We start from the raw sequence: 63697 nt of genomic DNA, 5'->3' as shown, positions 1-63697 counted from the left end.
CAGATCAGCGGGGTCAGTGACCATGAGGAGCACGTCATCGGCATAGACCGAGAGGACCACCTCCATATCTGGCTCACGTAGAACCATGCCCGTCAACCTCCTCCGAAGCAGACTAAGGAATGGCTCCACGCAGATGGCGTACAGTTGGCCTGACATGGGGCAGCCCTGACGTACTCCTCTGCGGAAGGGAATGGGGGCCGTTAAGGATCCGTTGACCTTGACGAGCCACTACGCAGTGGCGTATAGAAGTCGGATCCGGGCCACAAAGTGCGGTCCGAACCCAAACGCCCGCAGAGTCCTCACCAGATACTCGTGATCCACCCTGTCGAAAGCCTTCTCCTGGTCAAGGGAGAGAAAGGCAGTGGGTACACCAGTCTCCTGAGCCAGGTAGACCAGGTCCCGGACCAGATGGATATTGTCCTGGATGGCCCTGGACTGTGTAAGACTGGTCAGGGTGGATCACTTGGGCCAGCACTGGGCCCAGACGGTTGGCCATTGCCTTAGCAAAGACCTTGTAATCGGTACAGAGGAGGGAGACCGGGCGCCAGTTCTTTAGTAGGCGGAGATCACCCTTCTTGGGCAGAAGGACCACTACAGCCCTCCGCCAAGACAGGGGCATCTCCCCGGTCGCCAGGCTCTCCCTCAGGACCATGGTGTAGTCCTCCCCCAGGGTCCCCAGAAAGTGCGGAGGAACTATGCTGTCAGGCCGTCCAGGCCAGGGGATTTGCCCCTTTGAATCTGATGGAGGGCCGCGGTCAGTTCGTCTAGTGTCAGGGGGGCGTCCAGACGCTCGGCACCCTCCGGGCCGACCGTGGTTAGACCTTCCCACAGATCACTGCACTCGTCCACGCCGGAGCTATCCGGTGAGAACAAGGTCCCATAAAAGGAACGAACCGCCGCGTTGATGTCTTCTGGTTCGGTGACGGGGGAGTCATCGTCAGCGAGCAGCTCCACTAACTGCTGACGGACTCCCCGCCACTTCTCCAGCGAGTAGAAGAAGGGTGAACCGCGGTCCAAATCGTGGAGCATTTGGATCCGCGACCTCACATACGCACCTCGGGATTGCTGTAACTGCAGCTCCTTCAGCGCGTCCTTCTTCTCCTGGTATTCCCTCCAGAGGGTCGGGTCCCCACCGGTCTGACTTAGACGCAAATCCAAATCGAGCAGCTCACTCCCGAGCTGTCTGACCTTGGAATCGCGTCTCTTGGTAGACCCCCTAGTGTACTCCTGACAGAAACGCCGGATGTGGGCCTTGCCCACATCCCACCATAGCCGCAGGGAGTGAAATCCTCCCCTCTTCCCCTTCCAAGTGGTCCAGAACCTCACAAACGAGTCCCGGAAGCGGCGATCCTCCAGCAGCCGGTTGTTAAAGTGCCAGTACGCGGACCCTCCCCTCGTGCGCAGCGGGGTAAAGTCCGCCCACACCAGGTGGTGGTCCGAGCAAGGCATCGGCCGCATGGAGGCCGCCGAGACGCGGGAGACGTACGCCCGAGAAATGTACAGGCGGTCAATGCGAGAACCACCCACCTCTGACCTCCTGGAGAAGGCACTGGAGTCGGGGTGGAGGTTCCTCCAGGTGTCTACCAAGTCAAAGGAGCCCACGAGCTCCTTCAACTTCTTCACCGACTCCTGGCCGCGCTGGATACCGGAACGGTCTCCTTCCTCGAGGGTACAGTTGAAATCTCCCCCGAGGATCACGCAGTCGCCAGGGTCGATGGAGCTCAAAAGGGTAGACACCTCCCGGAACAGGCACGTCTGCAACACGGCGGGCTTGGGGGCGTACACGTTGACAAAATGCAACGGCACGCCATCCAGGCGCACGGCCAGGTGAAGCAAGCGGCCTGGCACCAATTCCTGGACCTTTAGGATTTCTGGCCGGAAATTCGGGGCCAACAAAATGGCCACCCCACTGGAAATGGAGCTGAGGTGGCTCATGAAGACCTCACCACTCCACTCCAGGAGCCAGGTGGACTCGTCTCCTGGGATGGTGTGGGTTTCCTGCAGGAAGCTCACCGCATATTTCCCATCCCTCAGGGTTGAGAGATGGTTAAACCTGCGGAGAGGCCCCCTGCTGCCATTTATGTTATAACTGGCTATGGTGATCGCCATGTCAGGAGTACACTAGATCCCCTCACCAGTCCCCTGGTCACTGACAGCAGAGTCGCCTTTGCCGCTACGGACCCTAGATGGATTGGCAGTGCGTTTCACCTTCCGGATCTTGGCAACAAGGGACGCTCTACTGATCCCTCTACCCTCAGCAGGAATGACGCTGCTCTGGGCCTCGGCGTCCTTTTCCAGGTCGTCCAAGAAAGACCTGAGCTGACGCCGGTCGTTCCCCTTCACCCCCGTCCCTCCCTTCACCCCCGTCCCTCCCTTCACCCCCGTCCCTCCCTTTCCCCTCCCCTTCCTTTTGAGGATGAGGTTCAGGGAGCTGGTGACCCCTTGTAAGTTCGGCCACCGGAGGGAGGCCAGTTTGGGCCGATGTTGGGCTCCTTCGGTGGCCGCAATGAACTCGCGGATCTCCTCCACTGGAATGAGAGGAGTGGCGTCGGGGGCAGCGAGAACATCCATTGACTCATTGCCCGAGGAGTCCCCTTCCACCCCCCCACTGCAGATGGAGTCACCATTCCCATCCTTGGACACACCTTCTGTGCTTGAGACTCCCGCCCCACTCTGCGCAGCGGTTGCCTCTTCCCCACCCTCTGGTCTCACCTCCACCTCAGTCCCCACCGTGGGGCCAGTGGCAGAGGGGCCTTCCTCGGGTGTACCTGGGCAGTCAAGACCATTGACAGTGGGGTCTATCCCTCCACCAGTTGGGCCCAGAGTGGATTCTGGTGCCCCAGACTCAGGGAGTCCCTCTGGAGCCAGGTCCTGCGGGAGAGAAGGGCTGGTTTCCCCTTCCCCCTCCCCGCCTACTATCCCTAACTCCACAGGCGTGTTCTCAAACTCGTCCTGGGTGGGTTGCTCCTGGGCTTCCTCGGGTGCATGAATCGGGATTCCCTCCCCAACAGGAATCTCTCCCTGCTCCATTACACCCGAGTGGTCCCCATCACCACCCTCCCCAGAAACCCCTTCAGAGCATGGAACCGGGGCCTGAACCAGAGGGCAGGAGTCATCCTCCACCACAGCACTCCCCGCCCCACTGGAAGATTCCCCTATGTCCCCCTTCTGCTCCTCCCTGGAGAGATTCCTCCTTTTTTTCGAAGGGGAGGAGCTCACAGACTCTGGGGTCACCTGAGCAACCCTAGTCTGCGGCTCCCCCTCCTCCCACCCAATCCCCTCCGCCCCTGGCTGGATTATGGGGCTTGCGGACTCCCTAACGGGAGGTGACGGGATGGGTGGTGAGATCTTATCCCCGGGGGGTTTGTTCCCCAGGTGCCTTATCTTCTTCGCCACCTTGCCCCCCTTCTTTTGACCCTCCCCATCCCCAGGGTTCCCTGACTCAACTACAGGGGGAGTGGGAGTGGGGGGGGGAGGGGGGTTAGTGGCACCGGAGGCGGAGGCCTCCGCCCGGGATTTGGGGCAATTCCTCCGAATATGCCCCACTTCCTTGCAGGCGTGGCACCTCGGGCAGTCCGATGTCCAGAAGATGGTGGTCTCGTCCATCCTGCTGGACACAGAAGCGCCCGTCGACCACCTCCTCCCGGTCCTGCAACATTGTCAACTGGCGCCGGAGGGAGAGAACGTGCTGCAAGTCCTTCCTGCGAAATCCCATGGGTATTGGGGTGATGTCGGTGAGGATCTTCCCCAGGGTATGAAGGTCGGGAAGGAGGGCCTCGTTCTTGATGCAGGGCGGGACGTTGGATAGGATCACCCGCTGCGCGGTGGACCCCAGGGGCTCGACCTGTAAGAAAAGTCCACCCACTGTGACCCCTTTACATACAGTCGCGTTCACCCCCTCAACGGACTCCAGAAAGAACACGCCCTTCCCAAACATTTTACCCACATACACAATGCCTACAGGCTTGGCTGCCGCTGCCACAGCAGCCGCGCAGTCCTCCAGGTTCATTTGGGGGGGCATATAGCACCTGACCCCATGTTCAAAGGGTAGGTTCCTCATGGGGAACCGGGCCCCCAGAGGAGCAGCCGAAGCAGCTGAAGCAGCCGCCTTAGCATAACTCCCCGAAGGCCCCGATCCCCCAGAACGTTGACCCTGCATGGTATCAGGCACTACAGTGAAAACAAAACACTGATACACAAAGACAAAGACAATCCAAAAGGCACGGGGCCAAGTCCAAACACACAAACAAGTGTAGAACAGTTCAAGGGAGGGAGGCGAGTGGTGTTGCCTCGAACGTCAATAATGGCGGCTCCCACTAGAAACTGCTGCGTCACGGCCTCTTGGCCCGGGTATCTCAGCTCTCCTGCGTTCCCTGGTGAGCTGCAGACTTTCTCAAGCAATCCCCGCTGGTCTTCGCTGCTCCTGCAGCAACGAAAGGGATTCACCTGCAGTCTGTTATTGTTGGAAGCCTATCTCTGATAGAGAGGAGGCTCCTTCAGCTCCAGGTCTCAAGGCCACAGAAGAAGGTCGAGGGTGTAGAAAACTCCCACAACGCACAAAAACCAGACCCGTCCGGTCAGTAGCGACGAGGCAGTGTGGGGGGGGGGGGTTGTTCTGGACACAGGTGTATCAGTCCAGACAGGTTTTTCTCCCCCTTTTTGTGCGCCACAGTTTCCTGGCAGGTTGCCAGCCTCAGTAGTGGGAGCTGAGCAGTCAGTTGATAACACCGCTTGCAGCCCCAAAACACACAGAAACCTTTTTAAAAGATTTCTGAGCGTCGCAGCGATACCCAAAGATGTTTAGAGTACCGCTGCACCTCCTCCGAATTCCAAAAAATGTTTAGAACTCACTCGTTCGAGTGATTGAAGCAGAGCTCCGTAGCACCACACCCCACACCTGAGCTTTTTTTTTTTTTTTTTTTTTTTTTTTTTTTTTTTTTTTTTTATTAATCAAAAATATTTATTCAAATATTAAAATAATATATACAATGCAATAAAACCAAAACAGAACCCACCACCAGAATATTATACAAACAAATATACCTATTAAAACTATCATACAATTATACTACAATCCCCATCCAGGATACATCCAATCCCCCGCGGTGCCCAGCGGTCCCGGAATTCCTCCAGGGTGCCCGTGGACAGCGCGTAGTCCCTCTCCAACACCACCCGGGCACGGACGTAACCCCGGAAAAGGGGCAGGCAGCTGGCTCGGGCAGAGCCCTCTTCCGCCTGGCGCCGTGAGTCTCGGATGGCCAGCTTGGCCTGGCCCAGGAGCAACCCAACAAGGACATCTTCGGCCCTACCCTCTCCCCTACGCACAGGGTGTCCAAAGATGAGGATGGTGGGTGAAAAATGCAGCCAAAAAGCAAGGAGCAGCCCCTTTAGATATTGGAACAGGGGCTGCAACCTCACACACTGCATGTACACGTGGTACACAGACTCTTCCAACCCGCAAAAGTGGCAGGCGGCTGGCGAGTCTGTGAACCGCGCGAGGAACAGGTTGCAGGGGACTCCTCGGTGCAATATCTTCCACCCCAGGTCCCCGATGGAGAGGGGCAGAATTCCTGCGTAGAGGGACCCCCACCGCGGGGTCACCTCGCGACCGGAAGGCAACACTGACCGCCACTTAGTGTCCGGACGGTGGACCAGGGCGAGGAAGTGCAGGGTGTGGAGGAGGAGCCCGTACAGGACACGCCTCCCTGCGTCTCGGAGGGAGATGAAGGGTGTCGAGGAAATGCGACTCATGTTGTGTGGGACCGGCTCCCGGGAAGGATTACGGCGCCTCGGTCCGACGAGTACTTCCGGCTGAGCGGGGGTTTGCTCAGCCGCAGGTGCTCCACACATTTGAGCCTCTCCGACACCCAGTGGGGCAGGACAAGGGCCGGCTGCTCTCACGCCTGGGCCGCCACCCTCCGTCAGCGGAGGGGGGGCCCGGTCGACAGCAACCAGGTTCCAGACTCTCAGCAAGTCCCGGTAGAAGCCGGGCATTCCCAGCAGGATAGCACGGCTGACGCCCACCATCGGGATCCGCGTACCTGCTTGAAGGCAGCGGCCCCGTTGGAAAAAGTGTGTCGCCAGCACGTGCCACCTGGGAGGACGCTCCGAGTACAGGTATCTCTGCAGAGTCCTGAGGCGGAGAGCCGCCAACTGGGTGCGGATGCACACCAGCGACTGCCCGCCCTCCTCAATCGGGAGACTCAGGACCGCTGCAGAGACCCAGTGCTTTCCGTTGCCCCAGAAGAAGTCCACCAACTTCTTCTGGATGATCCCAGCAAAAGTGGCTGATGGGACCAATGTGGTCAATCTGTACCAGAGCAGGGAAGCCACGAGTTGGTTAATGACCAACACCCTGCCCCGGTAGGAAAGCACCCTGAGGAGACCTGACCAGCGCCCCAGCCGGGCGACGACTTTCAACTCCAGCTCCTGCCAGTTCGCCAGCCAGGTCTCCGCGACGGGACTCAGGTAGACTCCCAAGTAAAGGAGGCGCGTGGTGCTCCACGTGAAAAACCGCATCTCCTCAGGGAGGGAGTCCACCTGCCATGGACCCACCAAGAGTCCAGAACATTTCCCCCAATTGATCCTTGCAGAGGAGGCGGCCGAGAAGACTCGTTGGCACTCGCGCATCCTCTGCAGATCAGCGGGGTCAGTGACCACGAGGAGCACGTCATCGGCATAGACCGAGAGGACCACCTCCATATCTGGCTCGCGTAGAACCATGCCCGTCAACCTCCTCCGAAGCAGACTAAGGAATGGCTCCACGCAGATGGCGTACAGTTGGCCTGACATGGGGCAGCCCTGACGTACTCCTCTGCGGAAGGGAATGGGAGCCGTCAAGGATCCGTTGACCTTGATGAGGCACTCCGCAGTGGTGTATAGAAGTCGGATCCGGGCCACAAAGTGCGGTCCGAACCCAAACGCCCGCAGAGTCCTCACCAGATACTCGTGATCCACCCTGTCGAAAGCCTTCTCCTGGTCAAGGGAGAGAAAGGCAGTGGGTACACCGGTCTCCTGAGCCAGGTAGACCAGGTCCCGGACCAGATGGATATTGTCCTGGATGGACCGGCCCGGGACCGTGTAAGACTGGTCAGGGTGGATCACTTGGGCCAGCACTGGGCCCAGACGGTTGGCCATTGCCTTAGCAAAGACCTTGTAATCGGTACAGAGGAGGGAGACCGGGCGCCAGTTCTTTAGTAGGCGGAGATCACCCTTCTTGGGCAGAAGGACCACTACAGCCCTCCGCCAAGACAGGGGCATCTCCCCGGTCGCCAGGCTCTCCCTCAGGACCATGGTGTAGTCCTCCCCCAAGGTCCCCCAGAAAGTGCGGAGGAACTCTGCTGTCAGTCCGTCCAGGCCAGGGGATTTGCCCCTTTGAATCTGATGGAGGGCCGCAGTCAGTTCGTCTAGTGTCAGGGGGGCGTCCAGACGCTCGGCACCCTCCGGGCCGACCGTGGTTAGACCTTCCCACAGATCACTGCACTCGTCCACGCCGGAGCTATCCGGTGAAAACAAGGTCCCATAAAAGGAACGAACCGCCGCGTTGATGTCTTCTGGTTCGGTGACGGGGGAGTCATCGTCAGCGAGCAGCTCCACTAACTGCTGACGGACTCCCCGCCATTTCTCCAGCGAGTAGAAGAAGGGTGAACCGCGGTCCAAATCGTGGAGCATTTGGATCCGCGACCTCACATACGCGCCTCGGGATTGCTGTAACTGCAGCTCCTTCAGCGCGTCCTTCTTCTCCTGGTATTCCCTCCAGAGGGTCGGGTCCCCACCGGTCTGACTTAGACGCGAATCCAAATCGAGCAGCTCACTCCCGAGCTGTCGGACCTTGGAATCGCGTCTCTTGGTAGACCCCCTAGTGTACTCCTGACAGAAACGCCGGATGTGGGCCTTGCTCACGTCCCACCATAGCCGCAGGGAGTGAAAACCTCCCCTCTTCCCCTTCCAAGTGGTCCAGAACCTCACAAACGAGTCCCGGAAGCGGCGATCCTCCAGCAGCCGGTTGTTAAAGTGCCAGTACGCGGACCCTCCCCTCGTGCGCAGCAGGGTAAACTCTGCCCACACCAGGTGGTGGTCCGAGCAAGGCATCGGCCGCATGGAGGCCGCCGAGACCCGGGAGACGTACGCCCGAGAAATGTACAGGCGGTCAATGCGAGAGCCACCCCCCTCTGACCTCCTGGAGAAGGCACTGGAGTCGGGGTGGAGGTTCCTCCAGGTGTCTACCAAGTCAAAGGAGCCCACGAGCTCCTTCAACTTCTTCACCGACTCCTGGCCGCGCTGGATACCTGAACGGTCTCCTTCCTCGAGGGTACAGTTGAAATCTCCCCCAAAGATCACGCAGTCGCCAGGGTCGATGGAGCTCAAAAGGGTAGACACCTCCCGGAACAGGCACGTCTGCAACACGGCGGGCTTGGGGGCGTACACGTTGACAAAATGCAACGGCACGCCATCCAGGCGCACGGCCAGGTGAAGCAAGCGGCCTGGCACCAATTCCTGGACCTTTAGGATTTCTGGCCGGAAATTCGGGGCCAGCAAAATGGCCACCCCACTGGAAATGGAGCTGAGGTGGCTCATGAAGACCTCACCACTCCACTCCAGGAGCCAGGTGGACTCGTCTCCTGGGATGGTGTGGGTTTCCTGCAGGAAGCTCACCGCATATTTCCCATCCCTCAGGGTTGAGAGATGGTTAAACCTGCGGAGAGGCCCCCTGCTGCCATTGATGTTATAACTGGCTATGGTGATCGCCATGTCAGAAGTACACTAGATCCCCTCACCAGTCCCCTGGTCACTGACAGCAGAGTCGCCTTTGCCGCTACGGACCCTAGATGGATTGGCAGTGCGTTTCACCTTCCGGATCTTGGCAACAAGGGACGCTCTACTGGTCCCTCTACCCTCAGCAGGAACGACGCTGCTCTGGGCCTCGGCGTCCTTTTCCAGGTCGTCCAAGAAAGACCTGAGCTGACGCCGGTCGTTCCCCTTCACCCCCATTCCTCCCTTCACCCCCGTCCCTCCCTTCACCCCCGTCCCTCCCTTTCCCCTCCCCTTCCTTCTGAGGATGAGGTTCAGGGAGCTGGTGACCCCTTGTAAGTTCGGCCACCGGAGGGAGGCCAGTTTGGGCCGATGTTGGGCTCCTTCGGTGGCCGCGATGAACTCGCGGATCTCCTCCACTGGAATGAGAGGAGTGGCGTCGGGGGCAGCGAGAACATCCATTGACTCATTGCCCGAGGAGTCCTCTTCCACCCCCCCACTGCAGATGGAGTCACCGTTCCCATCCTTGGACACACCTTCTGTGCTTGAGACTCCCGCCCCACCCTGTGCAGCGGTTGCCTCTTCCCCACCCTCTGGTCTCACCTCCACCTCAGTCCCCACCGTGGGGCCAGTGGCAGAGGGGCCTTCCTCGGGTGTACCTGGGCAGTCAAGACCATTGACAGTGGGGTCTATCCCTCCACCAGTTGGGCCCAGAGTGGACTCTGGTGCCCCGGACTCAGGGAGTCCCTCTGGAGCCAGGTCCTGCGGGAGAGAAGGGCTGGTTTCCCCTTCCCCCTCCCCGCCTACTATCCCTAACTCCACAGGCGTGTTCTGCACCTCGTCCTGGGTGGGTTGCTCCTGGGCTTCCTCGGGTGCATGAATTGGGATTCCCTCCCCAACAGGAATCTCTCCCTGCTCCATTACACCCGAGTGGTCCCCATCACCACCCTCCCCAGAAACCCCTTCAGAGCATGGAACCGGGGCCTGAACCAGAGGGCAGGAGTCATCCTCCACCACAGCACTCCCCACCCCACTGGAAGATTCCCCTATGTCCCCCTTCTGCTCCTCCCTGGAGAGATTCCTCCTTCTTTTTTTCGAAGGGGAGGAGCTCACAGACTCTGGGGTCACCTGAGCAACCCTAGTCTGCGGCTCCCCCTCCTCCCGCCCAATCCCCTCCGCCCCTGGCTGGATTAAGGGGCTTGCGGACTCCCTAACGGGAGGTGACGGGATGGGTGGCAAAGTCTTATCCCCGGGGGGTTTGTTCCCCAGGTGCCTTATCTTCTTCGTCACCTTGCCCCCCTTCTTTTGACCCTCCCCATCCCCAGGGTTCCCTGACTCAACTACAGGGGGAGTGGGAGTGGGGGGGGGAGGGGGGTTAGTGGCACCGGAGGCGGAGGCCTCCGCCCGGGATTTGGGGCAATTCCTCCGAATATGCCCCACTTCCTTGCAGGCGTGGCACCTCGGGCGGTCCGATGTCCAGAAGATGGTGAAATCTCGCCCATCCTGCTGGACACAGAAGCGCCCGTCGACCACCTCCTCCCGGTCCAGCAACATTGTCAACTGGCGCCGGAGGGAGAGAACGTGCTGCAAGTCCTTCCTGCGGAACCCCATGGGTATTGGGGTGATGTCGGTGAGGATCTTCCCCAGGGTATGAAGGTGGGGAAGGAGGGCCTCGTTCTTGATGCAAGGCGGGACGTTGGATAGGACCACCCGCTGCGCGGTGGACCCCAGGGGCTCGACCTGTAGGAAAAGTCCACCCACTGTGACCCCTTTACATACAGTCGTGTTCACCCCCTCAACAGACTCCAGAAAGAACACGCCCTTCCCAAACATTTTTCCCACATACACAATGCCTACAGGCTTGGCTGCCGCTGCCACAGCAGCCGCGCAGTCCTCCAGGTTCATTTGGGGGGGCAAGTAGCACCTGACCCCATGTTCAAAGGGTAGGTTCCTCATGGGGAACCGGGCCCCCAGAGGAGCAGCCGAAGCAGCTGAAGCAGCCGCCTTAGCATAACTCCCCGAAGGCCCCGATCCCCCAGAACGTTGACCCTGCATGGTATCAGGCACTACAGTGAAACAAAAACACTGATACACAAAGACAAAGACAATCCAAAAGGCACGGGGCCAAGTCCAAACACACAAACAAGTGTAGAACAGTTCAAGGGAGGGAGGCGAGTGGTGTTGCCTCGAACGTCAATAATGGCGGCTCCCACTAAAAACTGCTGCGTCACGGCCTCTTGGCCCGGGTATCTCAGCTCTCCTGCGTTCCCTGGTGAGCTGCAGACTTTCTCAAGCAATCCCCGCTGGTCTTCGCTGCTCCTGCAGCAACGAAAGGGATTCACCTGCAGTCTGTTATTGTTGGAAGCCTATCTCTGATAGAGAGGAGGCTCCTTCAGCTCCAGGTCTCAAGGCCACAGAAGAAGGTCGAGGGTGTAGAAAACTCCCACACCGCACGAAAACCAGACCCGTCCGGTCAGTAGCGACGAGGCAGTGTGGGGGGGGTTGTTCTGGACGCAGGGGTATCAGTCCAGACAGGTTTTTCTCCCCCTTTTTGTGCGCCACAGTTTCCTGGCAGGTTGCCAGCCTCAGTAGTGGGAGCTGAGCAGTCAGTTGATAACACCGCTTGCAGCCCCAAAACACACAGAAACCTTTTAAAAAGATTTCTGTAGCGTCGCAGCGATACCCAAAGATGTTTAGAGTACCGCTGTACCTCCTCCGAATTCCAAAAGATGTTTAGAGCTCACTCGTTCGAGTGATTGAAACAGAGCTCCGCAGCACCACACCCCACACCTGAGCTTGGTGGGGATGACCGTGTTGAAGGCAGAGCTATAGTCAATGAATAGCATCCTCACGTACGTGGCCTGTCTCTCCAGGTGAGTCAGGACAGTGTGAAGAGCCAGAGAGATGGCGTCCTCTGTGGATCTATTTGCCCTGTATGCAAATTGATGTGGGTCCAGTGAGGCAGGGATGCTGGATTTGATGTGTGAGAGGACCTGCCTTTTAAAGCACTTCATGACTATAGGAGTTAGGGCAACCGGGCGGTAGTCGTTCAGGTTGGTGATCTTTGCTTTTTTCGGCACCGGCACTATGGTAGCTAACTTCAGGCACTTGGGGACCATAGCCAGAGATAATGACAGGTTAAAGATCCTGGTGAATACCTCAGCCAACTGTTCAGCACAGTCCTTAAGCACCGTTCCTTGAACTCCATCCGGCCCTGCAGCCTTGCGTGGGTTGACCCTTTGCAGAGCGCGTTGTACTTCCTGTGTGCTCAGTTGCAAGACCTGCCCCTCCGCCTCGGCTGGGGTTCTTCCACTCAAGGTGGTGTTGCCAGTTTCGAAGCGGGCAGAGAAGATGTTAAGCTCGTTGGTTAGTGTGATATCGCTGTGGGGGCAGGCAGGGCTGTTCTTGTAGCCAGTGATGTCCCTGACATCCTGCCACATGCTTCTGGTGTCCATGGTATTGAAGTGGTCTTCCACCCATTGCCTGTGGGTGTCTTTGGCCCTTTTTATATCTTTGTTCAGGTTTGACCTGGCAACACTGTATGCTGAAGTGTCGCCAGATTTAAAGGCATTGTTGCGTGCCCTCGACAGATTCTGTACCTCCTTATTCATCCAGGGTTTCCAGTTTGGAACATTTTTATTTCCTTGTCCTCCGTGACATTCTCCACACAGCAGTTGATGTAGGAGAGCACAGTGGATGTGTACTCCTCCAAGTCTACCTCAGAACCGCAGGTCACCTGTTGTGCAAACAGGTCCCAGTCGGTGCGATCAAAGCAGTCCTGGAGTTGTAGGATGGCATCCTCAGGCCATATTTTGACCATCTTAATTGTAGGTTTGGTCTTGCGGATGAGGGGTTTGAATGCGGGCAGTAGAAGCAGTGAGAAGTGATCGGATTGTCCTAGAGGTGGGCTTGGGAGAGCTCTGTAGGCGTCCTTTACGTTGGTATACACTTTATCCAGCGTGTTTGAGCCCCTGGTAGGGCACTGCACATGCTGGTGGAATTTGTGGAGCGCAGCTCGTAGGTCGACCTGATTAAAGTCCCCGGCAACAATGAAGGCACCGTCGGGGTGGGCATCCTGCTGCTTGCTGATGGCCGAGTGCAGCTGTGCTAGCGCTAGGTTAGCATTAGCCTGTGGGGGAATGTATGCGGGCGGCCATGATGATGACACAGTGAACTCCTGAGGCAGATAGAACTGCCTGCATTTAAGCAGTAGGTACTCCAGATCTGGGGACCTTCCAGTTAATGATGTTGTGCCCTGCCTTCTCTCAATTAAATCTATTACTCATGTTATGGAATTCAAGTTGAACATTTCTGATCGGTATCTCCTGCAATTTAGCATTAAAAGCGCGAATAGCCAAAATTAAACGTGACCAGTCTTGACTTCCTCCCCTGTTCTCTGAGATTTTTTTAATTTTCTTGGCGATAAATTTAACAGATTCTTTTTCCCAAAGTCTAATGTCCCTTGATAATTTGAGATGTAATGATTTATTCCTGTTCGTGGTCCCCATTGGATACGATCGGAAAGATAGAAGACATGAGCGACAAATTAAAACGCAGGACAGATTTCCATTTGCCGCCGGCCATTCTTCATGGGGGAATGTCAAGAATGAAACTATCCTGCAAATCTGGTTCTGGTTGATCAAGTCCAAACTCGAGAGATTCTGGCACACAGTTTTGAATCTGGGGGGAGCACATTTTAATTTGTCGCTTAGGTTTTGTGAAATCCGACTTTGGCAGTCCGGTTGTGTGTGTTGTGTAGCTGTATGTAGGGGCGGAACTGCCGCCAGTCAGTTTCACTTCAGCCATTTCCTCATCCCACGACGTCCGATACAATTTGTGTCAGTTTCAGCGGCAACAACTTAACCGGGAACTAAGTCCTTGTGTCCGCTCTTGCTCTCCGCGCCGCTTCTGCCTCTAATCGGTTTAGACGAAGGTACTACGGAAACTTTTACTGTCTTTTTTTTTTTTACCGGTGCTTAGCCTGAATTTTAATTGCTCCACTTGAATTTCTCGGAAATTCCTAAAGACGCAAGTCTACGTCCTTTTGTTATTCCCCGACCTGTCTGAATAATGGGCAGCCGCTTCCTCATTGAGTTTTGTAGCCTGTTTCATAGCCGTGCATCGGGAAGTAAAAACATTGGATAACTTATTCAAACAAAACCTCGAAGTTTATTGGAACACAGGTTCCACTTCCTTTGTTTTTCTCTCTCTCTCTCTCTCATATATATATATATATATATATATATATATATATATATATATATATATATATATCCCCCCCTCTCTCCCCCCAAATAGTTTTAGGACAATACCCATAATGTAGATTTTGACCCCTTTCACATTCTATGCCCGGAATCGGAAATATGGCGAAATCCCTTCTCGGAGTTTATAACGCCCCGTTAAATGAATGAATATGGAACTTAAAAAAACATCTATCATGGTTTCAAATGTCACTGGAATGGACATTGCCTGTAATGGTATCCGTACCAATGAAAGCAACCATCCCAGTGGCCCGGGCGATGAAAATACATGCAGGCAAAACACACTACATTTGTTGAACGCAAGAGTGGAGATGTGTAAGAGTGGACATAACTGGCTCATATCCTTGCCAATCATGCATTGAGGCCCACATGACCGTGTACCATTGGAGGAATTGCAGTTTGAAAAAAAGACTCCTCTTTTAATTACGAATGACGCTAATAGCTGTAACATGCTCACAAATCAATACTTATGCAGAGTTCAACTTATTCTTATGTTATTTTTTTGCATTGTCGTGGTTAACTATTGAAACAGATATTTAAGAAGAGGACACTTCCACGTAAATATTAAGGAAACTTGTGCAAAAGAATTGGCCACGTGATTTCTGCATAGATTAAGATTTATGATTTTGTTTTAAGTTTCTGGCAAATATTAATTTTGATAGCTTTTTAAACAATTGTGAGGGGGGATGAAAATGTTGAGTTTGACAGAGGGCTGATATGCTAATATGTTCCATTGATTTTTCATTGGCTTGTAAATCTTTGGGATTCTCCAACAGCGTTTGGTAATGTATGAATTGAAATTAAATGAAAATACTTGCTGTTCGGGTTTCAAATGTGAAAGGTGTTATACCGCCTCTTAAACCCACAGATTTGCTAAATAATTTTATTTGGATACAACTTCTTAATTGTGGCATTTCGCTAAGTTAGTTAGTTTAATTTATTTTTTAGCCCTGTACCAAACTACAGGGAAAAACCTTTGGTCCACCAAATGTGGCACAGTGGCATAGTGGTAGCCCTGCTGCCTTACAACACCAGAGACCCGGGTTCGATCCTGACTACAGGTGCTGTCAGTATGGAGTTTGTACGCTCTCCCTGTGATCAGGTGCGTTTTCTCCAGGGGCTCTGGTTTCCTCCCACTTTCCAAAACAGTACAGGTTTGCAGGTTTATTGGCTTCGGTAAAATTGTAAATTGTCCCTAGCATGTAGGATAGTGCTAGTGTACAGAGTGATTGTTGGTTGGCATGGACCTGGTGACTCTGTATCCGTGCTATATCTTTAGAGTCTAAATAGAATATGAATTATGGTTGGGCACAGCAGAATATATTAGTCGTACAATTTAAACATGCAAGTAACTCCCTGACTTAAACAAGGGTTATGTTCCATCAGTCAGATTTTATGCAAGTTGGAATCATAGACTCTGTGTTTGTTCTCATCCCTGCCCAAAATAACTCGCTGAGAGTATTAATTGGAATCCAGCGGAAACCCCTCTTTTCATGCTAAACAAATCCTCGACTCTCCTCGTTCAAAACGCGTCAATACTGCTGGGCCAAAGCTTGCTGTCTCAGTGGCGTCCAGCTGCAACTCAGCAGCAGCTAATAACTCAAAACCTCCCCACAGCACCTGTGGAGGAAACGTACACCTATGTCCTCCAGATATGCTGCCTGACCTGCTGAGTTGATCCAGCACTTTATGTTTTGCTCAAGTTACTTGCAAAGTTGAGGTAAACTTGAGGTCCATCCCGTCATTAGGGCACTTTCTGCGGCGCGCGGCCTTCTGAGTAGGCACTGCCACCACTGCCGGCTTGTTTCAATGTAAACTTGAGTGATTGTACAGTGTTATGGAATTTACATACTGCCTTGATTGAACTAGGGACAGAGTATAAAATTGATTACATAAGTGCAAGTTTATATAAATCAAATCGGGAGTGTCTCTATTCGCAAAAGATTATGTTGTGAAGAATCTTCTGCAATAGTGGATATATTTTCGGCACAGTATCCATTTGCTGCGTAGATTATTTCATTGTTATAAACTGAACAATACTTTTAGGGCATATTTTAGATATTTAGAAAAATGTATATATAAATAGATATGAACAGGAAATGAATATCTACAGTGATATTAGAAATTAATATCTACAGTGTGCTGGCAGTGATACATGTGTAAAATGAAAATAATCATTTGGTGCACATATAATTTTCATTTTAACCAGCTGAGAGCTGGTGTTTATTCTGAAGATGACATGATTTCACAGAAGTAATTAAATTACCGAGAGGAAAATTGCTTCAAGCTGTCACAGATATAATTTTTTTGGTACAAATTCTATATATTGTGTATGACACATTTTAGAATGTGTTGGGTATTGCTCTCACACATACAAACGTTGCTAACATCCTGTGATTCTCGAACAGAAAAACTGCCTGTAAACCACACATATACATGTTGCATTTTAATAATTACTCGGAAAAGTCATGAAATTCAGGTTAATTCTGCACTTTATGAATTTGGCTTTATCAGATCTATCAAGATCCCCAAATGCAAATAGATATTATATTACTTTTCCATTCGAAAAGTGTACATTCTAACTGCAAAAGTTAAGTCTTGTATTGGATAGTGTCTAATAACATATTGCAGAGCATACTTTTTGTGAAAGTCCTTGTTTGTACACATTTATCCAGATATTTATGTCCTGTTGATATCCATATGTACATACATCAGCACGATTACAGTTACATCCATTGATGTATATGCAGGTATATTTGATATTTTGAGATCCATGTAAAAAAGAGATGAGATGTAATCCTTGTTCTAGAAATGGGCTCCAAACATCTGCCTTTTTCTCTGATGGCTCAGTGTGTTTATCTAATGAATTCCCAACCAAGGTAAATGGCACTGTAATTTTACACAAAATGCTGGAGTAACTCAGCAGGTTACTCAGGCAGCATCTCTGGAGAGAAGGATTGGGTGACATTTTGGGTCGACCCTTAGGTGCTGCTGAGTTACATTTTGTGTCTATCTTTGGTGTAAACCATCATCTGCAGTTCCTTCTTACACATTTTGTCTGGCACAGTAATATCCCAGGTTCATGAAATAAATGCAGATAAGTCTGGGGTTTTACACCACATTCAGTTAATTAATCCATTGGAAATATCGCCTGCGATTTTCTTGCTGGGACATCAGTTCTTCAATAGGTCTATTATTTTTGTCCCCAGCCTATCAGGAAATTCATTCCATTAATATGCAGAAACAGCTACTTTTCATTAATGCCTTTTCATGTGTTTGCTCTCTATCATTGTAATCTGTCATTGCAGTCGTGTTTGCAAGATTTTCTCAAATAATTATTTTCATGCTGTTTACCTTCATATATTGGAGCACAGGAGGATGAGGGATGATCTTATTGAGGTATAGATAGGGGAATAAGGTGAGAGGGGAAAGTTTAATAGGAACCTGAGGGGCAGCTTTTTCACATAGAGGGTGGTGAGTACAGGGATTGAGCTGCCACAGAAGGTAGTTGACGTAGGTACTATAATAACATTTGGACAGGAACATGGATAGGAAAGGTTTAGAGGGATATGGGCCAAACATCTGCAGATGCATTCTATAAGATCACCTAATGTTTCCTCCAATTTTTCAAATATGTCAATATCTTCCTCCTGCAACCTCTTTAAATATTCCTAACACTTGGACCTGGTCTCGCTGTTCCTTTATTAATTGTCTCCAATATTAGAATACATCAGCAAGTAATGGACAGGCAGCGCAGAGGTACAGCTGGTAGACCAGCTGCTTCACAGCACCAGAGACCCGGGTTTGATCCTGATCTCGCATGCTGTCTGTGTGGAGTTCTCCCTGTGATCACGTGAGTTTCCTCTGGGTGCCTCCGGTTTTCTCACACATCCCCAAAAATAGGTTCATTGGCCTCTGCAAATTGTCCCTAGTGGGTAGGGAGTGGATGCGGAAGTGATATAACATAGAACTAGTATGAAGGCATGATCAATGGTCGGCGTGGACTCGGTGGGCGGAAGCATCTGTTTCTGTGCTAAAGTAAATGAACACTGCATGTGGTGTAGACCACAAATGTGCAAATGTCTTGTTTTATGCAGTCTTTCTTTTCACGGTCTTGTGGAATTTCTGTGTAAATTATCTTTTCATGTGTTGTCTGAGTCTGTGCTGCTGCAAGTAACATTTTCATTGTATCTGCACCAAGTCAAATCAAGTGTATCAACTTAGGTGAAGGTAGACGCAAAATGCTGGAGTAACTCAGCGGGTCAGGCAGCATCTCAGGAGAGAAGGAATGGGTGACATTTCAGGTCGAGACCCTTCTTCAGACTGATCATCTTAAGTGAAGTATGGTGGATCTGTGGAATTCTTTGCCACAGAAAGCTGTGGAGGCCGTCAATGGATATATTTAAGGCAGAGAGATAGATTTGTGATTAGTACGGGTATCAGAGGGTATGGGGAGGCATGAGTATGGGGTTTGGAGGGAGTGATCGATCAGGCAGGATTGAATGGCGGTGTGGACTTGATGGGTCGAATGGCCTAATTCTGCTATCATTTATGCTTACATGGTACTTAAGACAATAAACTTGATTTGACTCGAGTGCAAGCAAAATACAACATAGTCTAAATGAGTAGTGAATGCAGCGTGGATTTAAGAAGAGTGACATCACTTTTCACATTTAAAAACAGAGAAACCTTTATTTTTTCCAGTTTCAATCTATGCAGTTTAATACAATGTTGGAGAATATCCAATGGCAGACAGACAGAAGTGCAGATTTGATCCTGACCTTGGGTACTGTCTGTGCGCAGTTTGCACGTTCTCCCAGTCACCGCATGGGTTTTCTCATGATGCCCCGGTTTCCTCCCGCAACCCAAAGACATGCGGGTTTGTAGGTTAATTGGCCTCTGTAAATTGCTCTTCAGGTGTAGGGAGTAGGAAAATGGGATTACATTGAACTAGTGTGAACGGGTGATTGATGGACTGGGAGGGGGGGGGGGGGAGGGGGGGTTTGAGGGGCCTACTTCCACATCTCTAAAACAAAAGTAAATCTGTTGGGACTCTATTCATAATATTTTCTCCAAAAGCCGTAGTTTATGAATGTCCATCACAAAATTCACTTTCTATCAACACAGAGTATGATGGCATGTTGGCCTTCAAAGAAAGGTAATGGCATGTTGGCCTTCATAACGAGAGGATTTCAGTATAGGAGTAAAGAGGTTCTTCTGCAGTTGTATAGGGCCCTGGTAAGACCACATCTGGAGTATTGTGTACAGTTTTGGTCTCCTAATTTGAGTAAGGACATCCTTGTAATTGAGGCAGTGCAGCGTAGGTTCACAAGATTGATCCCTGGGATGGCGGGACTGTCGTATGAGGAAAGATTGAAAAGACTAGGCTTGTATTCACTGGAGTTTAGAAGGATGAGAGGGGATCTTACAAAGACATATAAGATTATTAAAGGACTGGACAAGCTAGATGCAGGAAAAATTATTCCCAATGTTGGGGGAGTCCAAAACCAGGGGCCACACTTTTAGAATAAAGGGGAGGCCATTTAAAACTGAGGTGAGAAGGAACTTTTTCATCCAGAGAGTTGTAAATTCTCTGCCACAGAGGGCAGTGGAGGCCAAATCACTGGATGAATTTAAGAGAGAGTTAGATAGAGCTCTGGGGTCCAGTGGAATCAAGGGATATGGGGAGAAGTTGGGCACAGGTTACTGATTGTGGATGATCAGCCTTGATCACAATGAATGGCGGTGCTGGCTCGAAGGGCCGAATGGCCTCCTCCTGCACCTATTTTCTATGTTTCTAAGTATGGAATAGCTCAGCATGGAAGGAGCCATTTGTCCAGTATGCCTTTGTTGCCTCTTTGAATTAACTTTTCCAGTTTTCCTGTTCATTTTTCTTTAGTCCAAAATTTCTTCTTCATTATCGATTTCCTATTGAAAGTTACAATTGAATCTTTCCATTACCTTCTTAACCCTATCTTTCTATCTAGATCATGACACTTTGTTGTGCTATTTAAAAAGAAATAAAAGCTTTCCTTACGTTACCCGTTACAGAGGAGAAATACTCATTGAGGACTTTGCCCTTTTCCTGTGGCTCCATACAGAGGAGACCACTTTAAATCCTGAGAGGTCCCACTCTTTCTCTAGTTACCCTTTTCCCCTTATGTATTTATAAAATCTTTTGGGATTGTCCTTAATACTACCTGCCAGAGCTATCTCCGGGCCCCTTTTTGCCCTTCTGGTTTCCTTTTTCAGTTTACTCCTCAGTTCCCAAAACCCCAAATTCTTTTGTGAATTATCATAAAATTTGAGTTCTTAGATTACCAAGTCTCCTCCTACAGTTTTAAATGTTGTCTTGGTCTCTCTCATTGAATTCTTTCAAATCTCCCACTACCTGAAATATTCTGGGCCTGGTAGCTTTCTAGTAAATCCGTATATATTCTGCAATTAGGTATTTGGGGACACTAATTAAAAGTAAAGGTATAATTTTTCTAATGATATTGGTGGCCGATGGTTTTAAAAACATAAGTTGATAGCTGTGCATTGCTTTCCAAACGGTGTCAAAAAATGGTGAAAACCCTGTGAACATTAATATATTTCTCTTTTTTTTTAAAATACATCAGGGTGTTTGGGCTGTCTGATAGTGTCAATGATTGCTTTAAATTTGTCTTTGTACTGGGCTAAATCCGAGTTTGGTTCAGATTATCAACTGAATCAACAGATTATCAACTGAAGGCGCCAGTCTGGCTGCATTTGGAATACCGTGAGCAAATTTGGGCCCCATATCTGAGGAAGCATGTTCTGGCTCTAGTGAGAGTCCAGTGGAGGTTTACAAGAATGATTCCAGGAATGAGTGGGTTAGCACATGATGAGTGCTTGACAGCACTGGGCGTCCACTCACTGGAGCTCGGAAGATTGAGGGGGGACCTCATTGAAATTTACAGGCATAGATAGAGTGGATTGGAATGGATGCTTCCACTGGCGGGAGAGTCTAGGACCAGAGGTCATAGCCTCAGAATTAAAAGGTGCTCTTTTAGAAAGGAGATGAGGAGGAACTTCTTTAATCAGAGGGTAGTTATTCTGTGGAACTCATTGCCAGAGAAGGCTGTGGAGGCCAAGTCAGTGGATATTTTTAAGGCATAGATAGACAAATTCTTGATTAGAACGGGTGTCAAACGTTATGAGGTGAAGGCAAGAAAATGGGATTAGGAGGCAGAGATCAGCCATGATTGAATGGCACACTCGATTGGCCGAATGGCCTAATTCTACTCCTGTAACTTGTGAACTTGTGAATATGTTCATTATTTAAATGAAACACAACAAAGCCCTTATAACTGGTGCATTTAGCTATAACTATCACTTAATTGTGACGTTCTTATGAAAGATCTCAATTTCTCCATTACTTGAAAAGCATTCTGTTTTAAACAGAAATTGCAAGTGTCGGAAATAGCTGGCAATGCTCAATAAGCCATGCAGCCTCTGTGAAGAATTAACGTTGTTGATTACGAGAGGGAGACCTGGCATGCCTTTCTTTTCATTGCTTGCATTGTGCGTATAATATTTGAGTACATTGCAACATTGCCTTGGCACTGCACTGCAATATCAGTCTGGATTACATGATATGGTGTTCCTGCCTAGATCAATCAATGCTATTGAAATACTATACTGTACAGATAAAAGAGAGGGAGAAATTATCTCAGCAGTTTGCCATGCACTGACGCTTCCTGTAAACATGCCAGTGTATGTTTGTTTATAATAAATCAGAGTGGAACCAGAGGAGGGTAAGTGTTAGCTGTGTATAGAGGATTAAGCCATTGCGGGAGGGGGAAATCAAGTCCCTTCACTGTATCTAGTTCCTTCGCTGTAGCTAGGTTAGCATTGCAGATGTAAGTCAGTATTATACATTCAGATGATAATTAATATAACTGATATAGTTTGCTGTTGGAATGTACTTTTAAATCATTTGAATTATTTAGAAGTTTAATTACATTTATTCTTAATTATCCGACTTCACAGAAAATGAATATTGTCAGTTTCAATTAATTTTTCTTTAAATCTTCAGATAAGTGTTCAGATATACTTAACAAACTGTTATAAAACCAGATATGGAGGAAAAGGAAGAGGACTCACATTCTGTAGAAGCCGCAGGGGAGCAGGATGATGTTGATGCAAAGCCAGATAGAGCATTGAGATTTCTATCTTTCGGGTAAGTTTTAACCTTTCTTCATCTCTGGCGACAATCATATAATCTTGTAAAAAGCAGGCAAAAATGGAAATAAAAGCTGAAACTGCCGGAGCCAATCAGAATATGAGGCAGCATGTGTACTGAGGGAAAATGGCGTTAATGTTATCAGCTCTCTGAGCTTTTATCAGACATGAAGCATTAACTCTGTTTCTCTCACCACAAATGGTGACTGCCCTGCTGAATATTTTCAGCATTTGCTTTTATTTTAGTATTTAGAATTTATTTCAGGATTGCTGCATCTGCAGTTTTTTTGCTTTCTCATTTCAGTCAAAAATGGTCATCAGAATTACTGCCTTCTGAGACAAATTGATTTATTCCATAGCTTTTGAATGTATGGTTGCCAATTCTCATTAAGTATCAAAATATGATTTTTTTGGCTGAATTATTCGCGAGTCAAGATGAAGAAACACGATGGAATGCAAAAGGGACAGAGTACAGGGAAATTGAAATTAGTGATATGAAAAGAAAATGAGTTGGATAAAAAGGGAACTGTGGCATAACTTGTACTCTGCTTTTAACACAGTAAAACAGTCCTACTTGGTTCGAAGATAGACACAAAAAGTTGGGGTAACTCAGCTTTTGTCAGTGGGACAGGCAGTATCTCTGGAGAGAAGGAATGGGTGACGTTTCGGGTCGAGACCCTTCAGACTTGATTCAGCAGACTGAGGGCTTGTGTTAATTAATTTGTAGAGCATTATCAATAAAGTTGGGTGTGTCAATAATAAAATGATGGTATTAACATTCATTTTGAACAAGGCGGTAGAGGCATCCAATCAACCAACTTGATGATAATCTCAGAGCATTTAGAGCAGAAGGCCATGAAATGGCAAAAAGGATCCTGCCACCCACATCACTCAATAATGTTAAGTAAAATAGGAAGGAAGAAGGGCTGCATGGTGGCACAGTGGTAGAGTTGCTGCCTTGCAGCGCCAGAGATCCGGGTTCAATCCTGACTATGGGTGCTTGGCTGTACAGAATTGGTACATTCTCCCCATGACTTGCGTGGGTTTTCTTCGGAAGCTCCGGTTTCCTTCCACACTCCAAAGACGTACAGGTTTGTAGGCTAATTGGCTTGGTATAATTGTAAATTGTCCCGAGTGTGTGTAGGTTAGTGTTAGTGTGCAGGGTCGTTGGTCGGCGCGGACTCGGTGGGCCGAAGGGTCTGTTTCCATGCTCTATCTTTAAACTAAACTAAGAAACATCTGTATGATTGTTGAACTGATGTCAAAGCAGTTTACAGGCTTACAGCAACCCTCCTTTTTCTTAGCAATTTGCCCAGCTGATTCACCATGGGTTGATTCAGAAAGCATCTTGGAATTGTACTTGAGGATAAACAACCAATTTGGTTTCTCCGCATCTTTATTACTTGCACCTTTAGAGTGGTTAAGGTCCCACCTGTTTATAGACTCTGGGACAAGGCATTCAGGGATGGCTTGGTCATACTCATATATCTCCAATGTTGAGCAGACTAATTGGGTTCTGAAATGCAAATATGTTGCCAACTTGTGAATTGATTTGCTGTTTAAAAATTCAAAACAAGAATTAAGCAGCAATATCGATGGTACTTAATGGTCACATGTACCTCGGTACAGTGAAATTCTTTATTTTTGCATACAGTTCAGTAAAAATCTTATTTTACAGAAATCAGACTTCCTACCATTGACTCCATCTCCATTTCACGCTGCCTCTAAAAAGCCGTGAATAATCATAATCTTGTTCCACCTCAGTCATTCCTCCTTCTTCCTGCCTCCATCCACAGAAGGTATAGAAGCTAAAACCAGACTCAGGACCAGCTTATTCCCCTCTGTTATCGGGGTTCAGAACGGTCCTTCCATAAGCTAGGATACTGTTCAATTCACCTCCGCCCCATTGTTGACATTGGACTTGGTCTATGAAACTGACGTGCTACAGGGCTGAGAACTACATTCTGCACTCTGTATCTTCCCCTGTGCTCTATCCATTGTGATTGAGTGTGACTTGATTGAGTTTGAGCTGTTTGAGTAGCAGGCAAAACAAAGCTTTTCACTGTACCTCGGTACAAGTGACAATAATAAATGTAATCTAAACACGGGCACAATCACACTTAAGTACTAGAGTGTCAGAATAGTAGAATGAGGTAGTTCAATGGTTCAATCGTGCTTTATTTGTCACATAATGACATTTCTGCATATGTAACACATGCTGGCACCACTATTTTTGGCACCATTATTCAAAGTCCAATGTCAAGTCAGCCTGTGCACTCGTTGTACTGGAGCAGGACCCGCGAACCGACGTTCCTCTCCTCTCCTCGCCCGACCATCCTTGTATCCCGGGGGCGCCTCCTGCAGCCGACATTGAAGGCGCTGGACGCATTGCACAGGTAGTACACGAGAGATGCCAAGTTTCCAGCGCCACTTATACACCTCAAGATCAGAGTTGTTAACAACATTAGTCTTAACTTAGCCATAAAGGCCCATTGTCCTGGTGGCGGCAGTGCTGGGTTGGAGCTGCAGGGGTCGGCCTGGCCAGACGATGTTTTTGACGTTCTCCACTGCTGCTCCACTGCTCTGTGCCGCTGCAGGCTGCATCCGATCCACGCGCCCGACACATGGAGCCGCGTCCGATCCAGTCGACCTCTGTGATCAGTTTTCATTGTCTGTGTCAGGGATCGTTTTATGGTACAGAGATTCTACGTGGTTGCTGATCCCGATTGCCAGTGTATTGATAGATAGATTCGTATTGTTCCCTTGCTTTTTGAAATGCTTAATTTATCGGTAAATATAAATTATGAATATTGCTTTTTGATGTAAATACAGCAAGATCCATTTGTAAACTCAATAATGACAGATAATGTTTAGCCTCCCGATCGGATAAATCCATATGATTTCACATTTAAGGCTTTCTTCACCCAGTTTACTATTGAGAAAATATTCTCAATCAGCATTGTGATTGTCAGCAAAGGTGTAAGAAGCCTGGATGACCTCAGCAGGTTGTTAAGTCACAGAGAGGCCTCTGAATAGTCCTATAGAAAAGTCCAGCGTGACCTGCTGCTGACTCGGGTGATTTGTACATGTTGAGTGGCCTCACTTGCACCACTATTCAGTGTCACACAGTGCAATGGTGGAGCATGACAGCTTTCTGGTCTATTGTCGTTTCAAATAGCTGGAAAAAGATTTGCAGATGCAGAGTGGAGTACCAATTAATGTGGAATCCAGGTACGTGATCATGGGCTTTTCATGTGATCCGATTGATGTTACTGCGATCCTGAAATGTTACGGTGCAGTTAAATTTACAATGTTCGAAGCCACAGCGCACATCACTTCCTCTGAACAAAAGGGAATTGGACCGATGCCAGGCCATGGTGCGGCCCATCTCGGAAGGCTCCCCTCTCCATCCACCTTCCTCGATTTCTCCATATGACGAGAACCTGATCAGATGCTTTGCGTTCATGTGTTGCCACGATTTTGCAAAATTGCAGGATTAAAATGACTATTGATCTACAACGTCAGAAAACTGTCTCCGAGTTGCACTTCTAAATAACTGCAGATCTTTCTGCTCAAACTGGCATCGTGTTTTGTCATTAAAGGGTTCTTGTTGTTGTCAAATATCGAGGGAGCTGAATAGCTTATTTCAATCATCATTAATAACGGTGATTCTCGTTAATGGGGAATTGTTCCCATTCTAGGGATAGGCTGTTTATTCAAACATGTTGCTACTAGGTGTCATTAAGCTAACTTGAATTTCTGTGCTTTCATTAAGTTTTAGATACGACTGCACCCGTAATGTTCAGAACTTTTTTAGTGTGACTTAGGTTTATGATTGTTCTAGATTTTTAAAAATTGCACATCACAGGTCATCCCCAGGGCAGGGTTCCGTTCCTGTGAATTGTTTATATAACACGAACAGTTTGCAAGTGGGAAATGCGGCCATGCACACAGTTTTCACCCGGTGGAATATCCCTGTGACCCCTCAATGTCTGGCAAATCCATACTGCCGGGATCCCAAACACTCGTACGCATGTACGGAATGTACATAAGTCGAGCGACCGTAAACTGGGGAGTTCCTTTATTCATAGACGGGAAACCAGTTACAGAAACCTGTTATAATCTCAACTTTAAAAGATGTGTTACATCTTTCACCATTTAAGCTCGTCTACCTAGATCTAGGAACCTTTGGCGGATGAAGTACCGTTTCCCTCCAGTTGTGGGCAGTGCTGTACAGTATTAACCTTTTGAAGGAAAATACCTTAAATCTGTGAAAGGCTGAGCCTTTAGAGTGCCACGGGTCAAGAGTGTTTTATAACAATGAAATTCTTACTTACAATAGCACAACAGGTTTTTAAACACAGTACTCAATAGATAATATTATAAACTGTCAAAACAAGTTCAATAAATATAAAAAACGATATATAGTGCAACAACAAAATAAAACTTTCTTGATATTCTTGCTATTGAGGGCGTGCAGCTTAGGTTTACTAGGTTAATTCCTGGAATGGCGGGACTGTCGTATGTTGAAAGACTGGAGCGGCTAGGCTTCTATACACTGGAATTTGGAAGGATGAGAGGGGATCTTATCGAAACATATAAGATTATTAAGGGGTTGGACACGTTAGAGGCAGGAAACATGTTCCCAATGTTGGGGGAGTCCAGAACCAGGGGCCGCATTTTAAGAATAAAGGGTAGGCCATTTAGAACGGAGATGAGGAAAAACTTTTTCAATCAGAGAGTTGTAAATCTGTGGACAATAGACAATAGGTGCAGGAGTAGGCCATTCAGCCCTTCGAGCCAGCACCGCCATTCAATGCGATCATGGCTGATCACTCTCAATCAGTACCCCGTTCCTGCCTTTTCCCCATACCCCCTCACTCCGCTATCCTTAAGAGCTCTATCCAGCTCTCTCTTGAAAGCATACAACGAACTGGCCTCCACTGCCTTCTGAGGCAGAGAATTCCACACCTTCACCACTCTCTGACTGAAAAAGTTCTTCCTCATCTCCGTTCTAAATGGCCTACCCCTTATTCTTAAACTGTGGCCCCTTGTTCTGGACTGCCCCAACATTGGGAACATGTTTCCTGCCTCTAATGTGTCCAATCCCCTAATTATCTTATATGTTTCAATAAGATCCCCCCTCACCCTTCTAAATTCCAGTGTATACAAGCCTAATTGCTCCAGCCTTTCAACATACGACAGTCCCGCCATTCCGGGAATTAACCTAGTGAACCTACGCTGCACACAGAAGGCAGTGGAGGCCAAGTCTCTGAATGCATTAAAGAGAGAGCTAGATAGAGCTCTTAAAGATAGAGGAGTCAGGGGGTATGGGGAGAAGGCAGGAATGGGGTACTGATTGAGAATGATCAGCCATGATCACATTGAATGGTGGTGCTGGCTCAAAGGGCCGAATGGCCTCCTCCTGCACCTATTGTCTATTGTCTAAAACCTGGTTCCTAGTGTAGCCCAGGTAGTTCGGAGTTTAGTTGTTGTTCGTAGTGATCAATAGCCTGATGCTTGTTGGGAAGAAGCTGTTCCTGAACTTGGGAATTGCAGTTTTCAGGCTCCTACACCTTCTTCCCGATGGCAGGAGTACAATGGGAGCGTAGCCATGGTGGTGTGGGTCTTTGATGATGCTGGCTGTCTTTTTGAAACATTGCCTGTTCTAGATGCCTTCGGTGGTGAATAGATCAGTACCGGTTTACCACCTTTTGTAATCTCCTTCATTCCTGGCCATTCGAGTTGCTGAATCAGGTCATGATACAACCAGTTAATATGCTCTCTACCATACACCTGTAGACGTTCAAGAAGGTATTCATCAAAACACCAAATCTCCTCATCTTCTAAGGAACGACAGGCATTGACAGGCTTTCTTTATGATTGTATCAATGTTCTGGGTCCATACCAGATCTTCAGAGACACATGCAAGTCCAGGAACTTGATGTTGTTGACGCAATGTTGATAGCATATGCAATAAATATGGAGAAGCTGCAGGGTTTATACTTTGTGGGCAAAGTCCAAAAGCAGGTGTACTGAGCACCAGGTAGGAGAAGATATCAACCCCCACACACTTTGTGAAGAAACTAACTTCACAAGCTGCCAAGTCACTTGGCAGAGACATCCAGCTGAATGGCCAAGCATAAGTAAAGGCGCCCTTAGTTACAAACTTCATGTCACATTTTTGTGAAGGGTACCAAATAGCTGGCAGAATGCAAACACCTCTACTCAGTTAAATTCATATCCTCGAAATCAATGTATTTTAGAAACATAGAAAATAAATGCAGGAAAAATGTTCCCGATGTTGAACCAGGGGGTTGCAGTTTAAGAATAAGGGCTAGGCCATTTAGGGCTGAGATGAGGAAAAATCTTTTCAGCCAGAGAGTTGTGAATCTGTGGAATTCTCTGCCACAGACGCCAATGGAGGCTAATTCACTGGATGTTTTCAAGAGAGTTAGATTTAACTCTTAGGGCTAACGGAATCAAGGGATATGGGGAAAAAGCAGGAACAGGGTATTGATTTTGGATAATCAGCCATGATCATATTGATTGGCGGTGCTGGCTTGAAGGGCTGAATGGCCTACTCCAACAACTATTTTTTTATGTTTCGAATGTGCTTTATTTCTGAACAAACTGTAGCAGTGAAATTTGAAACGTCTATCAGGGGCCTAACGAGGAATATCATTAGACTGAATTACATAAGCTGGGGCCTGAGGTTCAGCATTCAGGCACTCCCTTACGCACTGAGTGAAAGGTACTGATATGTCTGTGTATGTGTCTTGCCAGTGAACTCTGGTAGTGAAGCCCCAACCATTAGACTTTAGACATTCAGCACAGAACAGACCCTTTGGCACTAAGCTGTTGACCTCCTCCTACCATCTACAAATGTTCTTTGTGTCAGATTTTGGTTGACAGTGTTTCTGTGAGACAACTTTTTGTCAAGGGATGATGCAAGTTGTTGAAACACTTTAAAGCTGTTTTATAAAATTGGCTTCTCATTTCTGGATTGAAGGGTGACCTGCCTATTTTACCAACAGCATTCCATTTAGTACAATATAGAGAAATTACCATCAATATCCTGGACTCATTGACCTTGTGTAGGCTGCAAATTAGAAGCTTCTTAGAGATGTAGAAACAAGGAACTACAGATACTGGTCTATACCAAAGATAGACACAAAGTGCTGGAGTAACTCAGAGCATCAGGCAGTATCTCTGGAGAATGTCATCCATCCTTTTCTCCAGAGATGCTGAGTTACTCCAGCACTTTGTGTCTAGCTTCTTAGTGATGCCTGGCTGAGGAATCAGTTACAAGACCTCAATGAAAGTGAATCGGTTGCTAGTCTGAAGAGGACTTGTGAATGCTCCATTTAACGTTTATACACATTAATGATAAATTGCTTGTTTTACCCTGCTGAACTGAATTACCTGTAATGTTTGATGCTGCCTGACCTGCTGAGTTACTCCAGCATTTTGTGAAATTTTGTCGTGTTCAAAATGAAGCAGATGACACGGAGAATTCTTCAAGAAGTTAAAAGCCTTTATTTGCAAACAACGGCTGGAACAATCAGGATGTCAACCCTCTGACTGCCCACTTAGTACACCGGGCAGCCTATTTTTATAGGATTCTTCCAGCCTTATCTTCTTTTCCTTATCTCGCCCTCATACTCCTCTTTACAGTTATTCATCTCTTTGCAGTCACCCTGTTTACCCTGCCACCATTAAACCCCACTCATTGATAAATGTCTGTTTTTCTTCACATGTTGCCTTCCACTCTGCCACCATTAAACTTTCAAGTAATCACCCCACTCATTGATGAATGTCTGTATTTCTTCACATGTCACCTTTCACCCTGCCACCATTAAACTTTCAAGTAATCACCCCACCACTCATTGATGAATGTCTGTATCTCTTCATCAATGTTTCTCCTCCTCCTGAGCAGCAGTTACAGACACGTGTCAAGGGTAAGGAATGTCTAGAGCGCCTTAATTAGTTACAGAGAGGCGCCTAATGCCTAAGTAGTTACAAACCTTAAACAACAATGTCTAATGTATAAAATAATATCGTATTATCTCCCATAATAAATACCTGTATTGCATAGTTTTATTCAAAAGGCAGAGCAGTGTACAAACAATGTGGTCACGCAGGTACATGAATCAGTGCTTGCTGTCATACTGTCGGTACTGTTCTTGCATCAGCAGATTTTACTTGTTTAGTTTATTGTCACGTGTACAGAGGTACAGTGAAAAGGTTTTTTGTTGTGCGCTATCCAGTCAGCGGAAAGACTATACATGATTACAATCTGCAGTGTACAGATACAGGATAAAGGAAATAACATTTAGCACAAGATAAAATCCAGTGAAGTCTGATTAAAGATAGTCCAAGGGTCGGTAAAGTCTGAGTAAAGGTAGTCTGAGGGTCATCCCAATGCAGCCATTTCCCTCTTCCGAGTTCAGCTATACGCTACAATGCTGGCCATATTTTTGCAACTTATTTGCAGGTGGATTTACCTGTAGCTGGAATTCTGTAGTTGTTCAAGGGCAGACAGCACAGGAGGTGCTGCCAGGGATGAAGAGGACTCGGGTGTATTTTCGGCTAACCCCTCCGGCTAATGCTCTCCTGCTTGTAAATTAGAATGGACAATGAATTTTATTGGTTGCAAACTCCTCCTCCTGCTACCGCAGATGGTCCTGCCCTACCTACCCAACATTCTATGACTATGACTTCTCTCGACCCACTGACTGCAAGGGGAGCTGAATATTTTTGTTGGTGCTGCCCCTCTTTCCTTGTGCTTAAGAAAAGGAAGATACCATCCTTGCCCTCCGACGGCATCTTCTGTCAGGGTTGCAAATGGGACTGGTAAATTAAACAGCTTTCCTAACGAAACCATCCTCCCTGTTGCTGTTGTGGAAAACTCACTGTATCATCCGAAATGTGCAGACAGCAACTAAAGGTCAAAAGCTACAAACAGAATAAGTTTTGTATAGATTGATGCACTTAGAGAAAGAGAGAAAAAGAATACATTTAACGATGATCGGTTTTAAAACTTATCTCCTCAATAAATACTCTATTTAATTTCAAATTTCTATTCTATTTCAAATATTTTAGTTTATTACTAAATGATCCATTGATGTATGGAATGGGAATGGAGGAAATGCTTCATATTCTAGAAGACCGTACTTTTTGCTATTGTTATTATTGATGTTAAAAAGATATTGAGCTTTTCTCTTATTTCAATGATAGTTTCAGACTTTTAACTATGATTTATCTCCTAAATCTGGAGCAAGGGCCCTAAAGCAATTACCAGTGGTAGAGGACTGGATGTGCCAATGGCCAGAAATGAAGTATCATGGATATATCTCAGAAGGTAATATCTTCTGAGATATATCACAAGATATTAGATGATAAGTGGTGGGGACCCAAGAGATTGTAGATATAGAGCCGAAAAAGGGATAAAGACAGATTTTTAAAATTTTATAAAAGAAAATAAGACAAATCCTTACTAGAGGCTAAGGCACAGTGCTGGATGCAACCATTTACACTAATCTTCTGTGTAGGAAGGAACTGCAGATGCTGGTTTAAATCGATGACTACTTGAAGTACTGGGAGGTGGGGTGAGGTGGGGGGGGGATAAATAGCTCTTGCTTTCCCTCGCTCTCCATCCACTCCCCCTTCCCAGTTCTCCGACCAGACTTACTGTCTCCAACTACATTTTATCTCTGTACTGCCCACTCCCCTGACATCAGTCTGAAGAAGGGTCATGACCCGAAATGCCACCCATTCCTTCTCTCCAGAGATGCTGCCTGTCCCGCTGAGTTACTCCAGTATTTTGTGCCTATCTACCCTAATCTTCCAATAATATTCTAATAATTTTTCATTCCACACACATTTCCATCTTACTCTCCCCAGATTCTACCAATCACTTATGCGCTAGATAGACATAAAATGCTGGAGTAACTCCTCCATTCCTTCCCTCCAGAGATACTGCCTGTCCTGCTGAGTTACTCCAGCATTTTGTGTCCACCTTCGATTTAAACCAGCATCTACAGTTCTTTCGTACACACATGCGCTAGAGTCAGTTTATAGTGGCTAATTTAGTAACCAGCCCCTTACTAATTTATTCCTTCCCCCAACTGCTTGTCCAATGCAATTGCATTTTCCTTAATTCAATATGCCATTACTTTGTCTCAGGTTCCTAATGCAGTACATCAGTGGAAAATATACTCTGCTGCTTTATTCTTAAACTACCTTTATACACTAAACTACCTATCCGAGATGATATAGACATTGCAGACAGTCGGTACACTGAATACCCTTGTTTCTGGGTGTTTTATGTATTTCCTGCCATGTTAAATATTTACTGGGTGGTGCTGGAAATGGAGAACGACATGGAATTGCTTTAAACAATCTTAATCCAGGTGTGGAATTATTCCATCCTGCTGACTCATTTCAGTCATACATAGCTACAGCTTCCAACTCTTGTTCAATGGCTTTCACTCCGCAACCAATAAGGCAGCATGGTGGTCTAGCAGTAAAGTTGCTGCGTTACGGTGCTTACAGCACCAGAGACCCTGGTTCGATCCCAACTACGGCTGCTTGTCTGTACGGAGTTTGTATGTTCTCTCCATGACCTACGTGGGTTTTCTCCGAGATCTTTGGTTTCCTCCCACACTCCAAAGACGTACAAGTTTGTAGGTGAATTGGCTTCGGTAAAATTACAAATTGCTAGTGTGAGTAGGATAGTGTAAGTGTGCAGGGATCGCTGGTCGGTGCAGACTCTGTGAGCCCAAGGGCCAATTTTCCTGCTGTCTCTCTAAACTAAACTAATAACTAAACAGCAAAATGGATAATCAAAAGAACTAAAGAACCTTGCAGGACAGGGTGTATGGAGCAAAATTGGAAATTTCCTGGGAAAACATAATGAGCAATTAAATTCTTTAGGAAACAGGGGTTCTGAGATTGTGAAAAGCAATTGATCGATGTTTGGTGGGGTTCTGGCAAGCCTGCCTATCAGGGGTTCAGCCTACGTACATGAAAAGATGGGAGAATTATGATTACTTTAGAGACACAGCATGGAAACAGGCCTTTCGATCCACCGAGTCTGCACCGACCAATGATCACCTCGTGCACTAGCACTATCCTACACACTAGGAACAATTTACAATTTTACAGAAGCCAATTAACCTACAAATAAGCTCCAAATAACCAATTAACCTGCACGTCTTTGGAGTGTGGGAGGAAACCGGAGCACTTGGAGAAAACCCACGCAGTCACGGGAGGAACGTACGAGCTCCGTATAGACAGCACCCATAGTCAGGATCAAACCCGGGTCTCTGGTGCTGTAAGGCAGCAACTCTACCGGTGTGCCACTGAGTGTCCTGGTCAAGCATTCTACAAATGAAGGCAATGTGCTGAGCAGGGAAGAATAATGCAGTATGGAAGAACAAAACACAAAATCCCAGAAGAACTCAGCGGGTCAGGCAGCAACTGTGGAGGAAATGGACAGATGAGGTTTCGGGTCAATAGTCAATAGTCGTTTATTTGTCACATACACATAAATGTGTAGTGAAATGAAACATTACCCGCAGTTGAAACACTAAGATCAATAAGAATAATCAATAAAAATGCAATAACACACACAATCATACACTAACACCAAACAAAAGAAACATCCATCACAGTGAGTCTCCTCCAGTCCCTCCTCACTGTGATGGAAGGCCAGAATGTCTTTTCTCTTCCCTGCCGTTGGGACCGTTCTTCAGACTGAGTATGGAAGAGAGCAGCCACTTCCTTCTTCAGAAACTGTGCTGAAAGCATGAAAATGAAGAATGGTGCCTGATATCTGTAGGTGTCAGCATGTGTTCACCCAGAACACAGTGAAAGTTTGTAGCTTCTTGGGCCGATGCCAGGAGGTACACGCTGAAGATCCAGATGCACTGCTACAAGAACGTCACCCAATTTATCCAGGTCAACAAATGCATTTTCAAAGATTATTTCCTATCATTCGCACCAGTGGTCTCACACAGCAATCAAAGCTGGTTCAGATGACTGCCACAGAACAAAGGTGCCAGGGTGACAAGCTATATCCTGAATGAAGCTTTGCCTTTGGTTGCACACCTGCTTTGCAACAAAGGATATATGAGCAGCTTACAACCCAAAGATATGAACTTTGAATTCTTTAAGTAACTCAGCGATAACACCCCAACCTTTTTTCTTCCCCCCTTTTCTCCCCCCCTTGCGCCACCTAGATCTGCCTCCATATCTCCCACTATCCCACCCCCCTTCCCTCCCATTGTCTTCCACATATCCCTTCCTCTGGCCTCACATTTCATGCATCTTCTCTCCTTGTCACACAGCCTTTTGTCGCCTTTTCATCTCTGGCCTTTGCCCACCCATCTGCCAATCAACCTCCCTCACCTTTAGTTTAGTTTAAAATTACACTTGTATCCACCTATCACTTGCTTGGCTTTGTCCCACCTCCTCCTCTTTTCCAGCTTCCTCCCCTCTGTCCTGCCCGATTAGAATCAATTTGAGGAAGGGTCCCAACCCTAATTGCCGCCTACCCATGTCCTCCAGAGAAGTTGCCTGACCCGCTGAGTTCCTTCAGCATTTTGTATCTTTTGTTCAAGAACCCAGCATCTGCAGTTCCATGTGCCTACAAATACCACCAAGTCCTTCGTAAAAGGAGCTAAATGGGCAAAATTCCCCTGACACAGTCGTTTGGGAGCCACTGACAATGTTTTTCTCGTCATGGCTTCACGGTCCAGTTAAGCATCCAGTCTGTGAGGAGATCCTACAATGGCATTGCTTGGTTTTGAGGAGAACATCAGCCTGATATGTTCTCACCTAACAGCACGTCCCATGCAGTCTGCCCCTTGACAGCTGCAGAATTCCATGCAACAGGAAAACCAACCAGCCAATAAACTGCAAAAAGATGGCTTGTTTAGTTTAGTCTAGTTTACAGATACAGCGTAGAAACAGGCCCTTCGGCCCACCGAGTCCACGCCGACTGCATCGCTCGTACACCGCTTCTATCCTACATACTAGGGACAATTTACAGAAGCCAACTAACCTACAAACCTGCACGCCTTTGGAATGTGGGAGGAAACCGGAGCACCCAGAGAAAACCCACATGGTCACAGGGAGAATATACAAACTCCATATGGACACCACCCACAGTCAGGATCGAACCTGGGTCTCTGGCGCTGTGAGACAGCTGTTCTACCGCTGCGCCACCCTGCCGCTTGTATTTTAGTATATCGTTGAACTGGACAGAGGTAAAGAGTCTGCACTTTGATGGTCAAGTAAAATTTGGTAATGCAGGTACCAGTCTGCCTGCTCCAGCATGTACCTGCTAGACCACATTGTTTATACTGGATACTGCTCATCCCCTTCAATAAAACTGCATCACAGGCATTTTAGTTCAGCAGGGTATATATACACACACACACACACATGCACCTACATACACACACACCTTCATTGCGATACTCCAGAACGTTGTGGCCTTTTGTGTATTAACCAGTATCTGCAGTTCTTTGTTTCTACACGAAACACAAAAGAATGCTCACAATTGCCTGTAACAAGTCTAACAAAACTACTTTCATGCATCTGAGTAAATGGGCACACAGATACTGCTTGATGACTCCTTGCTAAATGCAGGAAACATTTATCCACCCATATGCAAATATTTCACTAGCTGGGAAAGTACCGATGGAAATACTGGCACAGATCAACACATGTTATGCCAACTAAAACCGCTCTCAGGTGTACTGCTGCATCTTATCAATGGGAGGCAAAGTAGATTTGGAATTTGAAAGATTCACAAAATGTATCCTCCCCTCCGTTAGTCATTTACTGCATCGCCCTACATTTCTCTGGAAGATCCCAATGAATGATGTACAAATGGAAAGTACCCTTGACTTTATTTTTTTACAGAGGAGAACACAGTAGTAGGAGAGTATTGATTGGGAACATGGTTGTTGGCATGGAAGCGCCAGAGAGGGAGAGAAAGAGAAACAAAAGGAGACCTAGGAGACTGCAGATGCTGGAGTCTTGAGTAAAAAAAAAAACTGCTGGAGGAACTTCTATTAAGCAAACCTTTTAGCCTCTCCCCCTGACTGTGCTACTCCCAAAAAGACAACCAATGAAATATACTTTAATGATCTGCCTGTTGCTGGAAGCAATGCTTCCTAACGCTGACATCCTCAAGTTCATTGAAAGGCACTGAATTTAACTGAATGTTATTTGTATAAACATAGTTAACTATTTACTTTACTTCAGTTTCGAGATACAGCGTGAAAACGGATCCTGTGGGCGGAAGGACCTGTTTGGGCAAGAAGATTCTACGGCTCTATAACATTAAATTATATTAATAAATGTGTTCAAACAGTAGCGTGACTATGTAAACAAGTGAAAATATACCACTTTAAGGCAGTGAATATTTTCAAACAATAGAATTTATTTTAAAGCCGTTTTATTAAATGCTGGAATGCAATGTCATCATCTTCTCAGGTGGTCCCTTGGGATTGATGATAACATGCTTCCACTCTGGTTGTCAAGGTTCCCAGGTGATTGATAAGGCTGACGTGGAGCCAGCAGACTCACAGGAGATGCCTGGCGGGTCAGGCGAATGGATAACTTACAAGGTAGTGCACTCCTTCAAGAGTGATTTATTGTCATATGTCCCAGATATAACGATGAAGTTCTTACTTGCAGAACAACAGAAAATATAACATAGGACACTGTAAACAATATAATAAAGGCGAAAAAAAGTTCAGTGTGTGTTTATATACACATATACACACATACTTACATACATATACACACACAAATATGTGTGTGGGTGTATATATATATATATATATATATATATGTGTGTATATATATATATATATATATATATATATATATGTGTATATATATATATATATATATATATATATACACACACACACACACATGCACCTACATACACACACACCTTCATACACATAAAAACAAACAATAATAATCTAAAAAGACAAAACCAATGCCCCCAAGTCTATGTAGTTCAGAGCTCATTTGAGGTTGTAGTGTTTAATAGCCTGATGGCTGTCGGGAAGAAGCTGTTCCTGGTCCTGGATGTTTCCGTTTTAGAAACATAGAAAATAGGTGCGGGAGGAGGCCATTTGGCCCTTCGAGCCAGCAAGCTCTTTTGCCTTCTTCCTGATTCACCCTAAGCTTCTGCATGCTCCCTAACATCCCAAATGTTCCTCCTTCACTTTGAACAATCATGGGCCGGGCCAGGGATTCCCAGGAATCGGTGGGGATGTGCCGTTTTTCTTGCACTTCCATGAGTCTCTGTTTCAGGAGTCTGATATCATCAGGCAAAAACATGTGGGTGATGTTTTGGGTCAGCATCCTTCTTTAGACTGAGTCTGAAGAAGGGTCCTGACCCGAAACATCACCCACATGTTTTTGCCTGCTGATATATGACTGAGTCTGAAGAAGGGTCCTAACCCGAAACGTCACCCATCATCCGTTTTCATCAGATCTGCTGCTTGACCAGCTGAGTTACTCTGGCACTCTGTGTCTATCTTCAGTATAAAGTAGATTCTGCAGTTCCTTTCGGTACAGACAAAAGCATGTTCCACCCAGTGGAGCTGACCGAGTGTATTTATGAGCCCAATGCTGGGGATATTGGTTACAGATGTTTGTCCAACTGTCCTTCCAGTAGATATGGAGGATTCTGCAGCGACAGTATTAATGGTATATGCTAATGCCTTGATGTCCCTGTGATACCTTGTCCAAGTCTCACTGCTGCTTGGTAAACTATAGATAGACACAAAATGCTGGAGTAACTCAGCGGGACAGGCAGCATCTCTGGAGAGAAGGAATGGGTGACTTTTCGGGTCGAGACCCTTCTTTAGACTGATGTCTGGGGAGAGGGAGATACATAGATAAGGAAGTGTCAGGTGTGAAACCAGGACAAAGGGGATGGAGATCATGGAAAATATAGAATAGATCATTGTTAGTTGGGAGAAGGTAACAACAAAGCAAACAGAGATAAAATGTTCTCCGAGACAGTCGGACTGGCTGGAGAATTGCGAAGGGGGAGAGATGGAGAGAGAGGGAAAGCAAGGGTTACTTGAAGTTAGAGAAGTCAATGTTCATACCGCTGGCACCCCAGCAGTATGAATATTGACTTCTCTAACTTCAAACACCCCAGCGGTGCATCCAGGTATATTTCCTTAGAATAGAACCCAAGTCATAGTTTGGAAAACAGACCTCATTTCTCCTCTAAACCTATTTGTCTTTAATTCTTTCCAAGTGTTTTGTGTTGAATTAATTTTTACATGCCAGTTGAAAGTTGATCATTCAAGTGTTATTATCTTTTTTAAAATATTTGTTTATCTATTGTAGGCTCAAAGGGCCGAATGACCTACTCCTGTACCTATTTTCTATGTTTCTATTTCCTTTACGTTAATGCTAAATAAGTAATATTGCTTGATGCATGTTCTTTAATCCTAATTAGAACATAAATGGCATAATTAGCAGCAAAATGTAGAAACAAGGAACTGCTGTTGCTGGTTTAAAAGAAAGACACAAAGTGCTCGAAAAACTCAGTGGGTCAGGCAGCATCTTTGGAGAGCATTGATAGGTGACGTTTAGGTTTGGGACCCTTGTTCAGACTGGAATTAACCTGAAGAAGGGTTCCGACCCAAACTGGTCTCAGACAGAAAACAGCCTGAGGAAGAGTATTGACCTGAAACGTCACCTATCCATGTTCTCCAGGGATGCTTCCTGACCCGCTGAGTTACTCGAGCACTTTGTGGGGTTATCTTTAAGTATAATTGGTAACTGTGCAAAAAGTTGAACTGGTAATGCTGCTGAGACATAAGTCTGAGTAATCAATATAGTAATTTGCGCACCTCTACTAAATTGTTGGAGAACTTTGACAGTACAGTTCTGCATGTGGAACAGATATTCCATTGTTCTGACACCACTGGCTTCCTCGTGCTGTCTAGTTTAGTTTAATTTAGTTTCGAGATAAAGCGCAGAAACAGGCCCTTCAGCCCACCGGGTCCGCGCCACTCACAGCACACACCAGAGGCAATTTTTACATTTACCAGGCCAATATATCTACATACCTGTATGTCTTTGGAGTGTGGGAGGAAACCGAAGATCTCGGAGAAAACCCACGTGGTCACGGGGAGAACGTACAATCTCCGTACAGATAGCGCCCGTAGTCAGGATTGAACCCGGGTCTCCGGCGTTGCAAGTGCTGTAAGGCAGCAGCTCTACCGCTGCGCCACTGTGCCGCTTCAATGTACAGGGCAACACCCTGCTTGCACCATTGTGATCCAAGGGGAAACTTCCCACTGGGATACCAGCCCCAAGCATTTTGGATTTGGGCTCTATTTGGAGAAAAAATAAAATATCTTAACTTTTTTACAAACACAAATGCAAAAAAATGTGGCTAAAATTTGAATACTCTTGGTTTACACCAGCTAAATTGGACAAAAGCAAAACATTATAGTTTTAGGGGAAAACAAGTCCAAATATTCACATGGAAGTGTCAAGCTGGTGCTTAGAAGAGTCCTCAATAGTCTCGTCCATCATGCTTTGTAATTAATCCGTTTTAAATAAAATCAACTTTTTCATTTTCCCCTTTGTGAAAAAAACAGGTAAATGTTTACATTGTTTGAGTATTAAATGCTGAAATGTTTGGATCATATTTTTTCCATAAAATCGCAGAAATGTTTAACACAGGTAGAGGGCCCAGCAATTTAATAGCTATGGTTCTCCGGTCGCTTTGTAAATGTGATTGGGGTCCTTGCATTTTAGACAGAGTTGCACACCCCCGCCGTCCTCTGGTGATTCTTTCACTTTCCTTCTTCAATGTTCCAGTTTTGCTTTTTGTCAAATACCTTACATGTATTTCCCTTTTGATATGGGCAGTAAGTTCCGTCTCTCCCCCAAATCATTCACGTTGGTAGGTTAAGTAGCAACTGCAAATTACCCCTAATGTATAGATGAGCGGCAGAACCAGTGAGCAGAATAGCATGGGATTTGCACAAATGGATACCTGACGGATGGGATGGACTTTGGTTTGAAATTTCTTTAGTCAGAGGGAGGTGAATCTGTGGAATTCTTTGCCGCAGAAGGCTGTGGAGGCCGTCAATGGATATTTTTAAGGCAGAGATGGATAGATTCTTGATTAGTACAGGTATCAGAGGTTATGCGGAGAAGGCAGGGGAATACGGTTCGGAGGGAGAAATAGAACAGCCATGATTGAATGGCAGAGTAGACTTGATGGGCCGAATGGCCTAATTCTGCTCCTTTCATTTATGACCTGATGACTTTGAAGAGCCTGCTATCACTCTCAGTTTTATGCGCCTAATTAAATACTTTTTTGAGTAACGTTTTGTTTTCCAAAGTTAAAAATCCAGTCTGGCCAATCTTCCCTTGATAGTAACATCCTTTAGTCCTCTCAACATCTAATAAGTATGTACTCTTTCCATTTCCATCACATTCTTCTTGTAATGAAACGGCCATATTGAACATGTGCCTGAGAATTGTGTTCCCGCGTCAAGCTAAAATCTAACCTAAGCCCAAGTACATGTAAACCTTTCCATGACTTACCCAATCTCATTCAACCATTGCCAATAATTTAGACTTTAGGGATACAGCATGAAAACAGTCCCTTCGGCCCACCTTTTCTCCAAGAAGAGCAGACATTTCTTCACTGCTCCCTGTTATGTGCAGTCAACTTGAGGAGAAACTATTTGAATCCTTTAACTTTGTTGTTCCTATTAAGAATCTGTTATTTATGGCTCTACTTTCTGACTAAAATTTGTGATTTAATGTAGCAATCTGAATGTCAGCAACCTCTTGCGTGATCTTACCAAGAGGGAGGTCCATTTCAGGGGTAACCTACAGCCCGACGAAAATTTGAAGTCTCTTTTCACCAAGTTTTTCGTTATCAGCAATTATTCTTTCATTTTTTAATATATTGGAAGAAAGCTGCACTTTAGGAGTAGACTGATACTGTCTTCATTATCTGCAAGAATACTCTATTATGATTGCATTCATGGCAGGCACATCAGAACAAAGCCAGATAAATCATAAACCCAGTTCACGATCCAAAGCTGTAGTGGAAATTGATCATAGCAGTTTACCTGGAGTTTAGTTCAGAGATACAGCGTGGAAACAGGCCCACTCGGCCCACTGAGTCTGCACCAACCAGCGATCACCCCCTACACTAACACTATCCTATGCAATAGGGACAATTTACGATCTTCACCGAAGCCAATTAACCTACAAACCTTTACGCCTTTGGAGTTGGGGAGGAAACCGGAGCACTCGGAGAAAACTCACGCAGTCACAGGGAGAGAGTACAAACTCCATGCGGACAGTACCCATAGTCAGGATCGAACACGGGTCTCTGGCGCTGTAAGGCAGCAACTCTACCGCTGCACCATCATGCCATCCTTGGGGTAGCTGGAAACATTCAAAAGATTTATGCTCATCTCTCTTTTTATCTGGGGCCAGAGTATTGCAAAGCTGTGATGAGCCAACATCAACTTTGTTGCTGTTTGGCGGCAAAAATAAGAAGGCAGATTATTATCTCAATGGTATCAGATTAGGTAAAGGGTAAGTTCAACGAGACCTTGGTGTCCTTGTACACCAGTCACTGAAAGTAAGCGTGCAGGTACAGCAGGCAGTGAAGAAAGCTAATGGCATGTTGGCCTTCAGAACGAGAGGATTTGAGTACAGGAGCAAAGAAGTCCTTCTGCAGTTGTATAGGGCCCTGGTGAGACCACATCTGGAGTATTGTGTGCAGTTTTGGTCTCCCAATTTGAGGAAGGACGTCCTTGCTATTGAGGCAGTGCAGCGTAGGTTCACGAGGTTAATCCCTGAGATGGAGGGACTGTCATATGAGGAAAGATTGGAAAGACTGGACTTGTATTCACTGGAATTTAGAAGGATGAGAGGGGATCTTATAGAGATGTAAAAAATTATAAAAGGACTGGACAAGCTAGATGCAGGAAAAATGTTCCCAATGTTGGGGGAGTCCAGAACCAGTGGACATGGTCTAAGAATAAAGGGGAGGCCATTTAAAACTGAGGTGAGAAGAAACTTTTTCACCCAGAGAGTTGTGAATTTGTGGAATTCTCTGCCACAGAAGGCAGTAGAGGCCAATTCACTGGATGAATTTAAAAGAGAGATAGAGCTCTAGGGGCTCTAGGAATCAAGGGATATGAGGAGAAGGCAGGCACAGGTTACTGATTGTAGATGATCAGCCATGATCACAATGAATGGCGGTGCTTGCCTGAAGGACCAAATGGCCTCCACCTGCACCTATTTTCTATGTTTCCGGTCGAGACCACTTCTTCTCCCTTGACTCTCAGTCTGAAGAAGGGTCTCGACCCAAAACATCACCTATTCCATTTCTCTAGAGATGCCGCCTGACTCACTGAGTTACTCCAACATTTGTAATTGTCCCAGGTTATTCTTCTGCCAATGCAATCTCCAAGTACATCGGCAGGAAAGTTCAAATTCAATGCAATGTTTTCAAAGTAGTTTAAAAAAACAACAATATTCTAGAAAGTTATGCCAGTTATTGTCTTGTGGTTTCTTTGATCCACATAATCTTGCCTTTTATAAGGAAACTGCTGAGCAGCTATTAAGCATTCTCGACTGCCAGGGTGTGGCAATTGGAGTTTTGAAATGGGGAGTGCTCAATGTATTTCCCACAGGGCAGCTAAATATCTGTCACACAAAGTCAATTAGTATTCAAGATGATGTTTTTAGATTTTTAGAGATACAGTGCGGAAACAGGCCCTTCGGCCCACCGAGTCCGCGCCGCCCAGCGATCCCCGCACACTAACACTATCCTACACACACTAGGGACAATTTTTACATATTACCCAGTCAATTAACCTACATACCTGTACGTCTTTGAGTGTGGAAGGAAACCGAAGATCTCGGAGAAAACCCACGCAGGTCACGGGGAGAACGTACAAACTCTGTACAGACGGTGCCCGTAGTCAGGATCGAACCTGAGTCTCCGGCGCTGCATTCGCTGTAAGGCAGCAACTCTACCGCTGTGCCACCGTGCCGAATTATACCTTCCAACATTTGTCATTGCCGCCCGTTTCCACCAGTGGGAGAGTCTAGGACTAGAGGTCATAGCCTCAGAAGTAAAGGATGTTCTTTTAGGAAGGACACGAGGAGAAATGTCTTTAGTCAGACGGTGGTGAATCTGTTGAATTCTTTGCCACAGAAGGCTGTGGAAACCGCCAGTGGGTATTTTTAAGGCAGAGATACATAGCTAGATGCTTGATTAGTACAGGTGTCAGGTTTTGGGGAGAAGGCAGGAGAATGGGATTAGGAGGAAGAATATATTGGAAGAAAGCTGCACTTTAGGAGTAGACTGATACTGTCTTCATTATCTGCAAGAATACTCTATTATGATTGCATTCATGGCAGGCACATCAGAACAAAGCCAGATAAATCATAAACCCAGTTCACGATCCAAAGCTGTAGTGGAAATTGATCATAGCAGTTTACCTGGAGTTTAGTTCAGAGATACAGCGTGGAAACAGGCCCACTCGGCCCACTGAGTCTGCACCAACCAGCGATCACCCCCTACACTAACACTATCCTATGCAATAGGGACAATTTACGATCTTCACCGAAGCCAATTAACCTACAAACCTTTACGCCTTTGGAGTTGGGGAGGAAACCGGAGCACTCGGAGAAAACTCACGCAGTCACAGGGAGAGAGTACAAACTCCATGCGGACAGTACCCATAGTCAGGATCGAACACGGGTCTCTGGCGCTGTAAGGCAGCAACTCTACCGCTGCACCATCATGCCATCCTTGGGGTAGCTGGAAACATTCAAAAGATTTATGCTCATCTCTCTTTTTATCTGGGGCCAGAGTATTGCAAAGCTGTGATGAGCCAACATCAACTTTGTTGCTGTTTGGCGGCAAAAATAAGAAGGCAGATTATTATCTCAATGGTATCAGATTAGGTAAAGGGTAAGTTCAACGAGACCTTGGTGTCCTTGTACACCAGTCACTGAAAGTAAGCGTGCAGGTACAGCAGGCAGTGAAGAAAGCTAATGGCATGTTGGCCTTCAGAACGAGAGGATTTGAGTACAGGAGCAAAGAAGTCCTTCTGCAGTTGTATAGGGCCCTGGTGAGACCACATCTGGAGTATTGTGTGCAGTTTTGGTCTCCAAATTTGAGGAAGGACGTCCTTGCTATTGAGGCAGTGCAGCGTAGGTTCACGAGGTTAAGCCCTGAGATGGAGGGACTGTCATATGAGGAAAGATTGGAAAGACTGGACTTGTATTCACTGGAATTTAGAAGGATGAGAGGGGATCTTATAGAGATGTAAAAAATTATAAAAGGACTGGACAAGCTAGATGCAGGAAAAATGTTCCCAATGTTGGGGGAGTCCAGAACCAGTGGACATGGTCTAAGAATAAAGGGGAGGCCATTTAAAACTGAGGTGAGAAGAAACTTTTTCACCCAGAGTTGTGAATTTGTGGAATTCTCTGCCACAGAAGGCAGTAGAGGCCAATTCACTGGATGAATTTAAAAGAGAGATAGAGCTCTAGGGGCTCTAGGAATCAAGGGATATGAGGAGAAGGCAGGCACAGGTTACTGATTGTAGATGATCAGCCATGATCACAATGAATGGCGGTGCTTGCCTGAAGGACCAAATGGCCTCCACCTGCACCTATTTTCTATGTTTCCGGTCGAGACCACTTCTTCTCCCTTGACTCTCAGTCTGAAGAAGGGTCTCGACCCAAAACATCACCTATTCCATTTCTCTAGAGATGCCGCCTGACTCACTGAGTTACTCCAACATTTGTAATTGTCCCAGGTTATTCTTCTGCCAATGCAATCTCCAAGTACATCGGCAGGAAAGTTCAAATTCAATGCAATGTTTTCAAAGTAGTTTAAAAAAACAACAATATTCTAGAAAGTTATGCCAGTTATTGTCTTGTGGTTTCTTTGATCCACATAATCTTGCCTTTTATAAGGAAACTGCTGAGCAGCTATTAAGCATTCTCGACTGCCAGGGTGTGGCAATTGGAGTTTTGAAATGGGGAGTGCTCAATGTATTTCCCACAGGGCAGCTAAATATCTGTCACACAAAGTCAATTAGTATTCAAGATGATGTTTTTAGATTTTTAGAGATACAGTGCGGAAACAGGCCCTTCGGCCCACCGAGTCCGCGCCGCCCAGCGATCCCCGCACACTAACACTATCCTACACACACTAGGGACAATTTTTACATATTACCCAGTCAATTAACCTACATACCTGTACGTCTTTGAGTGTGGAAGGAAACCGAAGATCTCGGAGAAAACCCACGCAGGTCACGGGGAGAACGTACAAACTCTGTACAGACGGTGCCCGTAGTCAGGATCGAACCTGAGTCTCCGGCGCTGCATTCGCTGTAAGGCAGCAACTCTACCGCTGTGCCACCGTGCCGAATTATACCTTCCAACATTTGTCATTGCCGCCCGTTTCCACCAGTGGGAGAGTATAGGACTAGAGGTCATAGCCTCAGAATGCATAGGGCGGCACGGTAGCGCAGCGGTAGAGTTGCTGCTTTACAGCGAATGCAGCGCCGGAGACTCAGGTTCGATCCTGACTACGGGTGCTGCACTGTAAGGAGTTTGTACGTTCTTCCCGTGACCTGCGTGGGTTTTCTCCGAGATCTTCGGTTTCCTCCCACACTCCAAAGACGTACAGGTTTGTAGGTTAATTGGCTGGGTAAATGTAAAAATTGTCCCTAGTGGGTGTAGGATAGTGTTAATGTACGGGGATCGCTGGGCGGCACGGACTTGGAGGGCCGAAAAGGCCTGTTTCCGGCTGTATATATATGATATGATATGATATGATAAGTAAAGGATGTTCTTTTAGGAAGGACATGAGGAGAAATGTCTTTAGTCAGACGGTGGTGAATCTGTTGAATTATTTGCCACAGAAGGCTGTGGAAACCGCCAGTGGGTATTTTTAAGGCAGAGATACATAGCTAGATGCTTGATTAGTACAGGTGTCAGGTTTTGGGGAGAAGGCAGGAGAATGGGATTAGGAGGAAGAGATAGATCAGCCCTGATTGAAAGGCAAAGTAGACTTGATGGGCCAAATAGCCTAATTCTACTCCTATCCCTTTTAGCCTGGAAAGCATTATTTTGAAAGTAAGGATGGTACATTTCATGGATTGTAATTTTTTTTTCTGTTTTCCATACAGCAAGAAAAAAACAAAAGATGAACAAGGGCAGGATCCTGAAATATCTGATCGTCACACACGGATTATAGCACCCACATTCCTGTATAATATGAACTTCAAAAGACTAGGAAAATGCATTATTATTAATAATAAGAATTTCGATGATGTAACAGGTATTGTATCATTTTTGTAACAATCCACTGTTTTGGGGGTAGGAGGATGAGAGATGATCTTACAGACGTGTAAGAGGAATAGATTTGGAATTCATTACCACAGAAGGCTGTGGAGGCTGTCAATTGATATTTTTATGGTGGAGATTGACAGATTCTTGATTACCGGATTATGGGGAGAAGGCAAGAGAATGGGTTTGAGAGGGAAAGATCGATCAGCCATGATTGAATGGCTGAGAAAACTTGTTGGGCCAAATGGCCTAATTCTGCTTCTATAACTTATGAATTTACGATTGAGTAAACGCACATAACCTTTTGCCCAGAAAAGGGTAAACGAGAACCAGAGGACATATGTTTAAGGTGAGGGGGGAAAGATTTAATAGGAACCTGAGGGGTAACCTTTTTACATAAATGGCAGTGGGTGTATGGAATGGCCTGCCTGAGGAGGTAGTTGAGGCAGGTATTAATGCAACTTTTGAGAAATATTTAGACAGGAACATGGATAAGATACGTTTGGAAGGATATTGGCCAATCGCGGGAGGGTGGGATTAGTGTAGGTGGGGCATGTTGGTTGGCATGGGCAAGTTGGGCTAAAGGGCCTATTTCCACACTGTATGACTATGAGATTACTAAACTGCATTGATTTAGGTTAAGAAAAGTAACTCTTTGCCCTCAGAGTGGATTATTGTTTGGCCATTAGAGGTTGGGGTTACATGTAATGTTTACAATTAAAATATGCTGTGCATCTTAATAGGATTAATTTCATCTAAATTGCTGGAGTAACCTAGCGGGTCAGGCAGCATCTCTGCAGAGTATGGATAGGTGACGTTTCGGGTCGGAATCCTTCTTCAGACTGATTGTAAGGGATTGTTAGGATTGGGTGGGAGGGAGAAAGCTGGGAGAAAGGAGAGGCAGGAGAAAGCGTGATGGGTAATAGATGAACACAGGTGGGGGAGGGGAGGGGAGGGGGTTGATAGGCAGATGGTTGGAACAAAGGCCAGAGATTAAAACCAGAGGAAGTGAGACAAAAGCCGGAGGAAGGAATGTGGGTGGAGGGGGAAGGGAGAAATGGATGCAAATCCAGGTGGGGCACGGGGGGGGGGGGTGGGGGGGGTGTAGGGGGTAGAAGAAATTGGAGGGGATGGGGGTGAGAAAGGGGAGGGTGAAGGGGGTGTTGTTAGAGGCTACCTAAAGTTGGAGAATTCAACATTCATACCCTTGGGTTGTAAGCTACCCAGTTGAATATGAAGTGTTGTTCCTCCACTTTGCCTGTGGCCTCACTCTGACAATAGAGGAGACCCAGGACAGATAGGTCAATATGGGAATGGGAAGGGGATAGTACTTCCCAATATTAATACTTTGTTACACAATAAAAAATCGAGTTGTCTCTCTGACTTGGCTTTTTTCCCATTAAGTAATCTACTGTTCTCGTTGAGAAAGACCTACTGATGTTCCATCAGATTCCTATTGTGATCCAAACATGAGTAGAAAATTGCCAAAGGATGTACAAGGGTTAATATAGGGCGTGAGAAAGACAGAAGTTATATTCCCATACTAGTAATTGACTAATAGTATTGCATAATGTTTTCTTAGCTTCTGTAAAATGGAATCCAATGCAAACAGAGATATGAAAATAAGAAAAACAAAACTGCTGTTGCTAGAAATCTGAAATAAAAAGACCAATGATTGGAAACATTCAGCAATTTAGTTTTTAGTTTGGTTTAGAGATACAGCACGGAAATAGGCCCTTTGGCCCACTTCTTGCGTTTGAGGCAGCAGAACTTATGTAACTCCCTCCAGGCACTGTAGCCAGTGCAATGTGCTGTTGTCGAGGGCCGTGAGTTCTACCCCTCCACCAGGGGGACCGAGGACAGCGCAGTCGAAAATGACGTGCTGCGCTGTTTGCTGGTCTGCTCCACACATGCAGGCTGCTGATGGACGCAACCCCCAACGATGCATGCTGGCATCGAACCGGCCGACCCCTGTGCGGAGCCGGTTCAGGGCGACCCACTCTTTGCGGGGCATGTCCGAGCCGGGTGGAGCTGTGGTGTTCGGTGCGTCAGTGAATTGAGGAAGTCGCGATGTCTGTTCCCAGCTGGTTCTCCACGCTCCTAGTATGTTGAAACCGGAGTCACAGAGAGTCGCTGCATGACGGGAGAAAGGGTGACGAGATGACAGGTGTTGAGGTCCCAGTTGCTGTGAATCCTGGGTGAGGTGGTGCAAAGGATATTTGGCGTCCGATGGGGCCTTGCACACCAGCCTATGAGTGAAGAACTCTCTGCGAAGCTTGGCGGGTGCGATACCTGCGAGCACCGGCAGGAGATCCGTGGGAGTAGGGCGTAGGCAGCCGGTGATGATCCGCATGGTGTCGTTGAGGGTGGCGTCTAGCTTGCTAGTATGAACGCTGCGGCACCATGCTGGGGTAGCGTACTCAGCGGCACTGTAAACGAGTGCAAGAGCACTGGTTCGAAGAGTAGATGTCCTGGCGCCCCATGATGATCCAGCCAAACAACGCAGGAGGTTGTTCCGTGCCGAGACTTTAGCACGGAGAGCTTCAAGGTGTTGCTTGTAGGTCAGCTGCCGATCTAGTTTCACCCCGAGGTATGTAGGAAGAAGGGTTGTAGGGTAGGGGTGACCCATTGAGGGTGACGGTTAGCTGGCGTTGAGCTTCCTTGTTGTTCAGGTGAAAGGCCGTTGTGGTGGTTTTTGCCATACTCACTTTTAGTCTCCAGGTCTTAAGGTAGCCGGCGACAAGTTCCATATCCGCCGAGAGCACATCCTCACCATTTGACCAGCTCTTGTCCGAGTGCAGTAGGGCCAAGTCATCTGCGTATCCATACTGGCGCGAGGTCGTGCGTGGCAGGTCGCTGATATAGAGATTGAAGAGCATGGGGCCAGTACCGAGTCTTGGGGGACTCCGTTTCTTTGGCGTCGCAGTCGGCTAGATTTGGCCCACTGAGTCCGCACCAACCAGCGATCCCCGCACACTAACACTATCCTACATACACCAGGGTCAATTTACAATTTTACCAAAGCCAATTAGCCCACATACATGTATGTTTTTGGAGCGTGGGAGGAATCTGAGATCCTGGAGAAAACCCATGCAAGTCACAGGGAGAACGTATAAACTCCGTTCAGACAATCACCCGTAGTCAGGATCGAACCCGGGTTTCTGGTGCTGCAAGGCAGCAATTCCACCACTTCACCTCTGTGCCGCCCCTGTTAGAACCTTTTTGCCAAGGTGGAAATGTCAAAGACTAGAGTACAAAGCTTTAAGGTGAAAGTGACAAAGTTTAAAGGAAATATGTGTAGGAAAATAACTGCAGATGCTGGTACAAATCGAAGGTATCACAGAAATGTACAGAGCAAGTTTTTATACACAGAGGGTGGTGGGTGCCTGGGATATGCTGCCATAGGTAGTGGTAGAGGCAGATACAATAGTGCTGTTTAAGAGGCTTTTAGATAAGCACGTGTATATGCAAAGAATGGAGAGATATAGGCAGATGTGATTAGTTGATCTTAGCTTCATGTTTGGCACAGACATTGTGTGCTGTACAGAACTATGTTACATGTTCGATGTCAGGCAGAATCACAGAGTTACCATTTCAGGATGAAGATGCTTTATTAGAACTGGGAATTAGAGCAAATTAGGTAGTATTAGGTTGTATGCAGGATGGGGAAGAGATGGATAGAAGAAAGGGGAGGGGGGGGGGATCTCATAAGGATAGAGTGAAGTCAGAGTTGCTCTCGGGAGAAACTGCAAATGGTCATTTATTTGAGGAATTAATAGTAACAGTGAGCGAGAATGTGATCCTTTGTTCTTCAAAGCTATAAAATAAGGGCAGATAGACAACAGTATGTAAATGTTGCAAAATGCAGGGCTACAGAACGAATCCAGCTGATTCAGCTTGCTAATGGAGAGAGAAAAAAAAGGAACTAATATCACAGCAGAGTAATGTGTAAGAAGGAAGCTGGTTTAAACGGAAGATAGACACAAAAAGCTGGAGTAACTCAGAGGGTCAGGCAGCATCTCTGGAGAGAAAGAATGGGTGACATTTCGGGTCGAGACCCTTCTTCAGACTGACGTTTCGGGTCGAGACCCTTCTTTAGACAGCAGAGTAACCTTGGCCTCTGGGACACAGGGACAGTGAGTTGCCGGAAGCTGTAGATTTTGGTGTGAATGGGGAAAACACTGTTCATTGTTAAAAAGATGTATATTACCAAGTTGTGTCTCTGAGCACATTAGGTATTTATGGGGAGAGAAAAGTGCTATAAGTGATCAAAGTGGCTACAGTGAAAACCAAACGGTTTCAAATGCTGGAAATCTGAAATTCAAAGAGAAAATGGCAGTTACATTCAGCAATTCCTCTGGGTTTTCTCCGGGTGCTCCAGTTTCCTCCCACAGTCTAAGAACGTGAGGTTTGTAGGTTAATTGGCTTCTGTAGATTGCCCCTAGTGTCTGGGATGTGAAAGTGGGATAACGTACAACTAGCGTACGGGTGACCGATGGTCGGTGGGAAGTCAGTGGGCCAAGGGGCCTGTTTCAACGCTGTATCTCAAAACTAAACTAAACTGAAGTTCCAGAGGTATATGTGGAAAGAGAAACAGAGTTAAGATTTCTGGTCGATGACCCTTTGTCAGAACACAGGGAAAAAATAGAAAACAAGTGAGTTTCCTGTTGTGGACATGATGAAGGCCACAATGCAGAGTTTGATCAGGTGTTCAAAGCTACTGAAGCCATTATATGAAACTCGCCTAAAGGACAGCTGGATAACTGACCTCTCCAGTTAATGAAGAGGGGGGTAGGTAATGAGAAGAGGGGCAGTTAATGAGGGGGGCAGGTACAGCCTTTTCTCTGAATGTCCCACCAGGCGAAGTCCAGGAAAAGGAAGTGGACCTCCTACTTGCTTTGACAAACATCTTCCTCTGGGCTGCTGCATTAGAATTCTACCTTGAAGAAGAAACAGGATCGGCATCCCTGCTATCCAATGCTATTTCCAGTCATTGGCACCAGGAAATGAGTTTTTTTTTAATCCCCCTTTGTTAATGATGGGAATCGGTAATTCCAGAGAAGAATCAAGCTATAAAGCAGATCTACCTTATGCCTGCTATGTAAATAACTGTTGGAATGTTTGTTTGCCAGTCTCTTCCTACGTCATGCTTTTCAAGCCGCATAACTTATACAAAGCCAAAGATAATTGCACATTTCTGCAAGTAGCAGAAAAAATAAACCAACCTCGAATGGTGTGTGTGTGTTGCAAGCTGGTTTGAGTCACACTGATACCTGCCTGTGGAAAGCGACTCTAAAGAAACATAGAAAATAGGTGCAGGAGTAGGCCATTCGGCCCTTCGAGCCTGCACCGCCATTCAATATGATCATGGCTGATCATCCAACTCAGTATCCCGTACCTGCCTTCTCTCCATACCCCCTGATCCCTTTAGCCACAAGGGCCACATCTAACTCCCTCTTAAATATAGCCAATGAACTGGCCTCAACTACCTTCTGTGGCAGAGAATTCCACAGTTTCACCACTCTCTGTGTGAAAAAAAACTTTCTCATCTCGGTCCTAAAAGACTTCCCCCTTATCCTTAAACTGTGACCCCTTGTTCTGGACTTCCCCAACATCGGGAACAATCTTCCTGCATCTAGCCTGTCCAACCCCTTAAGAATTTTGTAAGTTTCTATAAGATCCCCCCTCATTCTTCTAAATTCCAGCGAGTACAAGCCAAGTCTATCCAGTCTTTCTTCATATGAAAGTCCTGCCATCCCAGGAATCAATCTGGTGAACCTTCTCTGTACTCCCTCTATGGCAAGAATGTCTTTCCTCAGATTAGGAGACCAAAACTGTACGCAATACTCCAGGTGTGGTCTCACCAATGCCCTGTACAACTGCAGCAGAACCTCCCTGCTCCTATACTCAAATCCTTTTGCTATGAATGCCAACATACCATTCGCTTTCTTCACTGCCTGCTGCACTTGCATACTTTCAATGACTGGTGTACCACGACACCCAGGTCTCGTTGCATCTCCCCTTCTCCTAATCGGCCACCATTCAGGTAATAGTCTGCTTTCCTGTTCTTGCCACCAAAGTGGATAACCTCACATTTATCCACATTATACTGCATCTGCCAAGCATTTACCCACTCACCTAACCTATCCAAGTCACGTTGCAACCTCCTAGCATCCTCCTCACAGCTAACATTGCCCCCCAGCTTCGTGTCACCCGCAAACTTGGAGATGTTGCATTCAATTCCCTCGTCCAAATCATTAATATATATTGTAAATAGCTGGGGTCCCAGCACTGAGCATTGCGGACCCCACTAGTCACTGCCTGCCATTCTGAAAAGGACCCGTTTATTCCTACTCTTTGCTTCCTGTCTGCCAGCCAGTTCTCTATCCACATCAATACTGAACCCATAACACCGTGTGCTTTAAGTTTGCATACTAATCTCTTATGTGGGACCTTGTCGAAAGCCTTCTGGAAGTCCAGATATAACATATCCACTGGTTCTCCCTTATCCACTCTACTAGTTACATCCTCGAAAAATTCTATAAGATTCGTCAGACATGATTTACCTTTCATAAATCCATGCTGACTTTGTCCAATGATTTCACCACTGTCCAAATGTGCTGCTATCACATCTTTAATAACTGACTCTAGCATTTTCCCCACTACCGATGTTAGGCTAACTGGTCTGTAATTCCCCGTTTTCTTTCTCCCTCCCTTTTTGAAAAGTGGGGTTACATTAGCTACCCTCCAATCCTCAGGAACTACTCCAGAATCTAAAGAGTTTTGAAAAATTATCACTAATGCATCACTGGGGCTACCTCCTTAAGCACTCTGGGATGCAGCCTATCTGGCCCTGGGGATTTATCGGCCTTTAATCCATTCAATTTACCTAACACCACTTCCCGACTAACCTGGATTTCACTCAGTTCCTCCATCTCATTTGACCCCCGGTCCCCTGCTATTTCCTGCAGATTATTTATGTCTTCCTTAGTGAAGACAGAACCAAAGTAGTTATTCAATTGATCTGCCATGTCCTTGTTCCCCATGATCAATTCACCTGTTTCTGACTGCAAGGGACCTATATTTGTTTTAACTAATCTTTTTCTCTTCATAAATCCTTGCATTGATCTATAACGCCTTGCAATGCACATATGCCCTATGGTCCCACGGTAATGAGAACAAGCTTCAATCTGTATCGACTGAGGAGGAAAATGCAAGCAATGCATAATTTAGAAACAGAAAAAAGTTGGATGATCACAAAAAAAAGTATTATTTCTATTCTAAAACACATAAAATAGAATAAATCCCTGGAAACCATGAGCATACAACTCACTGACCTGCACTGCTTCCAGTAGAACAAAGTCAGAATGAGAACTTAATCTTCACAAGCATTGTGCTGTCAAACCGTCCATAGCTTTATAAACTAAACAACTGTATACTTCTGCGGATGCAATTAACAAACAATTCCGAATGATCGTGACTTCTTCACTCCAGCTTGTTACGTTGAGACAAAGATTCTGTTTCTATAAATACGGCTGATTTCTTATTTGTTCTCTCGAATAATACCCAATTCCCTAGCTTTCACTTCCTTAAAAGATCCAAGGTTAGCGAAAAAATCACGCCTGTGGCTCACAATAACCTTTGAAGATTTATTGTAAGCTATTCTGATGTCTGAATTTACTCTGGCAAATTCAGCTATTCAGGTCATAATGGTTCAATGGTTGAATGGTCCTTTATTGTCAATATGCATTGTTTTCATATGCGTTGTTTTCTAGAAATGAATGTGCGTAACGGCACAGACATTGATGCTGGAAATCTGTTCAGGTGTTTTAACTCTTTGGGTTTCCACGTTGTCGTTTTAAATGATCAGACTTGTTATCAGATGAAGAAGATACTGCAAGATGGTGAGTAAATGTTCAAGCTTTGGATTAGTTTATTAAGCAGTAGTATCTAATCACAACTTTATCTTTTTTGACACTATTCAGTACACTAATTGCTACATGTTAAGCATATATGTTCCCAAATGTTGCGCTGATATTCCAAGCTATTTTGGAATTAATTATCTTCCCTGACTATCTTTATGTGGAAAGTTCTAGATGAGTTTGGTTAAAGGAATAAATATCTACCTCGAGCTGTCTATTGGATAAAAATAAAATGCTAAGCAAATTATTTAAGTGATAGAAAATCAGGAAGAAAATATTGGTGCTGGAAACCTGAAACAAAAACAGAAAATGCTGGAAATACTCAGCAGCTTAGGCAGCAAATGTGCAAAAGAGAAACAGTTAACGTTTGGGGTCTGAGACCCTTCATCAGATTTGAACTCAAAATGTTGACTGTTTCTCTTTTCACAGATACTGCCCATCCTCATGAGTTTCTCCTGCATTTTCTGTTTTTGTTTCCTCCACCAGATGATCGAAAAATGGTGGATGTATTTTTTTAAACTTGCCCTGAAAATGTGTGATTTACACGGTAATTCCCTACTATTTGAGTTGTACATTATAATACTGATCACTGTGGGATTATTTTTTATGGCTTATGCATTGGGCTTTCCCCAAATACAAAATGAAATGGTTGCCATTTCTGTCTTACCTCAAAACTGACAATTACGTATAAACCTTTTCTGAAAGGGATATTGGAAAGGAATTATATCAGTATCCGTTGTGTTGTCCATCTCCTGATACAATTAGTAAGGTGAAAGTTAGTAATTTGACTGAAGTGGTACCCATCAAACTCTAACCCTGCACGACACGAGAGGGAAGTTTAGTTTATTATTGTCATGTGTACCGAAGGGCTGTGAAAAGCTTTTTATTGCATGCTATCTAGTCAATGAAAAGACTATACATGATTGCAATCAAGCCATCCAGATTGCAGAGACAGGAAAAAGGGTATAATGTTTACAGCAAGATAAAGTCGAATTAAAGATAGTTTGACAGTCTCCCATGAGGTAGATGGGCAGTCAGGACCACTCTAGCTGGTGAGAGGACGGTTCAGTTGCCTGATAGCTGGCTAGAAACTCCCTGAATCTGAAGCTATGCGTTTTCAAACTTATGTACGTCTTGCTTGATGGGAGAGGTGAGAGGAGGGAGTGACCATGGTGTGACTCATCCATAATTATGCTGGTGCCCTTGGCAAGGTAGCATGAAGTGGAGTCAATGGAAGGGAGGATGATTTGCGTGACATTGACTACTTATAGTTGCAATGTTACGGTAAGGCCTGTGTGAGAGCTGGTAGAAATAAGAAAAGTAAATGGAATGTGCAGTAACAAATAGTTGTTACTGTAACAAATTTAACAATAATAAATTTCAAATTTATTGAAAGGATAGAGAATAAAGTAACAATTAAGCCTTGATCAAAATACTTTGCATTACTTGTATTAAAAAAAATTAGAAATATATATAATGATTACTTGTAATCATTATCTGCAAGTGTCTGATATGGTGATCTATAAAAGGGTAGCAATTGTCCTTACTTTTTGATTGAGAAGGATAATCAGGTAATGTGGCAATTGTGAGAGAATGCTACCAGCATGTTTAACATGACAGGGAGGGACAAAAATGATTGTTTTTCTCATAAAATGCCACATTTAACATTTAATATACTAAGCAACATGAAAGGTATTACTTGGTTATCCAAAGGTAACGCATCCTCGGGAGTGTTTCAACTTTGCATCTAAATATGTTGCTACTTCAGTTTCTCAGGAAAACCACAGCAACAGTGCATGTTTTGCCTGCATCCTTTTAAGCCATGGCGACGAAGGCAAGATCTATGGCACCGATGGAGCAATGCCCATAAAGACACTCACTTCTCTCTTCCGAGGTGATGTGTGCAAGAGCCTTGTGGGGAAACCAAAACTCTTTTTCATTCAGGTAACATTGTCATCCTGTGAGCTTTCTCACAATGTGTGTAGGAAAGAATTGCATGTGCTGGTTTAAATCGAAGGTAGACACAAAATGCTGGGGTAACTCAGCGGGACAGGCAGCATCTCTGGAGAGAATCTCCAGAGGTGCTGCCTGTCCCCCTGAGTTACTCCAGCATTTTATGTCGAGCTTCCTCACAAAATGAGTTCACCAGTAAAACCTTCATTCATCCTGTTGAAAAGGTATTCAACTTGCTTATCGGTAATAATAGGCATGCTGCACATTAAATGATAATTGTATTGTAATTGTTATTGTAATTGTAATCTCTCTCTCTGCACAAAAGGAATTGGAATTCCCCAGATGCAAATTAAAGGCGAAATGGGTGGAATCATGTTTAGCATTCACCAGCCTCCACATTTTGTGGGAAACTCTCCACGATCTGTAACTGATGTTGTCAGTACTTTAAGGTGCTTTGACATTAAAACGGAGCAGTAGGAACATTTCTAAGATCCTGTTAACCCTTTTGAATGGGTGTGTCCTTTGTACTTTACATAGTAACTCAAACCTCTTGTTAGTTTTGTTCAATAGCACTTGATGCCCTCTATTGAAATCAGATTCACATAAATTAAGAGTGTACAAAGTACTGAACTTAATTTATTAAAATAGGAGGGACCAACTGTTTTATGAACATATTTAGTAATACAAGGAACTGCAGGTGCTGATTTACAAACAAAAAAAACACATAGTGCTGGAGTAACTCAGTGGGTCAGGAAGCAGGTGTAAAATGGAACTGCAGATGTTGGTTTATACCAAAGATAGACACAAAGTGCTGGAGTGACTCAGCAGGTCAGGCAGCGCTCTCTGAAGAAAAAGGACAGGTGACGCTTCAGACTGAAGAAGGGTCCCAACCCTAAACATCACCCACCCTTTTTCTCCAGAAATGTTGCCTGACCCGCTGGGTTACTCCAGCACTTGGTGTCTATCTTCGGTTCATGAAGCTTCTTACGAAGACATGCTGGAGTAACTCAGCGGGTCAGGCAGCATCACAGGAGAGAAGGAATGTGAAGGTGATGTTTCGGGTCGAGACCCTTCTTCTGACTGACCCGCCTAGTTACTCCAGCACATTGTTCTTTTTGTTTTTCCTTACAACCTTATCCCTGAAGTGAAATGGTGTAGGTTAACCTTTGTTAGTAATGAATGCTTTTGTTTTAATTGGGAGTTTTGAAAATTACTAAAATAGTCTCTGTTATTTTCACAATTCAATTAAGAATGCATGTTTTATATAAGGTAAGATGAGAATTGCACTACCAATTGAATAGAAAATAGCTTCCTTTGTGGTAACTGTACAACTGAATGAAGGAATGTGTCATGAGAATGTATCCGCTTTGGATGTGGATTAGCTGGCTACACAGCTAACCTGTTCTGAACAATCGTTTAATTGTATGCTTGGGAATATGAAGGATAGAACTACTCTTTTACTTAATCAGTGTAGGAATCCTTAAAAGCATTGACAATCAATTCTGCACATCATAATCGTAGAATGTTTAATTTGAAGGGAGAGATAGGCGGGGCACAATCATTGACCCTGGTACCGACCAGTTGTACCTGTCTGTTTTGTTTCTTACCCTGAACAACTGCTTAAATCCTTTAGCAAATTCCTGAACAATAAATTTGCTGTGAATTAGTGCCATTGTTGACATCTTATAATATATATTTTTTAATCTAGAAATTACTTGACAAGTGTCTGGATGATCGATTAATGTAACTGAGCATTGGTTTAATCACAAAAATACACTGTATTAATTTTTTTTTTAGTTTAGAGACACAGCGCGGAAACAGGCCATTCAGACTACCGAGTCCATGTGAATAAGTAATCACTCCATTCACTAACACTATCGTACACACAATAGCGACAATTTACCGTTTTTACCGAAGCAAATTAATCTGCAAACCTGCACACCTTTGGAGTGCAGGAGGGAATCAGAGCACCCAGAGAAAACCCACGTGGTCACAAGGAGGGTGTACAGACAGCACCCGTCGTCAGGATCGAACCCAGGTCTTTGACGCTGTAAGGTGGCAGCTCTACCGCTGCACCACTGTGCTGCCCCAAACATAGTGCCAATAATTAACACAATGTAGAATGACTAAATGGATGCTTAAAATTCATACTGAACTATTTTCTAGTCAAAGATAGACACAAAGTGCTGGAGAATCTCAGCAGGTCAGGCAGCATCTCTTGAGAAAAAGGATGGGTGACATTTCTTCGAGCTTCTTCAGACTCTTTTCTAGTTAAGTTGGGTACAGTAATCATTTTATTGATAAATTTGAATAAATGACAGATCCTTTCAATACAATTGAACCAGCATTTTTGGGGGGAACATACTTTATGTTCTATAAACAAGGATGGTAAGCAAAAGCAATGGCTTTGAATTTACCCTCGGGGCCAGTTTAATTTTGCATGTGTGGAACTCTGAATGTAGGTTGTACATAAATTTACTTAAGTATGCTGATTTTCGGCACTGAGAAAAATGCATTTGAGTAACCACTAAAAGGTTAGATATTCTTTCTCCAGTGTGTTAAATGTACGTTGAGTTCTGCTTCCAAATTTAGTTCCACCGCTTCAGTGTATTGTAGCGCATATGAATGAGTGAACCTCTGCTCCCAATCTTATAAAGATTTGTATGTCAAACTTTGCATAATGTAAAGTGAAGCATTAAGTATTGTGTTAATCGCCTTGCACAATGTTTTATACAAGATTATTATGACTCTGCTTTTCCTGGCTCATTTCAGGCTTGTAGAGGTTCCGAATTTGATCAAGGGGTACAGACCGACTCAGGATCTACTAGTGAAGTAGAAACTGATGCAAATCCTCGATATAAAATCCCAGTAGAAGCTGACTTCTTGTATGCCTATTCCACTGTACCAGGTAATGAAGAAAATAGAGGGTATAATATATTACAGCCTTGGTTAATACGTGTGCTTCTAATTTATTGAATGCTTTCCCAAGTTCCTGCACACAATGTGGTTATTTGTGAAGAAAGGTTGAACAGTCTAGGTTTGTTTATAGGGAACCTGTTTCAAATAATAAGATAAAAGCATAAAGCACAAAAACATCCCACCATGTTCATGCTGACCAGGGCATACTTATCTCTATTAATCCCATATAACAGCACTTGGTCCATAGCCTTCTGTGCTTTGACAATTCAAGTGCTTGTCCAGATACTTAACTGCTCCGAGAGTACTCGCCTCCACCATTCACACAGGCCAGTGCATCCCAGACTCCAGCCATCCACTGGGTGAAAAGATTCATTCCCACGCTGCTCTAAACCTCTTATCCCCTGGCCTCCACTGATTTTGGATAAAATTCCGATGGGAGAACATTTCCTACCATCTATTGTATTTATACCCATCTTCACTTTGTACATCTCTGATCATGTTCCCCTCTTAACCTCCTCCACTCCAAGGAAAACAATCCCTACTTACCCAGTCTCTCCATTCTAGGCAAAACACTGGTGAGTCTCCTCTTCCCCACTCCCATGCAAAGATCCAGAGGGAGCTTGAATGAACGGATGTGGAAAGAATGTTTCCTCTTGCGAGAGGAACTCTATGGAACGCTGCAACCCCCAACTAAGCTCCAAACTACATACACATTGGGGTTTTTTCTTTGCACTATTATTGGTTACTTGTTTTTTATATTCTGAACATAATTCTTGTTGTTTATTACGGTATTTGCAGAGTATTGTGTTTACATATCTGTTGTGCTGCTGCAAGTAAGAATTTCATTGTTCCGTTTCTGGACATATGGCAATAATACACTCTTGACTCTTGAACCAGAGCTAGTTGCTTAACAATGGGAAGAGTGCCATTAATGTCAGATGAGGCAAATCTTTCTTTTTTATCCAAATGTTGTAAGTCTTTGGAACTCCCTTCCTCAAAAGCCGATAAAAGAAGGGTAATTTTAAAGCTTTGGCCAATGGACCCTTGATAAATGTTGGGTATCAGGGGTTATGAGGGGAAGGCATGAGAATGGGATTGAGAGAGAAAGATAGATCATCCATGATTGAATGGCGGAGTAGACTTAATGGGCCAAATGGCCTAATTCTGCTCCGATAACTTATGAACTTGGAGAATTAAAGGTTACTGTGGGTATGGGGAATGGGAATGAAACTCTTTGAATCCTCCCCTCTGGGAGGCGACTCTGGACAATCAAAACCTCCACATCCAGACACAAAAAGAGCTTCTTCCAACGAGCAGTAGCTCTGCTTAACAATGCACTACACCACGACATTCTGGTATGTAAGCCAAACACTTATCAACTCTCCAAGTGCACTTTAGATATCTACATGTGCAATATATAGCAAAGCTGCCCCTTTTTACTCTTGCAATTATTTTTTACATTTTAAAATTATAATGTTTTTCTAAATTGCTGTCTATTGTGTTTTTGCCTTGTGCTAGCAAATCACCAAGTCAAATTCCAACATACTCGGCTAATAAATTGAATCTGTTCTGAATTGAGGTTATAATTAGATTAGTCATTATCTTGATAAAAGCTTGTCTGAGTCAATGGCTTACTCATATATGTTCATAAGTCTATCATATATGTTTAGAAGAACTATAATTGATTAATTCCCAACACTGCTAATGTTAAGGTAGAGCTACCCAAATAGATCCAGTAATGAGGGACAATTGCATTATTATGAATAGAATGAGTATATTTAGTTTTTAAAGTTTTAGATTTTCTAATCGTCCGATGGAAAATATATTTTCAAAACAAGTCAATTTAGGTTTATACCAAAGATAGACACAAAACATTGGGGTAACTCAATGGGTCAGGCAGCATCTCTGGAGAAAAGGTTTAGGTGATGTTCCAGGTCGGAGCCCTTCTTCAGAATCATGTACTGAGGTACCATCAAAAGCTTTGTTTTGTATGCCATCCCAACAGACCAGATACACCATACATAGATACAATTAGTTCAAACTCAAGTACAAGTGCACTTTCTGTCACTATATTAAGAATGTGTTTCATTGATTGTCAGTCCAAGCCAGTTGAGCTACTGCCTGGGAATTTGCCTGGGAATTTTTTTTTTATTATTATTATTTATTTTTTTACAGCGCGGAAACAGGCCCTTTGGCCCACCGAGTCCGCGCCGCCCAGCGATCCCCGCACATTAACACTATCCTACACACACTAGGGACAAATTTTACATTTGCCCAGTCAATTAACCTACATACCTGTACGTCTTTGGAGTGTGGGAGGAAACCGAAGATCTCGGAGAAAACCCACGCAGGTCACGGGGAGAACGTACAAACTCCGTACAGACGGCGCCCGTAGTCGGGATCGAACCTGAGTCTCCGGCGCTGCATTCGCTGTAAGGCAGCAACTCTACTGCTGCGCCACCGTGCCGAATTATACCTTCCAACATTTGTCATTGCAGGCTACTACTCATGGAGGAATCCAGGCAAGGGCTCCTGGTTTGCACAGGCCCTGTGCAATGTTTTCAAAGAATATGGGACGGATTTTGAGATCATGCAAATTTTAACCAGAGTCAACTACATGGTGGCCATGCACTTTGAGTCTTGGTCTGAAGACCCACGGTTCAGTGAGAAGAAGCAGATTCCCTGCATTGTCTCCATGCTGACAAAAGAACTTTATTTTAAGCAGAAATGAAGCACAACATTTCCATTAATATTTCAGGGAAATTTTGAATTGTAAAGTTTAAGTTGCTTATTAGGTCTTTCTTTTGAGTGAAATTTTAAAACTAAGCTGAAGTTAACTGCAGGATTCAGGAAAACCGTTTGCTATCTCTGTGATTAATCAGTTATATTTTTTTCTCTCTCGTGTATTTCATACTTTGGGGCATATGCTGATAAGCTCTTTTCTCTGATATTGTCTGGATCACTTCACAATGGAGTTTATAAATGACCACTTCGTACACTGAAAAATGCAAAAGTATGACTGATGTGAATTTGTGTCCCAAATCTGTTAGACTTCTTGCTTAAAGATCCCATTTACAAAACTAGTTTTTACAAAGTCTGAGGCGTGAATTTCAGTACAGCTTGTATGATGGGCTGTGAATTTTAAACTTTTAGAAATATATTTCAATCAAATACACTCAGTTTATGTTTCTAAGTGAATTGTTGGGAGAGGCATTGTTTCTTACATTAAATGTGCGGGTATTCTTCAATTCATTGCAAGGACCGGAAGCACCTTCCACCAAAAGCACAGGTTCTCACACACAATTTATGTTGCAAGAATTGACATATTTTGTTCCTGAGTCTGACTTATAGAATGTGTAGGAAGGAACTGCAGATGTTGGTCTATACTGAAGATAGACACAAAATGCTGGAATAACTCAGCGCGTCAGGCTGCATCTCTGGAGAAAAGGAATAGGTGACGTTTAGGGTCGGAACCCTTCTTCTGACTCTCCAGTGGTCTCCTCATGCTTCACATACTTGGTGACATTCTTCCATTGACCACCATCACTGCTAATGGACTTATGGCCTTTTACATGTATGATGCAAGGGCAGAAAACCTGCCCTCTCCTACAATGCTGAAAATCTGCTTCATAAATGATGGTGTAATGAGGATAGTCTCATTTCAGTGATGATTACTTTGATTAATAGCATGAATACCAAATGGTAGAAAGTATTATATATCTTGGGTCAAGGCAGCAATGTCAATACGTAATGTGGCTTCAATTCACAGCTAAACATGCTTACTTATCTACTCAGGAAATCCATGGTCGTTTTGTCCAACCACATTCTTGATTTACCGAGACTTCAACTCATCTTAACATAAAACCGACAAAGGGCTACCATCTACTGTCTACCCTACCTCCATTTTGCAGGATTCAAACTGCATCCACCAGTATTATAGTAACATGTTGGACAATAAAGTTCTCCTTAATTGTAATTGCGCATAAATGTCAGCAAACACATGCACCAGTCCCATATTTAAACCAATCTGAAACCAAATTATTTTTGGGATTATTATGAGTGACCATAGATTTGTTTCTGCATTCTGTTAAAAAAAACAGCCTTTGAGATGATTCATTTTGTTCTTTAAACCTATGATCCAAAATATTTTTTTTGCTATTTACCTCAATGATAAAATTCATAATCATGCAAGACTTTATGATTGTTGCAATATTTATCAATAGATGGAGCCAGTAACGTGAACCATATTCAGTGCATAAATAT

The 63697-nt window shown here is 45.4% G+C and overlaps 1 protein-coding gene across 1 annotated transcript; it reads left to right on the top strand.

Annotated features, from left to right (window-relative positions):
- Positions 1 to 13492: 13492 nt before the first annotated feature.
- casp7 (caspase 7, apoptosis-related cysteine peptidase) lies at positions 13493 to 63388 on the top strand. Its single transcript, XM_078413471.1, has 7 exons — positions 13493 to 13684; positions 22072 to 22215; positions 46481 to 46632; positions 54416 to 54544; positions 56331 to 56506; positions 59288 to 59423; positions 61933 to 63388. The coding sequence occupies exons 2-7, from the start codon at positions 22115 to 22117 to the stop codon at positions 62163 to 62165; spliced, it is 927 nt and encodes a 308-aa protein (XP_078269597.1). The 5' UTR covers positions 13493 to 13684; positions 22072 to 22114; the 3' UTR covers positions 62166 to 63388.
- The last annotated feature ends 309 nt before the right edge of the window (positions 63389 to 63697 follow it).

The sequence above is a fragment of the Rhinoraja longicauda genome, chromosome 16, assembly GCF_053455715.1.
Source record: "Rhinoraja longicauda isolate Sanriku21f chromosome 16, sRhiLon1.1, whole genome shotgun sequence".
In the NCBI taxonomy this organism is placed as follows: Eukaryota; Metazoa; Chordata; class Chondrichthyes; order Rajiformes; family Arhynchobatidae; genus Rhinoraja; species Rhinoraja longicauda.
The sequence above is the reverse complement of the archived record's forward strand: the minus strand, read 5'-3'. Positions and strand labels throughout refer to the sequence as shown.

Coding starts and splice junctions, on each gene's coding strand:
- casp7 (XM_078413471.1), top strand. CDS start 22,115: ATGGAGGAAAAGGAAGAGGACTCACATTCTGTAGAAGCCGCAGGGGAG. Junction 22,216..46,480: donor TTGAGATTTCTATCTTTCGG/GTAAGTTTTAAC, acceptor TTTTCCATACAG/CAAGAAAAAAACAAAAGATG. Junction 56,507..59,287: donor CAAAACTCTTTTTCATTCAG/GTAACATTGTCA, acceptor GGCTCATTTCAG/GCTTGTAGAGGTTCCGAATT.